Raw genomic sequence first — 72,089 nt, 5'->3', positions numbered from 1 at the left:
CAACACAAAGAGAGGTATACTCTCTCATTTTCATTTCAGCTCAATTCCCAACATCAATAAACTGGAAAGAGCCTTAAAGCTCATCAGTAGAAGAATAGATTAAACAACTCTGGTACCTACCCATAATGCAATACTATGTATTCCTAAAAGCAGTGATGAAACCATGAAGCACCTCATGACATCGTTCAACATGGAAACCATTATACGGAGTGAAGTTAGTCAATCGCAAAAGAACAAATACTGTCTGTATATGACCACTACTATTAGGATAAACACCAAGACAAAGTCAGACATCTGCTGCCAGATTTTGTAATCGAATCTGGTCCCCGAAGCAGCAAGGTAGTCAAAAGAGGCCTTTCTTCATTTGTGATCAGTTTCTCATATTCGAGAGAGAGGGAGAAGACTAATCAGTTCCTGCCATATAGCACTGTTCCAGTGGCCCCAAATCAGTAGTCAGCCCAAATGTTCTCAGTGAAACTTAATGCAAATTTAAGTCCAGAGGTTGCGGTATGGGGTGAGGAGAGTTCTGTCTCAGAGAAGGTGATTTCACTTCTGTTGGTTGTTAAACCAGTAGGGTCAGCCTGGCATTGTTTAAATAGAGCACCAAGGGGAGAGTATTCTCTGTATGCACTTCCCTAATCGCACCCTTGTGATGGAGTTTGTATCCAGCCCTTGGCGACCCAGACTGTGTGATATGAACAGCCCAAACTTTAGATTCTGTCCTTTTAAGATGCACAGCATCCATCATAAGCCGTGCAGAAGGATCTGATTTTGAACCCCCACTAAATGAACTGGAATTTACTTTAAGCACACCTGTAACCGATTAAAAGTATTGAACTACATACCCTTAGACTTAAGCCTGAAATATTGTAGTATGAAAAGAAGCAGATGACTACTACCACGACTTTGTGGATTTGGAAGTCATTGGGCTTTGGTTCAAATCTCTTGCTTTGAAAATACTCAGTGAAAGGCAACTTAAGACTACCATATATTTTATTATTTCTTACTCTTTGCTCTTTTATGACATGTCGTAATCCAGCAGGTATAGTTCGTCCTTTGTGAAAAAGCATTATTGAAAGTGTTTCCCTATCTCCAAATCTCATTGCTTGCTATAGAAACATGTTGTGACGAACATAGATGGTGACTAGCTATTAGGAGGAAAAGAGCATCTGGTGTCTTAAAATTTTGTCTTAAAAAAAACAGTCATCTAAGTGAGGTGTCAGCCTTAGTTCACACAGCGGTAGCACACCAGTCTGTATGATGGAAGAATTGTAAACAATACCAGAAAAGAGAATTTTACTAGAGCTTAAATATAAGAATATTTGTGAAGATGGTGCAGGGCTGTGTGGTGTTTCATTCTGTAATTCATAGGGCTGCTATGAGTCAGAAATGAATTGATAGAACCTAGCAACAAAAACAATACCCATTTCTGATTTAAGATAAAAGAGCTATCAACAAAATAGGAATTCAAGGAAAATTTCTAAACACAAGAAAGGCTTATATGAAAAACCAATGGCTAACATCTCACTCAACAAGGAAAAAAATGAAAGTATCCCTCCTGTAATAGGAAACAGAGAAGGATATTCTTTATCACTACTTTTATTCAACATTGTGCTTGCAATCTTAGCTAGAAAAATTAGACAACAAAAAGACATCAAAGGAACATAATTGTGCAAAGAAGTGAAACTCACTATTTGCAGATGATAACAGTAGAAACCCCAAAAATCTTCACAAAAAATTGTTACAAACAATGTAAAGGTTTGTCAATGTGACACAAAACTAAAAACAATCCACAAAAAACAAAAATAAATCAGACTTCTGTATACTAAGGAAGAAAATTCTAAATATGACATCAAAGAAAACAATACCATTTATAATTGGCCACACAAAATATAAAATATTTAGGAATAAACCTAACCACAAAACAAAGATTTATACAAAGAAAACTACAGAACATTAATTCAAGATATCAACACATAAATTGAAGAATAATCTATATTCATATATAAGAAGACTTGACACTGTTAAAATGTGAATACCCAAAGCAAGGCATAAAACAAGAGGATACCTTCCCAAACCAAAACAGAACCCTGAAACTTGAATGAAGGTCAAACGTGATAGAGGAACAAGAGAAAAGTAAAAGGAAATAGAGGAAAGAACTAGGAGGCAAAGAGCATTTATATAAGTCTAAATACAGTCATGTGCATATGTACATATATTCATATAAAAGGATAGGCAAATATATCTAGGTACATATATTATAAGTTTAGCATTAAGGTAGCAGATGGACATTGGGCCTCTTACTCAACGCAAGAACACTTTGTTCTAATAAGCTGGCATTCCGTGATGCTCACCTTACCAACTTGATTGCTGAAGACAAATGGGTGCATAAACAAGTGTGGTGAATAAAGCTGATGGTTCCTGGCTATCAAAAGATATAACACCTGGCGTCTTAAAAGCTTGAAGATAAACAAGCGGCCATCTAGCTGAGAAGCAACAAAGCCTACATGGAAGAAGCACATCATCCTGTGTGATCATGAGGTGTCCATGGGATCAGGTATCAGGCATCAAAGACCCAGGACAAAAAATCGTATCATTGTGAATGAGGGGGAGTGCAGAGTGGAGATCCAAAGCCCATCTGTAGACAATTGGACATTCCCTTACAGAAAGGTCACAAGGAAGAGAGCAACCAGTCAGGGTGCAGTATAGCACCGATGAAACTTACAACTTTCCTCTAGTTCTTTAATGCTTCCCCCCACCACTATCATGACCCAGATTCTACCTTACATGCTAGAACAGAGCATGTACACATGTACAGATAAGAGCTGGAAACACCGGGAATCTAAAACAGATAAACCCCTCAGGTCCAAGATTGAGAGTAGTGATATCAGGAGGGAAAGGGGAAGGTTGGGAGAGAAAGGGAGAATCCTTTTTTTGCTTTCAATACTCAAAGTATGTCATCTCTAAATAAAATGTCATTAATAAGACTTCATTCAACCCTGATACCACAATCTTCTTCATAGAGTTCAGAATCTCTGATGATTTGCTCAGCAGACAGATTGAATCAGTATGATGAGAGAATACAATTGCAACAGACACCTTTCCTGATTTTAAAGCATGCGGTATTGCCTTGTTTGCACAGCTGCAAACTCGATCCATGTATATGTTCCTCAGGCAAACTGAGTATTCCTGAATTCATATTCTTCTCAAGGCTCTGCATAGTTTTTTTGTGGTCCACTAAGTCTAATATCTTTTCATAGTCAATAAAATACTTGTAAACCTCTTTCTCATATTCTTGCTATCAAATAATATCCATCTTAAATAAACAATGAAGTTCCTTTTTCTATAACCTCATCTGAAATCAGCCTGCATTTTTGGCGGCTCCCTAGCAATGTACTGCTGCAACTATGATTTGGTGACCAGAAGCACAATTTGCTTATATATGATATTAATGATATGATATTATAATTTGCTCATTCTGTTGGGCCATCTTTCTTTGGATTGGGTAGAAATAATGGTCCTCTTCCAATAAATTGGCCAGGTAGCGTACTTCCCAATTTCTTGGCACAGATGTGTGAGTGCTTCAAATGCTTCATCAGCTTGTAGATACATTTCTATTGGTTAACAATTCCTGGAACCTTGCTTTTTTGCTTTTTTAATAAAATCAGTGCAGGCTATACTTCTTCCTTAGTTCAGTTGGTTCTTGGTCATATGCTACCTCTTGAAATGGTTGAATGACAACTGATTCTTTTTTGTACATCATTTCCATATTATTTTGATGCTTCCTGCATTGTTCAATATTTTACCTATAGAATCTTTCAATATTGCAACTCGAAATTGAAATTTTTCTTCCGTTCTTTCCGTTTAAGATATGCTGATCATGCTTTTCCTTTTCTAGCTCTAGCCCTTTGCATATTTCATTATAATGATTTACTTTGTCTTCTCTAGCTGCCATTACACACTTTCAGCCCAGCCCTTTCATTTCATTATATCTTCCACTTGCTTTAGCTACTCTACAAGAAGTTTCAGAGACTCTTCCAACATCCACTTTGAACTTTCTTTTCTTTCCTCACTTTCAAATGACTTTTTCTTTCTTCATGCATTATGTCCTTGATATCATCTTACAGCTCATTAGGTCGTCTGTCAATGTTTAATGTGACAAATATGCTCTGGAGAAGCTCTTGAAGGTCAGGTGGGATATACTCATGGTCATATATTTGTTCTCATAGACTTGTTTTAATTTTCTTCAATTTCAACCTGCACTTACATATAAGCAATTGGTGGTTTCCCAGGGCTGGTTTTAGCTGAGGATATTGAGCTTTTCTATCATCAGTTCCCACATTTGCAGTAAACATGATTTCTGTGTATTCCATGTGACAAGGCTTCATGTATAGTAGCTGTTTTGTTGAAAACTGGTGTTTGCGATGAAGTCATTATTGGTCTTTCAAAATTCTATCATGAGATTTCCAGGTTGGTTGCTTTTCAAGTACTGTTCCTTTCTTTATGTTTCCAACTTTTATATTAAATCCCCAATAATTATAAATGCTTATAAATATCATGCTTGGGGAATTTCATGCTGAAGACATATGTAGAATTATATGAATAGATACTATCTTATCACAGACAACATTATACTTCAAGATAGATCTTGAAATGTCCTTTTTGACAATGAATGCAGCACAATTCCTCTTGAATTTGTCATTTCCAGCATAGTAATCTAAATGATCCCTTGATTCAAAATTGCTAATAGAAGTTTTATTTCAGCTCACTAGTTCATAAGATATATTTGATTAATTCCAATTTTCCTATATTCATTGTTCATGTAATGTCTCATTATTAATAGATGTTTGTAGCTGTTTCTTCTTATTTTGAATAATGCCCCATCAACAAGTGAAGGTCCCAAAGGCTTGCTTCAAGTACATTATGGTTGATTGTAGGCAAATCTTCCTCAGTAATATTTTAAGTACCTTCAAATCTGAAGGACTCATCTTCTGACCCGATATCTGACAATTTTTCTGCTGCTATTCATGAGGATTTCAGTATATTACAGTATTTCACTGCTATTCATAAGGTTTTCAGTGGCTAATTCCTCAGAAATGGACAGCCTATTCCTTTTTTGTAGGCTGTTTTTTGGTCTGGAAGCTCCATTGAAAACTGTTTACATTATGTAACCCTGTTGATATACCAGTGACATAGCTTCCAGCATCACAACAACACATAAGCCACCACAGTACAACAAACTGACAGACACATGGTTTGAAATGGAGATGGAAAACCTAATTACTAACTTTATATGGGGAGAGAAGTGACTCGTGATAAGGAAAGAAATCCTTAAGGAGAACATAAAAATAGGACTCTCACTGCCTGACCTCAAAATATATTACACAGCCACAGTTGTCAAAACAGACTGTTGCAATGATAGGTTCATGGACAAATGGAGCAGTATACAAATTCAGAAATAGATTCATCCACCTGCAGATAACTGATCATAGACAAAGGGCCAAAAAATTAAATGGAAAAGAAAGTCTTTTCAACATAAGGCATTGTTGAAATTTTATCTCTACTTACAGAAGAAAGAAACAGGACTCATACCTCTCCCTGTGTACAAAAATGAACCCAAGAGGGATCAAAAACCTAAATGTGAATCCCAGAGCTAAAAAGATCATCAATGAAAAAATAGTGACAAACTTAAAGGTCATATTTTAAGGCATAGACATACTATCAAATATAATTAAAGAAGCACACACAGTAGGAGACAAAATAGATGACTTGGACATACTAAAAATAAGACACTGATTTGTATCAAAAGGCTTCATCAAAAGAGTAAACAGACACCTCATTGATTGGGGAAAATATTTAGCAACCACAAAACAGACAAGGGACTAACCTCTAAAATCTATAGAATACTGAAAGGCCTCAATAAGAAAAAAACAAATAGCATATAAAAAGTGGGAAAAATACATGAAGAGATACTTCACCACAAACGATATTCAAATGGCTAACAAGCACATGAGTAATGCTCATGATCATTAGTCACCAGGCAGATGCAAGTATAAACAATGGCGAGACAATGACAACCCAATTTTTAAAAAGGAAAAAAATAACGGGTGCTGGAGTGAGGGCTGAGAGAATGGAACACTTATTCACAGCTAATAGATCTGTAAATGTGTACATACAAGCACTGTGGAAAGTGATGTAGAGCTACCTAAAACAGCTGGGAATAGGAATCCCATATGAACGCACCATACTTTTACTGGGTATATATGCTAAGAAATAAGAAATGTAACAGTAACAGATATTTACACTTCCATGTTCATTACAGCACTGTGCACAATAGAAAGAAGTTGGAAACAGCACAAAAGCCCATCAGTAGAAGAATGGATAAAGAAACTTTGGTAATACCTATATTGGAGTATTATGCATTTCTGCAAAACAATAATGAAACCAAGAAGCACCTCACAACATGGATAGACTAGGAGAATATTATATTGAGTGAAGATAGTCAATCAAAACAGGCAATTTTTGTATGAGACCACTCCTATAAGGGTAACTATCAAGAAAAAGAATGGCTTACCAAAGGACTTTGGAAGTTACCAAGGGAAGGAGTCCAAAGGTAGGCAGATGAACCAGTGGACCAACAGGTTGAGACGTTATAGACTTGAGGGGAGGACGGAGGGAAAAGAGATCTCAGGAATGAGGGAGATGATATAGAATTGAGGGATGGGGTTAGATGAGTAGATTTTAACTGTGGAATGCAGTCAATAGTTTAAATGTAATCCCCTGAACTAATACATTATAACATAATTCTTACTATGGTTTCTGTTCATACATACATTGGTTTATTTCCCCCCCAAAAAGGGTTTACACCTCTGTGGGATCAATAGATGACTGACAAGATTTTGTTTTGTTTTGTTTTCAGTAACACAATTGTCTTGATATAGTTCAGCAGTTCTCAACCTTTCTAATTCTGCAACCCTTTGATACAGTTCTACTGTTGTGGTGACTCCCCGACCATAAAATGATTTTTGTTGCTGCTTCATTACTGTAATTTGCTACTTTTATGAATCGAGTGACTACTGTGAAAGGGTCGTTTGACACCCAAAGGGATCATGACCTGCATGTTGAGAACCACTGATCTAGTTAAAGAGCCATTGGGGGGCAGGGGAAAGATTCCATTCAAAACAATGGCTTCCGTGGGAATATAGTTGGTCAGTTAAATTCAAGGCCGAAAGGTCAGCTCATAAGGCTATGGCAACTATTGAGGAGGAGGATTCCCAAAGGGAAATAATTTTTTCTTAATTTTAACAGTTTTATTGACATAATTTACATACCATACAAATCAGTGGTTTAAATATATTAAAAGAGTTGTGTGACCATCACCACAATCAATTTTAGGACATTTTCGTCATTCTTTTTTAAAATTTTCTTCATCCTTAAAGCCCTTATAATTTTTATTCCACTTCTCTCAACCTACTCTACCATAATCTTAAGGAATTGTTAATCTAGTTACTACATATATTTGCCTATCCTGAGTTTCATACACACACACACAGAGCTCCAACAACCCAGGAAAACCTCATTTCAAAAGAAAGCAGAAAGTCATAAAAACTAAAACAAATGTAAATGGGTCAAAAGGTAGAACAAATGATAAGGTGTGAAATATTAACCTAGCCACATCCGAATTAATCCACTTTCCAATGTACTCTTCGATATTGAGGGTAGTCATGTTTCTCTTTAATGGTTACAGGGAATTCACTGGAGGCTTAATCCATGTGGGGACTCGGAAAAATGGATTTTGGGCTTCCACTGTCATTTATCACCTTCTGCAAAGTAGATGCTCAGAATTCAAACTCTAGTACAATTCTGTTTCCCAGTCTTGGATTTTATGATTTGCAACCTAAGGGATAATCTATTTTGTTTGTTTGTTCTTTTTGTGTCCCTATTTTTCATTACATGTGATTTAAAATTTTTCATTAGTTTTAGTAAATCATTTTATTGGAGGTTCTTACATATATTATAACAATCAATAAGTCCATTATATCAAGCAGACATGTTAAATTGTTGGCATCAACAATTTCTAAACATGATCTATCTTTCTTCTTGAGCCCTTTGATATCAGCTCCTCTTTTTTTCCCACCCTCTCCCACCCTGCCACCCTCACGAACACTTAATATATTATGCATTGTTATTTTTATTTATATATATCTTACACTGCACATTCTATCCCTTCACCAACTATCCTGGTATTTGTCTTTCTTGAGGGGGGTTATTCTGCAGTCATTGCAAATAATTCCCCCTTCCACCCTCCCCCCCTTCCCTTCCCCTACCCTCCTGGAATTGTTACTCCAATTACTGTTTCCGATGGGGTTTGTCTTTCCAGAAGTCCATGTATTGTAAGCTCTCATCTTTGCCACAGTATGTACATTGGTCTAGCAGGATTTCTAAAGTAGGACTGAGATCATAATAGTGGGGAGATGAATGATTAAAGAACCAGAGGAGTGTTGTGTGTTTCATAGGCGCTAAACTGTCCGCTGGAGGCAGTTACTCCCCAAGCAGCCCCTCTGTGCAGGAGGCGTCTCCACCTTGACCCTTCTGCATCACCTCAATGGAGTTGTTTAATTTTGAACTCTGATTCCTGTTCTCTTCAACACCTCATGATGACACAGGTTGGTGTGCTTCTTCCGTGTGGGTGTTGTTGCTTTCCTGCTAGGTGGCCGCTTGTTTGATTTCAAGCTTTTCATACCCTAATGACTATATCTTTTAGTAGCTGGGCACCATCTGCTTCCTTCTCCATATTTGTATATGCTCCCAGTTTGTCTTCAGTGATCATGTCGGCATGGTGGGCATCTTCCAGTGTCACCTTATTAGAATAAAGTGTTCTTGTGTTGAGGGAATACTTAAGTAGAGGCCCAGAGTCTGTTCACTGCGTCAAGATATTGCCATGTAAACATATGTACATAGGCCAGTACTCCCAAGGGTTAATCCTGATGATAGATTTTTCTTTCAGGACACAGGACTATCTCAGGGGCCATTAGGGAAAAGTTTCAAGGAAATTTAAAACTGCATTGGTGAGAAATAAAAGGTCAAGAAAATTGCACTAGGGCCTTTTTTTTCATATCACAACAATGCACCTATTCATTCGTCAAATGTGGCAAGACTTGTCCTGCAAGAAATTTGATAGGAAAATCTTACCTTATCCACCGTCTATCCATGACCTTGTCCCATTCAGACAGCTTTTTCTTCCCCAAGCTAAAAGAACATTTAAAAGGAACATAATTTGAGTCCCTTGAGAATGGCAAACTTGCTATTTTACTGTGGTGCACATGTAAGAACAGAGAATTCTTGGGAGGGAAGTTGGAGGGATAGAAACACAACTTCCAGAAAAGTATAGCCCTAGAGGGAGTATAAGTTGAGAAACAACGTTCTAATACATTTGCTTGATAAATATTTCATAATTTTCTAGCATTACTTTTTGACATATCCTCATATATTTATGGGTGAGACAAATGCATAAATGCATACCTTACAAGACATACAATGCCTATTTTTAAGCTTGAAATAGATTAGTTTCTCAGGCAATAATCCATTAGATATATACATTGTCCTTAGTTTTTTCACTAAAATTTTAGGTGAACATTCTCCATAGAGATTAGGTTTATTTTCTCTAGCACTTTGACTCCTGGAAATAAATATTAAACACACATTACTGAGCCAATAAGATTTTTTTCCTCCCACTTACTAACTCAGTCTAGCATGTTTGTAACCAGATTCATGAGTTTGCAAGGTTGGGTCCCAATCATAAGGCACTTCAGAGACATCCCCTCGTGTCCAGATTTGTGAAATGATAGAAGCCTTGTGAATAAGGGCTAATTTGAAATTGTTCATCTCATTTTTAGGAAAGAGGTAGTTCACACAGAAGAAAGTACATCACCCAGTCCTTCAAGGTTATTCTCTTTTTCTCTTATTGCAGTTTTCAACAACTGTTTATAAAAAGGAACTATTAAATATTTCATTTGGTTTACTGAATATGTGTGAAAATTTTCCCATTTACCTAGTGATATTATTTCAAAGAAAGCAAAGCTAACTAACTGTAATTGTCTCTCATAAAATTCTTGGTTTTTAAAAGTCATCCTTTAAATAATTGTGAATTGTAAGTTATGCAGTAGATTATATATATAAATGTAGGTAGTGCAGTAGATCATAAAACTTAATAAATTCAAGGTTAATTAATAATATCCAACCGTTTTGGATTATATAAAACTAGTTTTAATTTATTGTTGAATAGGAAAGTAATTATTCTTTGTTCCCTGATTATATTGAATATTTAAATTTTAAATAATTTAATGATATAGATTATATATTTAAATACATCTTTTCTGTTGTATCTTGTTAGCTAACATATAGTAGTCTTCAGGATGATACACAAATATTTTCTTAAAAGCAGAGTAATGTGATTTGAAGAAAAATAATCATGTAATTATGGGATCTTAGTATTTGAGGTCATTGAGTGCATGTGGTTGCTTTCTGAAGAGTTGGTATCATATTATAAAAATCTGAACAGGCTTTAAAACTTAAGACCTGTAGGGGAGAATTATCTTCACTAATACAATTTAGTGTTTAAAAGCCTTAAAAAGCAGGTACACAACAGATACCTGTTGTGATCAATTAGCTCTGATGGTGTTAACCAGTAAGTGCTTGCTTCATGAATAATCAAGATATCTAGCAACCCTTTGCTTTGAAGCTATTAAGCCATGCCAATTTTTAAGTCAGTATTTTAGAAGGTTATGTAATAGGCATTCTAAATTTGCAAAGATATTTTCATGGTTCTTAGACAAAATCTATAGAACATCTCACATCAATAGTGACCTTTAGTGTGATTACATGCAATCTGTGTAAGGAAAGAATTTTTACCTGACAAGTCATTGGAAAGAAAGTGTATGGTTATATTGATGCATTTTATTTTTAGGTAGCATATTCTATGTAACACAGATGCCTTTATAAAATGATGTATGATGCAGGTAAATTTTGTGTATTATTTTGAGTTCACATCTTGATTACAAAAATAATATCAACAGAATTTACAGTATCAGTCTTAATATCTGAATTTATCTACAATTTGGACTCATGTATACCATAAAATTATGTTATAGTAAAGTTTCAAGTTTCAGAATATTAATGGCTATCTCCTAATGCATATCTAAAATTGGCATTAGGATAATTATAACAATTTTAGAAAATGATGCTACTGGACTCAGACTGAAAATAATACCATCAACTCCGGGTTCCATCCTCAGTGTTTATTCAGTTACCTCTGTACAAATTTTTCCTGTGTTAGCCAGATTAATACAAGAAATAAATCTTTGCCTTTTAGCCCAATAAGATAAATTTGGTTAAGATTTTAGTATGTAGACATACATAAAATATTCTATAAAACAAGGGAAAGTAATTAAGTATCAATTTATTTACAAAAGCTCGGTGTGTAGATAATAAAGGAACACAAATGTTATTGCCGAATTATGAGCCAGTTATGTTAATGTTATACATAGAACCTAAATTATTTCATAAACTAAAAAGGAATTCAGGATAACAAAGCTAGGATACAGTATACTTTTCTACACTACCAATAATAAACATTCTGGTAAGCTAGCTTTGGTATTTAATAACAATGGAGACAAAACAAAATAATGTCAAATTACATATATGCTCTAGAGATTTTCCAGGAGTAAAGAAAGTGGGTTTGTTCAATTTCAGGTATGCTATTCTCTTGCATTGAGAAGAGTCCAATTGAGTTTACTTTATACTTTGATGTGGATTATGTTGACTGCTTTGCCAATTGCATTTTGATCTTTGCCGTATGAAAAAATAATTTACAGAGGAAGAAAAAATGCATGCTAAATTGTTTGTAAATTCACAGAATTCTTGCACTGGTTACCAATTCGCTGTACCAATAAACTTGCTCCCACAAAGGAGGCATTGTCTAGTGTTTGATGTCATTGAGAGAGTGATTATTCTTTCCATGGTCACTGGGCTTAAATGCATTCAATTTTATGCACTGAAGTGACAGGATTCTAGTATTTGTACTGTGTTTTGTGGAAATAATATATAGAAAAGAAGTATGGGGTAGTGGAGGTTTAACTGTAGTTGTCTGCTCTCTCCTTATTCACAATCCTTTTCTCTTTTTTGTATCATTTTAGGTTTAAAGGGCAATAAGTATATTTAATGGTGGAGAAGATATTTTGGGGTTTTAGAGAATGACATATGACACTTCTACGTTGCTGATAAAAATGCACTTTTTTGAGAGTAGTATTTCCCTGGAGCGGGGAGTGGGAATGGAGGGGGAAAAAAGAGGACCTGATGCAAAGGGCTTTAGTGGAGACCAAATGCTTTGAAAATGATGAGGACAAAGAATGTACAGATATGCTTTACACAATTGATGTCTGTATGGATTGTGAAAAGAGTTGTTTGAGCCCATAATGAAATGTTTTTTAGAAAGAGTATTGCAGGTAGCTTTACTCTGAAGAAGCATTCATAAGTATCCTTTTTTAATGTCACCCTCCTACATTGGACACGTTCCAAATTACCTAATTCACACCTCTTTTCAGCATAGAGTTTACGATAAAAATAAGATAAGACAATCATTCAAAGCCACACACCTATTACATTATTTATGTGGGCTGGATAAGTACACAGATAAAATAATCAGCTAATGGTGTTGCTCCAAATCCCTAAATTTCTGTATAGTTAAACAATGACCTCATAATTTTTTAGAAATAAAGTTCATATGGATTTGCAAACTAGCAATATGCTTTACAAGATGACCACAAATTAAAAACCCGAGTTGGTCTTTAACAAGGCCTATAGCAATATAAGCAACACGGGTAATCTGTACTGCAATGGCTCCATTTCTTGAAGCCATAAGAAAACACTGTTCTACGTAATGCTTAATCGGTAATCAGCGCCTGAGTAAATCCAGTTGCATTCAGTAAGGCTTTTGCTGCTACTATGAGCAGCTAAAACATTTTGGCAGATCTGTTCTTCATTTTTGGCCCTTACAGTCATCTCCAAGTCTGAGATTTAAGAAAAATATCAATATTCATGACTTCTAGTGGCTTTCCCTTTTCTTTTAACTGATGTCTTATTAGTTGACATAATGAAAAGAGCAAATTGCCTAATCAAGCTTTTTATAGTACTAAGAAAGGGTGAGAGATTTTTAAAATTATATATATACTGCATGTCTTCAAAATCAGTGACATTGTTAATGAGAATGAGCTCACAAAACAGTTGCTTGTAGAAGAGAGGAATTATTTTCCCCATGATCATCTTGCAGAATAGAGAAACAAAGATATGTAGTCTGTCAGCATCTGCAAAATGAAATTTCCCGAGTTATAATGGAATTAATGCTTTTAAAGCTATAAATATCAAAACGTGGCACTTCATCTGCTAACTCCTGCTTTCTGACAACAAGCTGTGGTGAAAGGCAGTCAGTTGGTATTGTAGTAAAGCACGATGGGCTGAGGGGTTGTGGTTTGTTGTTAGTTGCTGCTCACCTATGGAGGAGTCTTCATAGAAACAAATTACCCATAAAGTAGTATAAATATTTCAGAGCAGTAGAATAACCCTCAACAACATATGGTAATTATGCAGATTACGTAAAAGTTGATACAATTGATCATCCATGCTATCTTCTAATTATACATATATATCTCAGAATCAGATATGTGTATTTATTCAACTAATAATATAAGAGGTATGGTATGTGTCCTTCTTCAGCATGTAAATGTTTCCCCTCACCAAGACGAGTACTGAGCAGGATACTTCATTTTCTCCCCCATCGCTATGAACTGCCAAAGAAAGTCAGTGAGGTGAATAATCAAACTTGTTATAATTGCTTTTTGAGAACTATATAGTCAAAGGACATGTGTTTTTCTACTGCAATAGATTTATGTTTTCACGTTTTTTTCTGTTTGCTTTTGCAGTTATATGTTCTTCATGTCTTCAATTCAGTGTATAATTCTGGAAAATCTAATTGTAATGGCACTTTCTTTTGAAATATGCTTTCTAGTTCAAGTAACCAAGTGGATATCACCATACTGCAGGCAAATGGGAAACGTTAGAGAAAACCAAGTAAACATCAAAGCAATGGATCCTTTGCATATAGTAACAAATGTATACTGCACTGAGATCAAGTGTTTTAATAAACAATGTGATGTCCTTAATTTTCAGAGCTAGTAATGATTGGCTGTCTATAGGAATTGAGTGTCGAGTTGTTTATTAAAAAGTAGACTAGGGCTGTGCAAAACCATTTTGATTCCTTGTGCCTTCGGATCTGTGGCAAACCGCTGACAGACGCATCGGTTTGAGGGTACTTCCACTCCCTTCAAGAGGCACAGTCTCAAAAACTCACAGGGCAGTTCCACCCTGTCTGAGAAGGTCAATATGAGTTGGCATCTGCTTAGTGGGGGTGAGTTTGTGGTTTTCCATAATCAGGGCATTCAGTGGTATTAATTTGATTCATGATATGGATCCTCTTCATACTATGCAAAAACTACCACAGTAAATCAGTTCGAACTCAAAGTGGAAATAAAAGCTGTGGTGTCCAAATTACCCACAATATCTCATTATTGCTTAGAGCACAATTCTGAAACACCGGCTGTACTGAGTGAAAAAATGGATGGAGTAGACATTATCAGAGTGGCAAAAAGATCTGCTTGAAGTAAAATGCAAGGTCAAGCAACAGCTCCACTCTTACTTTTATAGTACTCAAGAAATTATTTGAAATGAAAATTATTACATTGTGTAAAAATGGATATGACTAAATTGTCTATAAATGCAAAGCATTGAGAGCGTTGGCTTTATATCTTATGACTTGAATAGCATTAAGTTAAATGTACCTCCAAGCTTTTAAAGTAGCAAAATGTCTATGGCCTATTACAATTGCTGCCATTCCCTTAAAATGACCACCCACATTTAGTAATAGCAAGGGTTCCACATTAAAAGGGTTTTTTCCTTTTAGTTAACTTTATCTTAAAATGATTTGGATGGCATTTTCAACAAATGAGTTACTACAACATGGGTTATATCACTATGTCATAGTCATATGCTATTTAAATTTGCAATGAACATACCTATATGTACTTAAATTTCGCTGAAAGATTATTTTTATGCTTACTTAGATCGCTTAGGTTTGATAACATGATGTTGGGAGCACAATCTCACAAGGATAATTTCCCATGAGATTTTCAGATTGGACAACCGTACTTTTCGTTGTGTATTCTGTAGAAACTGTCTGTGTTGTACAGCTATCTTGATCTACCAAGCACAACCATGTAATTTCTAGCTTGGTGTTTTAGAGACCATCTCCAATTTGCACATATTCTTTTGATAGTATTTAATGTTAATAGCTAACTAGTTTCTAGTTCATAAGTAATACATTATTCACACATTCATTGGTTTTTAAAAAAGAGGCAGTTTGTTTCTACAGGTTTATTTTAGAGGTTAGTTAAAATCTTGGATAGTAAGTAGTACACCGTAAAAATGTTTTGCCTAAAACACAATAAACTAATGTTATAATTCAGGATACCAGGAATCTAGTGAGATAATCTGTGTTGCTAGGTGTCATAGAGTGCGTTTTGACTCACTGTAAACTGGAAACAGAAGGAAACACTGCCCAGTCCTGCCCCATCCTCCTAATTTTTTTTTTATGCTGGAGCCCATTGTTGAAGCCATGATGTCAACCTATCTCCTTGATGGCCTTCCTCTCCTTTGCTGCACATCTGCTTTACCAAAGCTGATGTCCCTCTCCAGGGACTGGTCTCTCCTGACTACAGGTATGAAGTATGTAAGACGAAATCTTGCCATCCTTACCTCCAAGGAGCACTCTGGCTGTACTTCCTCCCAGAAAGATGGAGTTGTCCTTTTAGCACCCCATGGTACTTTCAATATCCTTCTCCAGTACCACCATTTAAACATGCTGATTCTTCTCCAGTCTTCTCTGTTCTTCCCAACTTTCACATGCATATATGACCATTGAAAATACCATGATTTGGGTCAGGCGCACCGTAGTCCTCGAAGTATCATCCTTGCTTTTAAATACTCTAAAGAGGTTTTGTGCAGCAGATCTTTCTAAAATCAATTCCTCCTTTGCTCTGTTGACTGATACTTCCATAAGCATTGAATGTGGATCCAAGAAAGATGAAATCTTTGACAACTTCAATCTTTTATGCATTTATCATGATGTTACCTATTGGTCCAGTTGTGAGGATTTTGGTCTTCTTTACATTGAGTTATAATCCATACTGAAGGCTACTTAATCTTCATCAGCAAGTGCTTCAAGTCCTCCTCACATTCAGCAAGTAAGGTTGTATCATCTGTATATTACAGGTTGCTAATATACTATCCTGATACTGAATTGTTCTTCATATATTCCAGATTATCTGATCATTTTCTCAGCGTACAGACAGAAATAAATGTGAAGGAACTATACTACTTTGTCACCCACTTTTCCTGATTTTAAACCAGAAAGTATTCTCTTGTTCTGTCCCAGCAAATGCCTCTTGATCCAAGTATAAGTTTCACATGAACATAATGAAGTGTTCAGAAATTCCCATTCTTTGCAAGGTTATCCAGAGTTTGTTAGGATACACATAAGCCAAATTCCTTGGAATAATAAAACACATGTAAACATCTTTCTGATATGCTCTGCTTTGAGCCAAGGTCCATCTGATATCAGCAATGATGTCCCTTGTTCCATATCCCCTTCTGAATTCAGCCTGAGCTGCTGGCAGCTCTCTGTCATTGTGCTTGTGAAACAATAGTTGGATGATCTTCCACAAAATTTTACTGGCATTTGATAGTCATGATATTGGTATATAATTTGAGAATTCTTTTGGTTCCCCTTGCTTTGAAATGTGTACAAATATGGATCTCTTCCAATCAGTTGACCAGGTAGCTGTCTTCCATATTTCCTGGCATACAAGAGTGCTTCCAGTGATTCGACTTGATGAAAAATTTCAATTGTTATGTCATCAATCAATTTTGGCTAATAATTTCAGTGACGCTTGAACTTTCTCCTTCAGTGGCATTTCTTTTGCTCATATGCTGCCTCTTCCAATGGTGGACTGTCCACTAGTCGTGTTTGATGGAGTGTTCTTTTCATCTGCTTTGCATGCTTCCTGCATCATCCAAATTTTGCCCATAGAGTCTTTCAATATTGCAACTCAAGATTTGAGTATTTCCTCAGTTCTTTCAGTTTAAGATATTTTGAGCAAGTTCTTCCTTTTTGGTTTTCTAATTTTAAGTATTTGAATATATTATTATTTTTGACTTCTCAATCTGCCTTTTGAAAATTCTTATTCAGCTCTTTGACTTCATCATTGCTTCCATTTGCTTTAACCCCTATTATGAAGAGCAAGTTTCAGAGTCTCTTCTGACATGATTTTGATCTTTTCTTTTTATCATGTCTTTTTAATGACATTGTTCTTTCTTCATGAATGATGGTTTTGATGTCCTTCAAAGGTCATCATGTCTTCTGTAATTACTGTTCAATGGCCTAGAAATTCAAGTAGTTGATGCTGATGGTCATAATTTGGCTCTTGTGAATTTCTTTTAATTTTCTTCAGCTTTGACCTGAGCTTACAGATGAGCAATTTATGACATGTTTCAAAGTCAATTCTTGGCTCGGGTTTAGCTACTGATATTGATTGAGCGTCTCCATCTTTTTATCCCACATATGTAAACATAATCAATTTGATTTCATTTTATTCCATCTGGAGAAGTCCATGCATGTAGTCACCATTTGTGTTGTAGCAACAAAAAGTATTTGTTATGATCAAGTAATTGGTCTTTCAAAATACTGTCCTGCGCTCTCCCACTTGTTTTTATATTCAAGACCATATTTTCCAACTCTGTTCCTTCCTCTTTGTTTCCAACTTTTGAATTCCAACCCCCAATAATTAGCAATGGAATTTGATCGAATGTTTTCTCAATTTCCTACTGAAGACATTAGTAGAATTCTTCTTTTTTTCATCCCTTGATTGTGTAGTTGGAGCATAAAGTTGCGTATAGATTATGTTGATTGGCTTTCCAGTCAATCTGCCGGTGGATGCCACAGATAGCTTTGAACTTGGAGGTTGACTTTGAACTGCCTTTTTGACAGTGGATGCTAGGCCATTCCACTTGGTTCTGTCATTCTTGGAATAAACAAGTGACCCCTTCCAGTGTTGCATCTGATTGTTGAGACACCTCACATAGTATTTTGTCTGTTTTAGATCCATGTTTTATTTGGCATTGGCTTGATTGCCCTGAGTTTGGTTTTGGTTTATTGTGACCACTAAGCAATGTATAAATCTAATTGCATATCTCCCTGGTATGCAGTTTCACCAAACATCCTCTCTTTTTGTTAACTAAAGCAATATTCTGGCAACGGATTATATTGTGTTCAACCAAAAGGCATACACTAGATTTTATGCTGGGGCAAACTGCTGGATAGGCAGGGGCTCTACTATAGAGTTTCATAATTATAGAACTCCATCATTTGATGGCCTTCTCTTTCATTTCTGACACCATGAGGTCAAAATTTCAGCTGCACTATGCCATTGCATCAAAAGGTCATGTTTCCACTGACAGAGTGAAAAGTTAAGGACTGAAAAATTCAATTATGAAAATAATCCAGCTGTTGTTTATATTTCCCCTAAAATTACCCCAGGAATTACTCCATTGTGTTTGAACCTAGGAATATAATTGAAGACACGATAGTAAAAATTAAATATATCTTCATAATGTAAATGGATATGATGCCATGCTCGCATAAAACTAGGTTTAAAATGAAATGAATTTCTGAGATTGAGAAAATCTGATTTAAGTACAAGCTGTTAAAATTCAGTGATATTTTATTTAGTGACTTGCTTGTATTTGGTAGGACATTGTGTTGGGGGAACGGCATCTTACTTTTTAATTAATATCTGTCATATTTCTACCAAAGAGAAGATACATTAAATTGATCTTATCTTTATTCCTTAACTGTTTACTGTAGGTGAGGGAGATGTTCACCAATCTCTTCTATATTTGTCTCAGAATCTTCTTTTTCCTGTTTTATTTAAGCCATAAGAAACTATTATTGAATGCTTCTGAGACTTAAAGTACAGCCGATAGCCAGGTTTACCACACATACCCTCCTTTTTGCTAATTTGTTTCAGAAAGTTAGACACCTGTCTTGTTTCCAATCGGGAACCACTAAGGTCAGTTAAAACATTTCCCAGAGCTATTTAAGATGTGCTTGTGGCTGTCTGGCCAGGTGAATAGGTAAACATGTCAGTCATGGCTCATGAGAATAAATCACTTTGCTTAGCTAGGGCTTGGTGAGAAAAATGAATCAAATACCACAGAGCTTTAGCTATCGCTCTCTTCCTGCTTGTTAGAATGCGTCCATCTTTTGTGATGCAAATATTAATTTAGTTCTTCCCAACAGCAGGGCAGGCACAAGGATTTAGTTTCCTTCCAAAGTGGAGAAGCTGATTTAACCTGCCATTCTGCTTTTCTACAAGATTCTTATTCACAACAGTTTCTTAATGAGTTATGTCAGAGTAGCTGCTGGTGTGATCCTCTTGATATCAGGGCCTGTGAAGCAGAATAGTTAATGATGCACGCCTTGCTAATTCCAGTGGAGAACATTACAGATTGACTCTAGCACCATCAACTAGAGGCCAAACTCATAACAAATGGAACAGTGCCACCTTTTGGTCAGAAAGTAGCAAAATAATTGGGCTAGAATTCTGCAAGTCAGAGAGGTTGTTTCAAACTATTTGTGACTGATTTGGTGATAATGCAGTCTGCAAATAATAGAAGTGTATTCTCTCTCTCTGTCTCTCTCTCTCTCTCTCTCTCTCTCTTCCCACCCCTTTCTCCATTTCAACCAGCATTTATGATTTGACTGTATGCATTTCATATTATAACAATGCTTCAGGAGAGATTGAATTATGCTGCTTTCTAATTATGTTTTGCAGGGAAATGAATTATGTATGCATTATGCAGATAACATGAAGGATACCCTGGTTACCATTGTACACATGGCAACTTATTTCATACAGTGACAATCTTAAAAAATATTTGGGAAGAATTCTGAAGGAAAGAAACAATTCAGTGTTGCAATATTTATTTAAGATTATGAGCTGAACCCTGATCCTTAATTTAGAGATGATTCTTTTGGATCTCCCTTATTGTTTCCCCGTTCAGCCTTCTAGAAAATGCAATAAAATATAAATTAACTGGAATGTAATTAACTAAAAACTTTCAAGCATGGTAATTCATTTTCTTTGTTCATTGTTTTTAGAAGAAGTGAAGTAAACAAGATGACAGCAGAGATTTAACAAAAAATAAAATTTCATGGAATGTGCTGATATTTGTAAATAGCCCATTCTCCTATATTTTCCATAGGTCATTGCAATGGAGTATGAGGTTCAGAGAACTTGATTCTGAAAGAAACATAAAAATATGCTTACTGGTTGCCGACAATGGCAGGGATATAGTTCAAATTAAATCAATATTCTTTTCCAACGTTTTCCAAATATTCTTTTCCAACGTTTGAGAGGACCACCACACACAAAAACAGTTGGTATTTATATTGAAACACTTTCAAGGTCTTTTAGCTTTTATTAAACAAAGAGACTAAGCTACATTTTAAACAAATTGCTTTTAAACAGATATTTCTCTCAACCTGTAGAAATGAATGATTAACTATATACGCATATTAGAGGATTTGGTATAGTAATTTTTTGTTTCCTTTTGTTTTATTAAAAATTAGTTATGATCCAGGGCCATATCTGCAACATATTACTTTTCTGTTTCTATTATGTTTCATAATGGTTTAGATTTTGGTATTGTACTATTATTGACTTGTTAAGTAAGGCTTCTCCAACAGGGCAGGTTGAAGCTTAGTCAATTAGGAATACAGTTACTTCATTTTGAAGTGAGAGGTGAAGAACATTTTGTCTAAGAGTGGCCAAAAATTGGCCTTAATGAGTGTTGTAATAGATATATTATTTCTTATCAACTTGCAATATAAAAGTGTAGGGGTGCAGTCTAGCCTGCCAATCAGGTCACGGTCTGATGATACCTCCTTGTGGGTGTGGTGGGTGTGGCTTTCCCATAAGGAGGACCCTAGGAATCTCCCTCTCTCTCGACCTTCACCATCCTGCCGCCTGCCAGTCACTCTGATACCTGTCTGGGACTGTGCACGCCCCAGACTGTGATATTACTGCAGTGTACACCATTACATGTGGCTTCGTTATTCTGAACAAAATAATTATGGGCTTGCATCCCACTTATGGACTTGATTTGGACTGGGATGGGATGATTTCCTGATGCACAATTACTTCTTGATATAAAGATCTTTCTTACACACATATGAGTTTCATTGGCTTTGTTTCGCTAGCTAACCCAGCCTCACACAGGTGTTATTAAAATACCCACTCTAGGTCTCCTATGGCATCTATGACAGCCATTTAATTCCCTTGAACTGGTTCCTGAAGTTTTTCCACACAAACTATAGATGCTTTTCTTCCAGAAAAAGTTTGAAAATAAGGCAGAATGTTTGTCTTTTTCAAACAATACTATGCAAGCCAGCATGTTTCTTGTTCTGTCCTAGTATCTCTATCTGACTTTCAGCCTCAATTATCATGAATCACATTATACATCAATGATAGTTTATACAAATAACTAAAGAATTAAATAATTTTATTTATTAAAGTTAGATATTAAGGTTGAATCATTAAGCTACTCATTAAATATTACAAAAATAAGGCATTTTATTAGATACTATAAAGGATAGAAATATATATAAGCTTCTTTTTAAGTAATTTTTTTAACAATTTATTAGGGGCTCATCCAACTCTTATCACAGTCCATACATATACATACATCAATTGTATAAAGCACATCCATACATTCCCTGCCCCAATCATTCTCAAAGCATTTGCTCTCCACTTAAGCCCTCTGCATCAGGTTCTCTTTTTTTTTCCCCTCCTTCCCCGCTCCCCACTCCCTCATGTGCCCTTGGTAATTTATACATCGTTATTTTGTCATATCTTGCCCTATCCTGAGTCTCCCTTCACCCCCTTCTCTGCCGTCCATCTCCCAGGGAGGAGGTCACATGTGGATCCTTGTAATCAGTTCCCCCTTTCCAACCCACTCACCCTCCACTCTCCCAGCATCGCCCCTCACACCCTTGGTCCTGAAGGTGTCATCCACCCTGGATTCCCTGTGCCTCCAGCCCTCATATGTATCAGTGTACAACCTCTGCCCTATCCAGCCCTGCAAGGTAGAATTCAGATCATGGTAGTTGGGGGGAGGAAGCATCCAGGATCTGGGGGAAAGCTATGTTCTTCATCGGTACTACCTCGTACCCATTTTATTGACATAATTCACATATCATACACTTCAATAATTTAGTCTTAGTAAAATGAGTTGTATAACCATAACTTCCCATCAATTCCAGAACATTTTATTTTTTTCTTGTATTCAGTGTTATTAGCTCCCCATTTCCCTTCAACCTCTCCTCCCTACCCTTACTGTCTATAGATTTCTCTATTCCGGATTTCATATACTGGAAAACAAACCAAAAAGGACCCTAGCAAAACAAACAACCCCAAAACAATTTTAAAAACCTCAAAGAAAACCTCAACCCCCCAAAAAGCAAGAATATTAAAAACTATAAAAAATTTAAAATGCTTCCTAAAGAGGTGATTCTAAGGCACCTAACAACAATGACTATTAATGTACTGGATTGGTTTTTCAGATTTACTATATTAACCTTAAAAGGAAAGTCTGATAAAATGTGGCTAAAAAGAAAGAAGCAAAGGTAAATCTTCCATGCTATGTGTGATGACAGCAATATGGGAACCTTTTAAGAAGTCAAGTTGAGTGTGTGCTTCAGCCCAAGGTGAGGTTGTGCAGAATGGGAAGAAGAGAGAGAGGATTTTGGAAAAGAATAACTAAACCCTCTTGATAATTTTTCCTAGAATTTTATCCGTAAATAATTACTGAAAGATTTACTTTTAGAAAAATTAAAGCAGAGAGAGAATAGCAGGGAACAAATAAAATAGGAGGCCTGTGCTCAGTGTGAGGAGTCTTGGTGGACTGCTAACTGCAAGGTTGGTGGTTGAAACCTATCAGTCTTTACAAGGGAGGAAGATGAGGCTATCTGCTCCTATTTCTAGGCTTAGAAATTTTATGCAGCACTTATCCTATAGGGTTTCTAGGAATCAAAATCAATGCAAAGACAGTGATTTTCATACAGTTTCAAGTTACATGAAAGTTTTTTATGTGACTCAAAAAGTATTGTTTCAAAATAATAGAAACTTTTATCAAACATATATATATAATGTGCAAAGCTCTTGTTTATCAATATATATTCCATCTAGGCCCATGAATCCATCACTTGTCTATTAGTGTGCCATTCTATGGTGGCTTGCATGTTTCTATGATGCTGGAAACAATGTCACAGGTGTTTCAAATACCAAGAAGTTTCACCAAGGTGAGCATGTTTCAGTGAGCTTCAAAACTAAGAACACACTATGAAGATGGAATAGGCTGTCAATTTCTGAGGAATTAGCCATAAGAAATGAAGCTGGAGATCACATGATAGAATCTTACAAATCCAACCATGTGTTCATAGAAAATACCTTTTCTCGACAACACAAAAGGTTACTATACAAATTAATGTCTCCAGATGGAATACACAGGTATCAAACTGACTATCACTTTAAGAAGACACAATGGCGAAGCTCAATATCAGCAGCTGAAACCACACCAGAGACTGATTGTGAAACAAACCATCAATTGCTCATATGTAAGATAAGATTAAAGCTGAAGGACATTAAAACAAGACTACAAGAGCTCAAATGTTACCTTTAGTATATCCCACCTGAAATTAGAGACCCTATCAAGAATTGATTTGATTTATTGAACACTAATGACAGAAGACCTGATAAAATGTGGGCAGGCATAAATAACATCATTCCTAAAATAACAAACCATTTAAAAGACAGGGAAGAAAAAAAAGATCAACGTGGATGTCAGAAGAGACTCTGAAAATGACTCTTAGTCCTAGATGGCAACAAATGAAAGAAATGATGAAGTCAAAGAGCTGAATAAAAAATTTCAAAGGGTAGTTTGAGAAGAAAAGCCCAAATATTAGAATAAAATGTGCAAAGACATAGAATTAGGAAACCAAAAGGGGGGAGTTTGTTTAGCATATATTAAACTACAAAAAACAAAAACACCTCCTGACCTCCAAGTTGGAAGAAAAGGACTAAAAATATGTGTAAGGACCCTTAGTGGAGAGCACCTCTGGCAATATGCACCAAATAAGCCACATTGACCCGATCTACTGGACACTCCCTGGGGACCCAGGCCAAGTGACATAGAACACTGGGGGCATTGAATCCTGGATCTGTGGAGGCACACAACATATTCCAAAGGCCGTGGGAGAGAGATCTGATGCTGAAATTAAGTGAATGGAATTCTACCTCAAACATACCTGTAACCTAATGACTTACAACTGAAAATTTATGGTGTTTAAAGAAGTAGAAGAGAGTTCACGAGTGTTGCACTGTCAATAGGTAGATAATCATTGACTTATTACATCAATACCCCATATGCTGTGTTAAGATATATATTACTCTGGCAAACCAATGACTGGCATTCTCAGTGATTACTGTTGTAAGTGTTCCCTGACAAACAACTCCCATTGTTTGTGTAAAAAGCCTCCAGCTACAAAAGGATTTATTTTGCTCAATGTGAATAATTCAGGGTTTGTGATATGTAGTTAACTTGCTTTGGCCCAATATCCCTCTTTCAACAGTGTTTTTAAAATTAGTACTAGAGGTTAATCAATGAAAATATTAACAGAAGACCTTTATGCTCCAGGGAGATGATTGATAAGCTCTCTACTATAAATTAACAAGGAGGCTTCAAAGGGGAAGCAAAGAGAGATGAAACAATTTAAAAGGTATAGATCCAGGGATAGATGCACTGAATCCTAGCTCCAATTTAAGAATAATTTGTTCTTATATCTGAGAACACAGAAGATATGGGTGCTATAGCCAAGTTTGGTGTAGAAATTAAAAGGTGCACCAATATCAGATAAAATAGCATCTAGGGTCTTAAAGGCTTGTTTCCAAACAAACCGCCATCCAAATGAGACATCAACTAAATATACATGAAAGAAACACACCAATATCAGTGACCAAAGGATTGCAAGTCATATAATCCAAAGTCAAAGGAGAAAGTAGTATCGGAGTCCAAATTGTGAGATTCTAGGTTGCAGGAGGCTATGGAGACAGTGGGGGTGCAAGAAGCATTTGTGAGGTCCGTACAGGAAATAAGCCTCCGGGGATTTCCCTCTATACATAAAAAAGGGATTGGAATAAACTGGTTACCAAACAGAGTACATTGGAGAGAGGACTGTAGGAGATAAAAATATAAGCCTTGCTTGAATAGTTAAAACCTTGTCAGGTAATCTTCCTCATACTTGTTGGGCCTTGTGTTTTTCAACCTTTATTTAATTATTAGCATTTAGCTCTGATGTATTTTGTCGTCCTCTTGAGTTTTTGTTCTATGTTTTTCTGTTTTTCAGTATGTGAAACCCAGGATGGAAGAACCTATAGAGACAGCACGTAGAATAAGGGTTCCTAGGACTTGCAGTGGGAGAGGGTTGCAATTAAAGGGAGCTGATGTCAAGGAGTTTAAGAATAAAGAGAGTGTTTGGAAACTGATTGTGGTAGCAATTGTACAGTACTGCTTGATATGATTGAATTATGGAATGATATATCTGTACTATCTTCCAATAAGATGGATTTGAAAAAAATACTCAGAAAAAATTGAAAGCCTCAAGTTGAGATCTTGAACTATTATATGAGCAAATTATTGAATGATGTAGGAAGCATCAAAAGAAAATGGAAAGAATACACAGAGTCACTGTACCCAAAAAAGACCTAGCTGACAGTCCACCATCTCAGGAGGTAGCATGTGAGCAAGAACCAGTGGTGCTGAAGGAAGAAGTTCAAGTCAAACACATTGAAGGCATTGATCAAAATCAAGCCTCCATGAATTGATGGAATACCCTATTTGTGCCCACTCCAAAGAACTGACCAAATAAAATGTTCAAACTAAAGAACAATATCATTAACTCACATGCCAGTAAAATTTTGTTGAAGATAATCCAACAGTGGTGGCAGCAGTACGCTAACAAGGAGTTTTCAGAGGTGCAGGCTGGTTCAGAAGAGGATGTGGAACAAGGGAAATAACTGCTGATGTCAAATGGATCTTCACTCAAAGTAGAGAATACCAGAAACATGGCTACTTATGATTGATTAGCTATGTAAAGGAATTTGTTTCTATGGATCATAACAAATTATAGATAACCTAGAGAAGAATGTGAATCCCAAAATCCTTAGTTGTGTTCATGTGGAATTTATACTTGGATCGAGAGGCAGTTGTGGGAACAGAACAAAGGACTACTGCATGGTTTAAAATAAGGAAAAGTGTGCATCAGGGTTATTGCCTCACCATATTAATTCAATCTGTACTCTGAGCAAATAATCTGAGAAGCTAGAATATATGAAGAAGAATGTTGCTTCAGGATTGGAGGAAGGCTTCGACAACCTGCAAAACACAGATGGCACAACCTGGCTTGCTGAAAGTGAGAAGGACAAGAAGCACTTGCTGATGAAGATCAAGGATTGCAGACTTCCATATAGATTATGACTCAGTGTAAAGAAAATCAGAATCCTCACAACTGAACCTATAGATAACATCATGATAAATGGAGAAAAAATTTGAAGTTGTCAAGGATTTTGTCTTGCTGTATCCACAATCAATGTTCATGGAAGCATCAGTCAAGAGATCAAAAGATGTGTTGCATTGGTAAGTCTGCTGCACAAGACCTCTTTAGATTATTGAAAATAAGGGTGTCACTTTGTGGACAAAGGGGTGCCTGATCCAAGAAATGTTATTTTTAATTGCCTTGTATTCATGTGAAAGCTGGACATGGAATAAAGAAGGCCGACGAATTGGGGCGTTTCAACTGGGATGCTGGAGAAGAATCTTGAAAGTGCCATATGGTTGCTATAGGTCAGAACCTGCTCAATGGCATCTAATAACAACAACATCAAGACTACTATGTTGTGTGTGTGGATAAGTTTCTTTATCCAGTCTTCAACTGATGCCTTTTTAAGCTGTTTCCAGCTTCTTGCTATTGTGCACTGTGCAATAGTAAACAAGTGAGAGCATAAATCTCTTGCTGTTCTCTCTCTTACCTCTGTAGGTTATATAGCCAGTATGGTATTAGTATTGCTGGATCATATGGGATTTCCATTCCAAGTTGTTTTAGGTATAGACCTAGTTAAAGAAATGAAGCTGGAAATTGCCTGATTGAATTTTGTAAAACCAAGGACCTGTTCATAGCAAATACTTTTTTTCAACAACACAAAAGGGATGCCTGACAACTTTTTCATGGTATTCTCCATTGCCTCACATGCATGTGAAAGTTGGACATTGAATAAGGAAGACCAAAGAAGAATGGATGCATTTAAATAGTGTGACTGGAGAAGAATCTTGAAGTGCCATGGACTGCCAAAAGGGCAAACAAATCCGTTTTGGGGGAAGTAAGACAAAAGTGTTGCTTAGAGACAAGGATGGCAGGACTTCATCTTACATAATTTGAACATCTTGTCAGGGGAGCCCGGTTCCTGGAGAAGGACATCAAGTTTGGAAGGGCAGTGAAAAAGAGGAAGGCCTTCAACAAGACGGACTGATAGATTGATGCAATGGTTGCATCAGTGAGCTCAGGCATAGGAACAGATGTGAGAATGGCATCGAACAATAACAACAACATATTGTTTCCCATAGTGGCCATAGATGTTTAGAGGCCCACTAGCAGTGTATAAAAGTTCTAATTGCTCCACATCCTCTCCAGCTTTTGATTGTTAAAATAAAATCCTATTATTGTGCATGGAAGGTGATATCTCATTGTAGTTTTGATTTGCATCTCCCATGTGGCTAGGGATCACAAGCATGTGTTTGTTATCTACTTGAGTGTCATACTTGGTGAACTGTCTGTCCATGTCTTTTGCCCACTTTTTAACTGACATATTTATTTTCTTATGAATGTGTTCTAGAGTTGCGTAGATTTTGGCGATTAGGCCCTTGTCCATGGTGTCATTGCTAAATTTTCTTTTTCTTAACCTGTGGATTCTCATTTTACACTTTCAATGAAGTCTTTTGATGTGCATAACTGTTTTATTGTAAGTAGGTCCTAGTCATCTATTTTGTCATCCACTGTGTATGCTACCTTTATTTTTACACTTAGTAGTCTGTGTATGCCCTGCAATTGGGTACTTAAGTTTGCCCCAATTTTCTCATTGTTGATCTTTATAGCACTGCCACTTACATTTAGGTCATTAACCAATCTGAATTTTGTTTTGTACATGGGGAAAGATATGGGTCCTTTTTCTGCATATGAAAATTCAAATTTTCCAGCACCATTTATTGAAGAGGGTGTCCCTCTTTCATTTGATACTTTTTGATTCTTTGTGGAAGATTAGTTACCTGTAGGCTAATGCACTTAATTCTGGGATTTCTATTTTTTTCTTTGATGTGCATGTCTATCATCGTATAAGTACCTGCCTGTTTTATTTTGTTTTTGTTTTTCACTGTGCAACCTGCTTCAGTGCCTTAAGACCACCGGGTAAAGCCAGGCAATGTTTCAGAGTAACAGTTTGCTTTGGCATGGGACATTGTGAGAGGCCCAGGGGATCGGACTTGCCACAAATCCAAACCCATGCAGCCTGTCTGTTTTGACTACTAGGGCAATCTAGTACATTTTGGGGTCAGGAAGTGGGAGGCCTCCTTCCTGGTTCTTCTTTTTAGGAAGTTATTTGGTTATGTTGGTTCTCATCCCTCTCCTTGTGAAGTTGGTAATTAAATTTTTGATTTATTTAAAGAATGAACATGGGATTTTAATGAGGATTGCGGTGTATCTATAGATTGTTTTAGGCAGTATTGACAATTTCACAATAGTAAATCTGCCTATATATGAATAATGAATGTCCTTACATTTTCATAGCTCTATTTTGGTTTCTTATTATAGTTTTCCTTATACAGGTCTCTTGTTTCTGTGGTTAGATTGATTCCTAAGTAATTCTTCTTGTATGTGGTTATTGTAAATGGCATTGTGTTCCTACTGTATCTCTTAGAGCTCTTTTGTGGGTATAAAGGAACCCAAATGATTCCTGATTGTTAGTATTGTGTCCTGCTATTTCCCAATCCCTTGATTGCTACCAACAATATTTTGATGGAGTCTTTTGGGTTCTCTCTATATAGAATCATATCATCCGTAATTAACAAGCGTTTTACTTGTTTGTCTATATGTATTTCCCTGACTTCTTTTTGTTGTATGGTGGTTCTAAGACTTCCATCCTTCAGGGAAAATGTTTCCAAGTTTTCTCTGTTGAACATGTTGGCTGTTGGGTTATCACATTTGGCCTTTATTATGGGGAGGAATTTCCCTTCTATTTCTGTTTTGTTGAGTCTTTAGTCAGACATGGATGTTAGATATTGTCAAATGCCTTTCTGTCTATTGATATGATAATGTGGTTCTTGTTCTTTACTTTGTTTATGTGGTGGGTTAAATGTGTTGTTTTATGACAATAGAACCATTTTTGCTTCCCTGGTATGAATCCCACTTGGCCATGGTGAATTATTTCTTGATATGAATTCTCTTGGCCAGAATTTGGTTGAAGATTTTTACTTCTATCTTCATGAAAGACATTTTGTCTGTAGTTTTCTGTTTTATGGAGTCTTTGCCTGTTTTGATAATCAGAGTTATGCTTGTTTCATAGAAAGAGTTTGGAAATGTGTTACCTTTTTTCTATATTCTGGAATAGTTCGTGTAGTACTAATGATAGATGTTGCAGTTGTTTTAGATATTATAGATAGTTGTTGATTTCAGATTCATCCTCTTTATTTAATGTGTACATTGATTGCTATAAATTGACTTCTGATAACTGTTTTTGCTATGTCCCTAAGGTTTGGATATATTGTGTTACCCTTTTCACTTGTTTCAGGGAATTTTTTAAATTTTAGACCTTATTTGGTTCAACTACCCAGTCATTTTTATGTAGAATGTTGTTCATTCTCCTTATGTTTGCGTTTGTGTTTCTGCCTCCTTCTATTGCTGATTTCGATGTTCCCAGCCCTGTAATCTGATAAAATAGATTGTAGGATCCCAATTTGTTGTTGTTCTTAACGTGTGATTTGTGGCCTAGCATATGGTCTATTGTTGAGAAAGTTCTGTGTGCTCTGGAGAAGGTATATACTGTGTTGTTGTATAGATTGCTCTATATATGTCTATGAGGTCTAGTTGATTGATTGTTTGAATATATTTTCACTTGACTATAAATTGAGTTTTCTAATCTCATTGGAATCTTAGAGGTGTAGTGGTTACGCATTGGGCTGCAATCTGCATGGTTGGCAGTTTGAAACCACCAGCCAGCAGCTCCATGAGAGAAAGTCTGGGCTTCATACTCCTATAAACAGTTACAGTCTTAGACACCACCAGGGGTCTCACTATAAGTCAGCATTGACTTGATGGCAATGAATTTTTTTAATTTTATGTTTTAATCACATTAGCAGTTTCATGGCATTCTATTTATGAATGAATCATAATTTATGTTATCCACCATTTATTTGTGTTATTTTCAATGTTTTATACTATAAACAAATGTGAAATGACTAGGTTTCCACATTAATCCTTGCATAAGAAAAATATGGACATTATTATGTATAAGAATTTCTATAATCCCTACAAAAAGAATTTATCATCTGAAGCATATTTTTGTTAAAATTTAACTTTTCTAAATCACCATTAGGTTCCAATATTGTGTTATAGATAATGCTGTGGTGTCATTCAGCACTGAAGATGACTACTGAAGATAACTGCAAAAAGCTTGTTCCTTTAAACGCAATTATTTTACATTGATTAAGTAAATATTTATTGAGCATACACTACATGCAGGCACTGATCTACTCCCTTGAAAGGCAGGAAAATCCCCTCTCAGTTACCCACTTGTATGGAGTTTACAATCTAGGACAGGGGTCAGCAACTGTGGCTCTTGAACCATACATGGATCTTTTGGCACATACATGTGTCTTTGAATTAAATTGGGAAAAAATTAAAGGATATTATTCAGATAATGGTGATTTCATTTGTTTGTAAAAATGTATTTATGGTTCTTGAATAATTTTTAAATTGTTGTGAGTGGCACGATTGGCTCTTCTATCTCAAAAGTTTGCGGACCCCTGGTCTCGGAAATGGTAAAGAGAGGTGTTTTCACATTTGTTCACATTTATCCTAAGAAGGCTGAGTAAAAGGTGGCTCTGACTACTTACATTAATCTACAATTGCATTTCCAGTGTTCCTGCTGTTATTATTGTCATAAGAATTAGCTGTGAGGGTGGAGAATATCAAGAAAGTCCCTAGGGACATCTTCAAAAAGGTCCTGCTTCTCCTAGCCAACTGTACACCCAAACCAGGATCTACAATAAGCAACAGTAAACTAGACCTTCCTGAGAGAAGTAATCATTCTTCATCTGAGATTTTATTTTTCTAATGTCTGACTTCCTTGGGTATTCTCTAACTTCCCAATCTGGCAAGGTTTGATATTTCTGTCAGTACCCCGGGCTCGTAGTCTATCTTTAACGCTAATGTGCTTCCCGCATTGGGTGTTCAGGGAGCACAGCGGCTTTCGGCCAGGAGTAATAAAGTAATCCCTATGCCCAAGTTTATGACCAAACAATTAGCAGCAGCCTGTATACTCAATAAATTGTTAGTTGGTGCTGGCGCTATTAAAAATTGAGCATGGTGATTATGGCAGTACCACATTTAAACTCACAACACAACGGGCAAGACGAGTAAGGCATTTGTTCAGAGCAGCTGGTTTGGGGATGGACGGAAACCCAGACGGAGCAGTTCCGAGTAACTGGGTGTTAGGAAGGTTATGTAGTGTTCTAGTACACGATCATCTCTGCTTTGGGAAGATTTCAATCAGTCATTATGGGTTCAAAACCTGAAACAACGAAACAGAAACACGAAGACTATACCTTGAGAGGAAGGACATGCTTTACAGAACAAATAAAGATTCTATTTATTTCTATGATTTAAGTTTATGTTGACACATTCTGGTTTTTAGAAATGATCATAAAAACTAATTGTAAATTATAGTCATAGTAATATTTGTGGAATTAGTATGCATTCTATTTTATTCTGACTATAAGCAAGAGCTATTCCAGCTTTTATAGTTAATGAGATATGGTGAAACCTGAACCGGAGGTTGTATTATATATATTCTTAGTTATGAAAGAGAGAAAATATTGACATCTCTAACTTTGGTTTGCTCTGGAAAAGCTTCTCTGGTACAACATATACTGTCCAGAATAATCAGAAAACTATTTTTATGCCAACAGTTTGGCATCTACATTTTTCTCATAAAATCAGATTTTTAGGGAGAATTTAGATTTTGACCAGAAATATATGTTCCTGTTTTGAGACACAAATGACTATCATGATTTTTGGATTCTGGATGTGAAATATCTTACAATTCTCTGCTTATATTGAGGTTTTAAAATAAATTTGTTTTCACATACGAGTTTATTTACATTTATTGATGACTTAAATAGTCATCAAGAAAGCACTACTAATATGGCTTAAGTAGCCAGAAGGAAGTATTTATGATTCAGTTCTCAACAAATAAATTGGAGAAATAACTTGCAGTTCATGACTTGATGTTGAACCATTACAATAATTGAAACAATGTGCTTGAAATTCATAAACATGAAATCTACATTCTACCCATGTGGTCTCCTTTAAAAAGGCAGGCATTTGCAGAAGGCTCAATGCAAAGAAATTCTTTAAAAAATAAATGCCTCATTTAGTAAGAAATTTACTAATTTTGTGGAAACAAAAAAAATGAAACAAATTAGATTAAGCTAAAACTATATATGCTAAAATATAATATCATAGGTTCAAATTAATTAGCAGTATGATTCCCTGTATTATATTAGCTAGCTAATTTTAGATGACCACATCTACTTAAGTATTTTTCTTTTTCTCAAGGACTTTGTCCCATCTATGTCTCCCACTTCTTCCCACCATTACAGACAGCTTCAGCAACAAGTTGCATCCTTTTCTCAGTCACATTGGATTTCTCGAGGTATGTATCACACTAGTAGGTAAAGCCTTGTTTGGTGTCTATGATTCTTTGGAGAGGAAGCTTCAAGGATTTCTGCTTGAATATTGTGGTTTGTTTCTCCTCATTTCCACACACAAAATAGTCAAAATAGTCTGCATAGCACCATCCCTATTTGGCCAGCTTTCTTGATAATTATTGTTATACTTCATACTATTTTTCTACTACATTTCTCTAGTGCTTTTGAATGGGAATTTAAAATAAAACGTGATACTATTATTCTTTGAACCAGAAAGTACATAAAATTTAGATAATTCTCTAAATTTCTTATTCTTCAGAGGACTACTAATTTTTATACTCATAAAACCTAACATGAGAATTTTTGCTATAGCATCTATAATTTCCCTGATTGTCAAGATACACTCAGATAAAGCAGCATACATCTATAACCCCCCTCTTAAAATCCTTGAGGGTAAAATGGGAAAGTATTGAGCAACTATGGAACATGACGTGTTCACTCTTGTTGCTTATAAACTACCTATTTCTAGGTTATTATGTCATTAGTAGATTTTTCAAAGGTACTTTAGGAACTCAAAAGTAGTAGTACTCTTTTTCCCCAAAAATCATTATGGGTTATATGTTTTCGCTTACATCCAGTAAGAATACTGAATATAATTTCAAAAAGCAAAGTAATTTCTAATTTACCCTCGATTTATTTAGAAGTTGTCACTGTTTACATAAAACATATATACTACAAACGTGGTACACCAGAATTAATGTGAGGGTTAGATGTCAGAACAAATAATTTGTAAAAATACAAAAATAATTTTTAAAACTACAAAATCGCAAAATCTGTAACTTTTAACTCCAAATATTTTATTTTCTTCACTACAAAAATATGCAATTTTTTTCTGATTGACTATAAATTTCATATGTGCAATTATCCATGAATTTTGCATGTATCCTAGGACTCAGGTACATTGATCCCTGGTGTTTTTCATATACCCAGGAGAAGAGGAACCTATGAAGGGATACCCCCCCAAAAAACAATGCTCTCTCTCTTTTTTTTTTTGGATGTGAGGAGGATAGTACATTTGGAGTTTGCTCCACCAGGTCAGACTACTAATCAAGCTTTCTATTTAAAGGTTCTGAAAAGATTGCATAACAGTGTGCAACAAAAAAGGCCTGATTTGTGGCAGACGGGGAACTGGTTTGCCAATAGGACAATTCACCTGCTCACGCAACCATCCCAGTGTGCCAGTTTTGGTAGAAAACGGCATGCTTTTCTTGCCCCACGCACCTGACTCACCTGACCTGGCTCCATGATACATATTTTTGTTCCCATGAATGAAGAGAGACATGAAAGGACAACCATTTGACAATGTAGAGGAAGCAAAGGAAAAAACCAGGGAGATGCTGTCTGCCATCCAAACAGATGAGTTTGAAAAATGCTTGCAAGAATTGAATTACAGATTTGACAAATGTGTTAAGTGTAATGGAGAGTACTTAGAAGGTGGTAAGGTTGTTTTGTTACAAAATTAAATATATAGCTTTGAAAAAAATCTTTTGGGGGGATACCCTCTTGTAAGACTCATTTATTATATACACACAGCAATTTTATTAAAAACATATTGTAGAGAACTCACCATTGATTCTACATGTATATCTGGATTCTAATATTTCCCCTGTGAATCAGAAATTCTATGTTTTTCTACCTCATGGGGTTAAACTTACTTCCATCAAGCCTTTTGCAACTTATGGTGACCCTATAGGGCGGGGCAGAACTGCCCCTGTGGGTTTTCCAAACTAATGCTTTGCAGGAGTAGAAAGCCTATCTTTCTCCCTCAGTGGGGCTGATTTTGAAAAGCCAAATCCGATTAGCCCCCCAACATGTAACCCCAACGTGTAACCACTGTGCTACCAGGGTTCCTCGCCATGGGACAATGCTTTCGTATTGCGCACTACCAACCATTATAATATTCTAGTCACTAAGTTCAATGCCTCAGTGGTCAGGCTGACTATTATTTCCTTATTAATTAAACAACAACTCGAGGTCTTTTAACTATATGGGAAAGGCAAAATAAATGGATCTCATATTTGGTTCCAAGATTGTAATATTTTTCTTCCGTTTACAGTCATTTGGCTGTTCTCCAGGTATGTATTTGATAGGCACTGCTCTGAAAAAAAAAGAGAAAGGATATCATTACAATACCTCATTATATGATGGGAAACCGCCCCAATAAATCTTGTTTTAGCTGCTAAGTTGGAGTTTGATCTTGTACTCTTGACTGTATTCATTAACAAATGAGAATTTCTAGTGATTAAAATGTTTTACCTATTAACTATATGTAAAAGTACATATACAAAATTAAATATGAGATATAATGATATGTATTGAACATTCTTTATTCATCAACTCAGTTTACAAAAAATCTAATATTTACCTTTAAAGTCATATCTGTGTGCCCTACCACTGTTTCTGCACTGAGGTAACCTCTAGTCTGAATTATCGCTTTTCTTTATATTTTTACTAATTATTTTTGTATACTTATAAAGTTATCTCTTTGATTTTGCACAGCTTAAGCTTTATATTAAAGGAGACCTGGTGGCATTGTATGGTAACCATTGGCCTCCTAACTGACAGGTCAGTGGTTCAAATTCACTAAGTGCTTTATGAGAGAAAGAGGAAGCTATCTGATCCCATAAAGAGTTACAGCTTCAGAAATCCTAAAAAGGGTTGCTACCGATCTGAATTGATTCAGTGGCATGGATTTCTTTTTACTTTTAACTAATCTAGTATGTAAAATAAATCATACTATAGGCATCCTTCTGTGAGTTGTTGAGCTTTTTCTTCTTTTATTAATAACAATTTTATTATAAATTAGATGGGGGAATTACATTACAAAATGTAAACTTTGTATTTCTTTCAATGACTTATAAAAACTCTCAAGAGTTTATGCTTAACCTCCTCCTTGATTTCTCTTCACCCAGTTATTAAGTTATCTCTTTCATTTCACCCAAGTTAGCACCCCTCAACAACCTAGCCCATCGCTTCAGCTTCCTTCCACTGCATTCCCACCTTGGCAGTCTTCAAATTCTGTTCCCTTTGGTATGAAAGGATTTTTGTTTTTTCATTTATTTTTTCCCTTATAATGGTTTTCATATACAATATTTATAATTTTTTGATTGGCTGTTTTCACACAGCATAATGTTCTCCACATTGCACTGGTAAATCTATGGCACAAGACCTCATTAAAGTATTGAAGAGCAAGCATGTTACTTTGAAAACAATGATGTGCTTGACCCAAACCATGATATTTTCAATAGCCTCATATGCATGTAAAAGTTGGACATCAAATACAGAAGACTGAAGAAGAATTGATTCATTTATATTATGGTGTTGGTGAAGCATATTGAAAGTACCATGCGATGCCAAATGACCAAACGCATCGGTTTTGGAACAAATACAGCCAGAATGCTCCTTGGAGGCAATGAAAGTGAGACTTTATCTCATGTACTTTGCACATGTTGTCAGGAGAAATCAGTCCCTGGAGACAGAGACCACGCTGGATAAAGAGGAGGGGGTGGGACACAGAGTAAGGCCTTTAACAAGATGGATTGACAGAGTGGCTGCATCAATGGGGTCAAACATAAGAACAACTGTGATGTAGTCACAGGACCTGGCTGGAGTGTGTTCTATTGCACCTACATAAGGTTCCTATGAGTGGGAACTGACTAGACAAAATCTAAAATTGTAATACTCACCTGATTCATCCATGTCTCAGGTGCTTTGTGGTTTCATCACTCCTTTTTAGCCACGCACAGTATTCAGTTGTGTCTGTGTACCAGAGTTTCCTTAACAATTTTTCTATTTCTTGGCATTTAGGTTATTTCTATCTTCTTGCTATTGTAAATAGTGCTGCTATGAACATGGGTGTGCATGTCTGTCCATGTTATGACTCTTGAATCTTTAAGATATATACCCAGCAGAGGGATTTTTGGATTATATGGAGCTTCTATTCCAAGTTGTTTGAGGTTGTACCATATAGAGATTGTACTTATTTACTGTCCCAACAGCAGCGTATAAGGATTCTAGTCTCTATGAAACATCTCTAACATTTGTTGTTTTCTGTTTTATTTTTCACTGTCATTGTGATATCTCATTGTTGCTTTTATTTGTATCTCCTGGAGGCTAGAAATCTTGAGCATTTTTCCATTTGTATTCAATGTCCTCATTAGTGAAATGTCTGTTCATGTTCGTTGTACACTTTCTTATTGAGGTATTGTAGTTATGTATAGAGTTTAGAAATTAGACCATAATCCATTATGTCATTGTCAAAAATTTTTCCAGCTCTGTGGTTTCATTTTTACCCTTTTGATGAATTCAATTTTTGCTCATAAATGTCTCATTTTTAGTAGGTCCCAGTTGGAATAGACTTGATCATCGTGAGTTTGGTTTTAGACTTAGCCATTTTGTCATATACTGTGGCTATTTTCTGTTTGTTTATTTATTTGTTATTTAGTGTGTTTATGTCCTGCTATGAGGCTCATAAGTTTGTCCCTGTTTTCTCATTGGTGATGTTTATAGTTCTGGCATTTTACATTTAGGCCTTTGATCTGTCTTGAGTACATTTTTGTACATGGGTTGTGGTATGGTTCCTGTTTTGTTAGTTTGCAGATGGAAATCCAATATTGCCAGCACCAATTATTGAAGAGACCATCTCTTTCCCATTTAATATATTGTTTTGTTTTGGTTTTGCCCCGTGTTGAAGATCAACTGTATGTAGGTAGATGGTTTAATTTTGGGGTTTTCTATTCTGTTCCATTAATCTATGTATCTATCATTGTACCAGTATGGGCCTATTTTAAGTACTGTGACTGTGGAGTAGGATTTGAAGTTTGGAAGTGAGAGGTCTTCTACTTAATTATTCTTCTAAAGAAGCTCTTTGCTTATTCTGGGCCTCATCTTTTCTTTATGAAGTTAGTCATTAGATTTTTCATTTCTCTAAAAACTGAAGTTGGAAATCTGGATCATAATTGTATTGTACATATAAATTTCATTTGGTAGTATTAACATTTTCACGATATGAATCTTTCCTATCCATTAAAATAGAATGCTATATTTATGGAGTTTTCTCTTGGTTTTTTAGCAGGATCCCTGGGGGCATAGTGGTTACGTGTTGGACTGCTGACTGCAAGATCTGTAGGTCAAAAGCAACGGCCACTCTGCAGAAGAAAGATGAGACTCTCTTACTCCTGTATACAGTTAGTTACAGTCCCAAGTTATAGTCTCTCAAGCCCCCAGAGATAGTTCTATCCCGCCCTATAGGGTCATTTTGAGTTGGAATCAACTCAATGGCAGTGACTTTAGATTGATTTTTGGTTCTCTTGGTTTCTTGAAATATTCTTCTACAGTTTTCTTTACACAACTCTTTTTGTTTCTCTAGTAAGGTTTATTTCTAAGTATTTCATTTTTACCATGTGGCTGTTGTAAATAGTATTGTTTTATTAATTTATTTTTCAGAGTATTCTTCATTAGTACACAGAAATCTGATTGAATTTTGTATATTTATCTTGTACACTGACACAATGACAAATTGCTTCCAACATCTTAAGATTACCAACACATAAAATCAAATTATGCGCAAACAATGGAAGTTTCACTTCCTCTTTACCAATCTGGATTGCTTGGATTTGCTTTTGTTGTCTAATAGTTCTGGCTAAGATCGCCAGCACAATGGTGAATAGAGTGGTGATAAAAGTCAGCCTTATTGGTTCTAGTTCGCAAGGGGAATGCTTTCAGTGTCTCTCACTTGAGAGAAATGTTGGGTGTATATGGCCTTTATTATGTTGGGAAATTTCCTTCTATTTTTATTTTGCTAAGTGCTTTTATCAGGAATGGTATTGGATATTGTCAAATGCCTCTTTTGCATCAACTGATGTGATCATGTGATTCTTATCTTTTTTGTTTTTTAAGTAATAAATGAATTATTGCCTTTTTCTAATGTTAACCCATCTTTGAATACCTGGTATGAATGCCATTTGATCATGGTGTAATATACACACACACACACACACACATATATATATATATTTAGCATATTACTGCATTCTATAAGCATCGAACAGTGAATGCTGCCACTGTTTCACCAGCTTGTTGAAGCATTTCAATTGGTATTCCATCAATACCTGGAGCCTTGATTTTGGCTAATGCCGTCAATGAAGTTTGGATTTATTCCGTCAGTACCACTGATTCTTGCAGTAGTAGAATTTGTTCTTGCTCATTCATATGCTACTTCTTAAAATGGTGGAAAGCCAATGAGTTCTTTTTGATACAGTGACTCTGAATCATCTTTGCATCTTCTTTTCATGCAGCCTGCATATTTTAATATTTTGCCCATAGAATTTTTTATGTTGCTATTCTTATTTTTTTTATTTTCTAACTCTATGTATTAGCACATTTCAGTATACTTCTTTGTTTAGTGTTTTTGGGCTGCCCTTTGTAATTTTCTGCTCAGCTCTTTTATATAATTTCCTCCATTTGCTTTAGCTACTCTGATTAAGAGCTATTTTCACAGTCTCTTATTATATTCACTTTAATCTCTTCCTTTGTATCTGCTACATGGTCCATTCAACACCTTGTATTCGCTTAGGCCATGTGCTTCTTCTCTGTGGGCTTTGTTGCTTCTGAGCTAGATGGCCACTTATTTGCCTTCAAGCCTTTAAGACCCCAGATGCTATATCTTTTGGATAGCCGGGCACCATCAGCTTTCTTCACCACATTTGCTTACACACACGGCTGTCTTCAGTGATCGTGTCGGGAAGATGGGTATCCTGCAATGGCTGTTTAGCAGGGCAAGGTGCTATTGTATTGGGGGATTATGCATGAGGAGGCCCAATGTCCATCTGCTACCCTACAACTGAATCTATAAATATATGCATATAAATCTATTGCCCACATAATCATAAATATATTTACATATGTACATGTCTGTATTTAGGCTTCTCTGTATGCACTTTGCCTCCTACTCCTTTCCTCTATTTCCTTTCGCTTTCCTCCCGACCCATTACCATGTTTGGCCTTCATTCTGGATTCAGTAGTTCCTCTCAGTTACCTTGCTCTTGGTCACTCCCTTCCAGTCCTCCCCTCCCCTCCCTCCTCTGGTTTTGAACCACTCGCTGTTCCCTTGTCCCTGTGTTGGGCGACACCTCCTCCCTTCCCCTACCTCCCACGCTCTCATGTCCCTCCAGGACCGTTGGTCCTGTTGTTTTCTTCTCTCATTGTTTGTCCAGCCTGTCTTGTCTAGGTGGACTAATCTTCTCTTCCTTTTGCGTCTTCTTTAAACAGTTTTATTGGCATATAAGTCACATATTCTATAATTCAATAGTTCAATAATATCAAGAAAAGTTGTATGATCACCACTACAATCACTTTTAGGACATTTCCTTTGTTCTTGTACTCATCAGTATTAGCTTTCCTGACTTTTTAATGACCTTTGTTTTATCACATATGATATTTTTGATGTCATCTTACAGCTCATCAAGTCTGTAATCATTAGAGTTCAACATGCCATGTTTCTTCTTGAGATGTTCTTGAAATTCGAATGGACTATACTCAAGGTCCTACTTGGCTATCGTGACTGAGCTTACCTTCAGCCTGAGAAATCGATGGTCTGTTCCACAGTCAGCCCCTGAAGTCATTTTAGTTGCTTTAGTTTAGTGCACTCATTGAGCTTCTCTATAGTCTCTTCACACAAATAGAGTCAACTTGATTTCTGTGTGGTCCATCTGGGAAAGTCCACATGTATAGTCACTGGTTGTGCTGTTGAAAAAAAGCATTTTCAATGGATAAGTCATTGTTTCTGTAAAATTCTTCCATGCAATCCCCAGCTTTGTTTCTATCACCAAGGCCAAGGCCATATTTTCCAGCTAACTTCTTTTTTGTTTCCAACTTCTACATTTTTTCTTTGTTTCCAACTTTTACATTCCAATCACCAATAATTATCAATGCATTTTGATTACATGTTAGACCAATTTTGTAATGAAGAAGTTCACAATTCTTCAATTTCTTCATCACTAGCTTTAGTGGTTGGGGTGTATATTTAAATAATAAATGTCCTGATGGGATTTCATTGTATGTGTATAGATGTTATCCTATCACAGAAAGCAGTGTTCGTCAAGAAAAATTATGAAATGTTCTTTTTGTTCATAAATGTAATGTCATTCCTCTTGAATTTTTCCTTCCTAGTATAGTAAACCCTATGATTCCAAATGGCCACCACAAGTCCATTTCAGCTCACTAATGCTTAAGATCTCAATCTTCATGCATTTCATTTCATATTTGACAACTTCCAAATTTCTTAGATTAATACTTTGTATAGGCCAGGTTCTAATTTTTAATAGATGCTTTCAGCTTTTCCTTCTCAATTTGAGTCATGCACCATCAGGAAATGAAAACTCCCTGGACAATCAATCCATGCCATTATATTCAACTACTCTGAGAAGGCAGCTCTTCCGCAGTCATCTATGTGTGGCTTCCAACCGAAAGAGCTCATATTCTGGCAAGATATCTGACACTATTCTGCTGCTATTCATAAGGTTTCAGGGGTGAATTCCTCAGAAGTGTGCAGCCTAATCCGTATTCGTAGTCTATGGCTAGTCTGGAAACTCGTCACTGAAACCTTTTCACTGACGGAATTGCTGCTGGTATTTGAAATCCAGTGACACTGCTTCTAGCATCACAGCAAAATGCCAGACACCACATTATGACACGCTGATGTATGTTTTTCCTTTGTATTTTAGTCGATTTTTCTTTATGTCTACTGTGCTTTCCTTGTAAGCAGCATATTTATGAGTCTTGTTTTAGTACATAGTCTGCTATTCTCTGTCTCTTAACCTCTGTGTTTAATCCACTGACATTCAGGGTTGCTACTGATATGTGTTAGTATGTTGCTATCATTTTGATATGTGCATTTTTATAGAATTATTGGTATCTTTGTATTTATACTATTTCTTTGCTATTTGAGTACTGTTTTAAGTGTGTTAATTTCTGTGTGGATCTTTGTTGTATGTTGATCTCAAATTTGTCTGATTGTGTTGATGATTATCTGCTCAAAGTACTCTTCTTAATATTTTTGGCAATACTGGTCAAGTTTTTAAATGTTTTTTAAATTTCTCCTTGTCTGGAAATAATCTTATTTCTCCCTCCTATTTGAGGGATAATTTTGGTGAGCATAATATTCTTGGTTGGCATATTTTTTTTCTTTCGTGGTTTTACATTATCTTCTTGCCTGCACAGTTTCTGTTCAAAATCCCAAGTTACTTGATTGCTTTTCCTTTGTTAGTGACCGTTCTTTTTGCCATAGTTGTTCTCAAAATTTTCTCCCTGTCCTTAATCTTGAAAAGCATTACTACAATATGCTGCAATTTTTTGTGTGTGGTGGGAGGGCGGAGTCTATCCTCTTTTGTGTTCTCTCCACTTCCTGCACAGTTATTTTCTCCTCTTTTATACTGTGACATTGTTGTTGTTGTTTGTTTCCTCCTGTTCTGGAAGTTCTTCCACATGATAGTGGCTCACAAAAATCTCAGACTTAAAGATTACAAATTCCTAGACATTCTGAAGACTTCTTTTTTCTTTATGTTTATTTTCATCTCATACATTGCTAACAGAGAGAAACACTTTCCCTAGATCTAGTGCCTATAAATTAAGACTTCTAGTCTCTTTAAAAGTGAAAATATGAATTTGTGTTTTTTTAAACTTTGGGTATTTCTATAAGAGTAACAATAGATAACTAAGGCACTGGGTCATAAGGGTATGTACAGCTTGAATCTTACTAGATAGCGCCTATTTGTTTTTCATAAATTTTATGTATTAGTTTTACATTTGCTCTGCAACTTTTTCATAGTTGGTAGTGTCAGACTTAAATCTTTGTCAATCTGGTGGGTATCAAATAGTACTAAATTGACTGAATTTTACATTTCTCTGTGAGCTACAACATGTCATATGTGCTATTGGTCATCAAAATTGTTTCCTATGTTTGACTTTTTTTGTCCCTTATATTTTCTCTGGAGAGATGAATTTCAAATCCATTGTCTGTTAGCCTTCACTGTTACTTTTGAAAAATTAATCTTCAGTTTAAATGAGCTATATGTATATGGTTTATCTTTTCTTACATATTTTAAGAGCTTCTTTCTTCTTTGTGATATTATTCACATTCACTATGATGTGTCTGCAGGTAAACTTATGGACACTATTTTAGATTTATTGTGCTTTTTGAACTTGTAGTGTTGTCTTTATAAGCTCCAGTTGGTGTGGACATTCAAAGTTATATTTCATGAAGGCTAAAAACTAGGCATTATCTTCATGCTTAATTATTGATAAATGTATTCCTGGTGAAGGAACATGGATGGCTATGGAAAGGAAGTTTCTTTTTGCTGTTGTTATGGACAACAGTTCTCAGACATAGATTAATTTAATTATGAGCTGGAAATATTCCAGGTAGTTGGAGGGATTGAATGTATCATTTCTAAAGAGAGATGTGTGCAGTATAATATAGCAAACATGTATTCTCATGCCAGACTTTTCATACATGCCTTTTCTAACTGCTACTTAGTGTAGCATAAAGCCATTATAAATTGGATCCCATTTGCATCAGAAATTGGATTCCATGGAAACTATTTGGCCATATGCAATATAGAACTATCAATAGTTTCTCTAATCTATTTCTGAGATCTTTGGTAAGGAGAATATAAAATCATAACCAAGACAAAGATTTAAAAGCTATAAAATCACATAAAGAAGATTAATAAAAGTTTTTAATTTATGCTCAGCCTAATTACATGGAAATTTCCCTTGTTATCACATTGCATGGTGTCAAAAGCTGCTATCCTGGTGAAATTTGATCGTGGATTTTTTTTCTAGAAAAGGAAGAATTTACATATCACATGAGAAAGCTATATTTTCTTTATGTTGGTGAGTATCAGAATATATTGGACTTTATGTACAGGTTACATATTTTATTGTTTTTTAGTTAAAATTTTACATTGAAAATTAAGTTCTCATTTAACAATTCTGCAGAAATGGTTTCATAACATTTGTTAGCATTCTTTCAATATATAAGCATTCTCATTTCCATTCTAGTTTCTCTGTTTTAATTTATCTAGCTTCCTTTCCCCTTGTAGCCTTGTCATCTTTGTTCTGGGCTATATGTACAGAATATTCTTAATATGTGATATTGCTTTTTTCATAAACCTTTTATTTGGCTGAAAATACCTCTGAGAATGACTTCATTTTGAAGTGAAAATGGAATCTTAGTTTAATAAGCACGAGGACTCCTCTTGGCTTTCTAAATCCAGTAGCCCTCCTCATTTTTAGGAATTTATGTTTTGTTCGACATTTTCTCCCAGTCTATCTAGGACCTATTATTGTGTCTCTGGTCAGAAAAGTGCATAGCGGTAGCAGGGCACCATCTAGTTCTTGCGTAAGGCTAAAAGAAGTCATGGTTTGGGCACACCTTTTGTCTTGGGGACTGGTTTCTTTCAGTCTTTTATTTCCTTTCGCTACAGACAGGAAGAGACCACTGCTTGCATCTTAGATGGTCACTCACATTTCTTAAGACCCCAGAGCCTACTCACCAAACTGGAATGTAGAACATACTCTTTCTCCCATGATTCTGTGATGTGAAGCCTTTCAACCCACTAAAATAATCACAGTTGTTCGGTTATATCAAATCCTTGCTGCCTTGAGGGGGAAATGTTCTGTTGTTTTTCTGTTGGTTGTCATTCATGTGTTTCAATATTTGTTAAGTATTTTTAGGTTATACTCTCTGCCAGTAAGCCTGTTCTTTTATATTATTTTGAGTTTTATTCTACATTTTCTTAGACACCATCGAGGACTTTCTAATGTGATCCCTCACATAACAATTGATAGTGATAATTGGGCACCATTTAGTTCTTCTACTTTCCGGTCATGAAGACTGATGATTACGTAGCACATATGACCCCTGGAATAATTGTTTCTAAGCATCTTTTCTTTTCTTAACTTTTTTCCTCCAGTCACAAAGAAATTAATAGTTGCACCTTACATGGCCACTCATGAAATTTTAAGATCAAAGCAGGATGTAAAACACTGGGGAACCCAGGAAAAAGTGTTTGGATATGTTTTAACAGTTTACAACTTTTCCCCCTGGATGTGTCACAATATTTATGGAAATATTATTAGCAATGGAAATATTTATTTACAAATATGTCATATCCTCTGCCAAATCTACATATACACAAACACACACACACTCATCCATATAGTCACACATCTCACACATTAAGCCTGGATTAAGATCTCTGCTTGTCTATCCATGTATTGATTCTTAATCATTATTGCAAGAATGTTTTCATAATAATATTTATTTTGTTGCCTTTGATTCTTGCACCACCTCCACTGTCCTTCTTTTCCTCCATCATTTTCTGCTGTCATCAAGGCTGTTTTAAATACCCTGGCTGTGTATAGCTTTTGAGGTTGAAGAGTGAGTGGTCTCCTACTTTGGTCTGCTTCTTAAGTAGTTCTTGCTTATCCTGGGCCTCTTCTCTCTCCATATGAAGTTGGTAATTAGTTTTCCCATTTCATTTTTTACATATATCTAACTCAATGTTCAGAGATAAAAAGTTTAACTATTCTTTCCGTGATCTGTGGGTAAGTCCTTTCTCATATTGAAATCGGATGATAATTGATTTCTGGCATTTTTCTAAGCTACCATGTGAACAAAATGATGAATGCCCCCATAATACAACATACTGCAACATAAAGACTATTCTGTTCACCAATTCTGACACACTTCCAAAGTATACCCAATGGTCCACTTTTATTTCTCTCCAGGACACTATGAGCCAAGGACGGAATATAAGCACAGGCACATATATAGCAGCAAGATTATAGTCAACAGACTATGAAAATTGAAAATGGCAGATATAGTGAGACCAGGGAAGCCTCAGTCTCATCACCCTTTACGGTTTTTCTACTTCTTAAATAACAAAATTGGGGTTTCGATCAGAATTGCATCGTATTTATAATCGGCTTTGTGTTGTACTGACATTTTCATGATATTTAGCCTTCTTGTCCATAAACATGAAAATTATAACACTTATGGAAGTCTGTCTTGGTTTCTTATACTACTAGCATAATATTTTCTATGTACAAATATTTTGTTTCTCTGGTTAGATTTGTTCCTCTATGTGCTATCTTTTCTGTGGCTATTGGAAATGGAATTGTTTTCTTAACATCTTTTTCAGAGCTCTCTTCATTAGTATACAGGAATCTGACTGATATTTACTTATTAATCTTATATCCTGTCATATTGAAGACTATTTTTTCAACAATCTTTTCCCCAAGTATTTGGGATTTTCAACCTATAAAATCCTATCATCTACAAATGATAACAGTCTTACAACGTCCTTGCCCAACTGTATTCCTTGGATTTCTAATGGTTCTGGTTAAGATGAGTAGGACAATGTTACCTAAGAGTGGTGATAGGGGCCATAATTGTCAGGTTCCTGTGAGTATGGAAAATGGTTTCAGCTTTTCCCCTGTTAAGCAAGCTGTTGGCCATCGGAGTTTTATATGGGACCTTTTTTATGTTGAGAAGGGTCTCCTCTATCCCTATTTTATTGAGTATTTTTATCATGAACGAGTGTTGGATAGTGCTAAAAGCCTTTTCTTTGTTCATTGATAAGATAATTTAGTTCTTATTTTTTGCCTTATGCGGTACATTACTTTGATTTTTCTAATATTGAACAATCCTTGTGTACCTGGTAAGAATCCTACTTGATCCTGGTATTTTTTTGGGGGGGGTCAGGGGAAGGTGGGGATATTTTTGTAATTTATTGGCCAAGATTTTGTTGAAATTTGTTCATGTTAATGTTATGAACATGTAGTTTTCTATCCTTGAGGCATCTTCACCTTATTTCATATCAGGGATATACTCATTTCATAAAATGAGTTCAGGAATATGTTGTTTCTTTCCCAATGATCTGTCTTTTCTTGAGAAAGTATACTGAGTTTTATTAATGTGTTCTATGGTCTTTCATTGGGAGCATATATGTTTAATATGGTTGTGCCTACTAGTTCTATTGTCTCTAATAATTTTGTAGTTTTATTTTTTGTCTTTCATGATTTTTTTGAGTATTGAGGTTTATTTTATCAGAGATTAATATTGCTACTCTAGCTTTTGTGACTGCCATTAGCTTGGTCAATTTTTCTTCATCCTTTATTTTTGAACTTTTTTTTCTCCTTTTGTTTAAGGTATGGCTTTTTTAGGCAACCTATTTATGGGTCTTGTTTTCTGATTTAATTTGCTTATTCTCTGTCTCTTGACTGGCTCACTTAATCAACTGAAATTCACTGTGATTATTATTACATGGGTGTATGCTGTTGTTGTTTTGCTGTGTGGTTTGTGTTTGTGTGTGGTTTTATTGGTTTACTAGTTTTTCCCTTTTTCTGTGTTGTTCTGAGTAGTGCTTTCATTGTATTATTTTCTAAATGTTGTTCACCAGTATTCTACTCTCAGGTTTGTCAGCTGCTTATGTTGATTCTGTGCACAAAATGTTTCCATTAATATTTTTTGTGATGCTCTACTTCTTTTTACAAAATCCTTTGTCTTTTTTAATCTGGAAATACCATAATCTCTCCCTCATGTTTGTGGAGTACCTTTGCTAGATATAAGATTCCTAGATATAAGCTTCTTGGTTGGCCATGTGGGGCAGAATTTTATGTATGTCATTCCATTGTCTTCTTACCTGCATGGTTTCTGCTGAAAATTCCAAAATTAGTTTTATTGGTTTTCCTTTGTGGGTGACTTTGATAGGATACAGCCCTGTTGCACTCCTTTCTTGGTATAAAATCAAGTAATATTCTCTTGTTCTGCTCACACAACTGCCTCTTAATCCAAGTACAAGTTCCACATGAGCATAATGAAGTGGTCTGGAATTGTCATTCTTCTTAATGTTATCCATAGTTTGTTATGATCCATAGAGTTGAATGCCTTGTCATTGTAAAAAAACACAAATAAACAATTTTTGATTCTCTACTTTCAGCCAAAATCCATATGACATCAGCAGTGATATACCTTTATTCTGAGACCACCTCTGAATCTTGCCTGAACCTCTGGCAGCTCCCTCTCAATATACTGGTGCAACAATTGTTGGATGATCTTCAGTAAAATTTATTTGCATGTAATATCAATGATATTTCTGTATAATTTGATCGTTCTGTAGGCTCATCTTTCTTTGGAATTGATACATTTATGGATCCCTTCTAATCAATTGGTCAAGTACATATCTTCCAAATTTTCTGACATTGGGGAATGTTTCCTGTATTTATGGGCTTGTTGAAACATTTCCATTGGTATTCCATCAATTCCTGAAGTCTTGTTTTTGGCTAATACTTTCAGTGCAGCTTAAATTTCTTCCTTTAGCACCACTGGTTCTTGCGACATACTGAAATGGTGGATTGTCAAGTACTTCTTTTTGATACATTGTCTTCATGTATTCTTTACATCATCTTTGGACACTTTCTGCATCATTCAATATTTTGCCTATAGAATATTTCAATATTGTAACTTGGGACTTGAATTATTTTCTTGGGTTCCTTCTGTTTAAGATATACTGAGTGTGTTTTACTTTGGGTTTTCTAACTCTAGGTCTTTCCACAAATCATTATAAAATTTTACTTTGTCATCTCGAGTTGCCCTTTGAAATATTCTAGTCAGCACTTTGACTTCATCATTTCTTCCTTTTGCTTTAGATACCCGATGATTAACAGAACGTTTCAGAATATCTTCTGACATCTACTTGATCTTTTCTCTCTTTCCTGTATTTTAATGACCTTTTGCTTTCTTCATGAATGATGTTCTTAATGTCCTCCCCCAGGTCTTTGTCATTAGTGAATAATGTATAAAATCTGTTCTTTAAATGGTCTCAAAATTCAGGCAGCATAGGTGCAAGGTTGCATTTTGGTTCTCCCGGACACATTTTTACATTTTTCAACTTTAATCCAAACTTAAATATGATCAGTTGATGGTTTATTCCACAGCCAGTTCCAGGCTGGTTTTAGCTGTTTATTTTGGGCCTCTCCATTTTTATTCCCCCAATGTAGTCAGTTTCGTTTCTGTACATTCCATCCTGAGAAATCCATGTTGCCTTTTGTGTTGTTGAAAACAAATTTTTGTTATGAACAAGTCATTGGTCTTGGAAAATTCTGTCATGTGGCCTTCAGCTTTGTTTCTATTACAAAGAATATATTTTACAAGTACTGTTCCTTCCTTTTTGTTTCCAACTTTTGCATTCCAATAATTAGTGATGCATCTTGATTGCATGTATGATCAATTTCCAATGGAAGACATTGGAAGAATGCTTTGATTTCTTCAGCACTAGTTTTTGTGGTTGGTGCATAAATTTGAATAATACTTGTATTGATTTTATTTCCTTGAAGGCAGATAGTATAATTCTATCAGACAGCCTTGTACTTCAAGATTGATTTTGAAATGTTCTTTTGGACAATGTATGCCAGGTTATTCCTCTTCATTGTGACCTTCCTGGCACAGTCAATAATATGTTTTTGGATTCAAATTGGCCAAGGCCAGTCCACTTCAGTTCACTATTTTTATGCTTTTATTTGTAACGACTGCTAATTTTCCTAAATTACACTCCACATCTTTCAAGTTCTAATCACTAGCAGACTTCCGCAGTTGTTTCGCCTTACTTTGAGTTATAACCCATCAGCAAATGAAGACACTGACGCCTTCACTCCCACATACTTTAGCCCACTCACGTCACCATGGCCAACTCCTCCTCGCTCACATTTCAACTGCCCTCCGATCATAGAAGCCCATCCTGCTGCACCCTCTCTGACAATGTTCTTCTTCCACTCATCAGGCCGTCAGTATCTGACAACGTTTGAAGCTGTGCATAATGATTTCAGTAACTACTTCTTCTTAACTGGGCAGTCTGTTTCTTCTTTATTGTCTATTCTTAATCTGAAAGTTCAGCAGAAACCCATTCACTTTGAGTGAGCCTGCTGGCCTTTGAAATGACGATGCTTACCTTTCGGCGTCACAGCACCACACAGGAACCACAGTACAACAAAGTGACAGAGAAGTGGTGGAACCCTACAGCACCCTGTATTCACAGGTTATTTCCCGTCCTGAGATTAAATGAGGCCAGTAGTGTTCAAGGTGCTTTGGCCATAGACAACACGTAATTAGCACATTTATTAGTTTTGCTTTTATCTTTTTCTATTGCAACACCAACATGAGGGCTTTCACCATTCTGCAGAAGTCACAGATATCTCACCAACGAGCATAATTCAGTTTCTGAAGCCTCTGGCAATGTTCCTTTTTCCAGGTTATATTAGCCTAGACCAGAATTTCCTAAAGGTGTTCACTTGAACATTAGTGTCTTAAGATGTTGCTATGTATAACATGAAAAAAATACCCATAATTTTGGGAAACACTTAAGCAAATGTAAACAGGTTGTGTTAATCCAGTGTTCATTCATTCAATGGGTACTTATTTTCCATGTACTTCTTTATTAGCATTCAACATGATACAAGAAGGTCTTGCCATCTTGACACCTAGATTCCTTTAGAGGACATATATATAAGCAGCAAATGTGTGATATTTATATGAGATTAAGAAAATTATTCTAAAGGAATTTAAAGCAGGAAGGGGGATGAACAGTAATGGAATGGAATTTTTATGTTAAACGGATGGAAAAGGAGGGTCATTGAGAGATGTTATTTGGGCAGAACATTGAATGAAATTTTGGAGCCAATTATATCAAGAATTGAAGATGGTTTTCAAAAGCAGAGGTAAAAGCAACTTTAAAGGGTCTCATGTGGGAACAAACTTGGTGTAGTAAATGATTGTCTAAGCAATCATTAACCCTAGACTGTAACCCTAACTCTAACAGACTCCTTCCTTCCTTCCTTCCTTCCTTCCTTCCTTCCTTCCTTCCAGATTTCCAGACTTCCTTCCTTCCTTTTTATCATTTTGTCTCCAGAGCCCAACACAGTACCTAGCTAATCATAAACACTTCATCTCTATTGAATAAATAGAGGAAATGAGAATTAAGAATGATATTTTATCCTGTTGTACAAAAAATACATAATAAAATTTATTCTATAGAGAAAAGAGACTGAAATTGATATTAAGGTGTTGGAGTTTCATGTGACACCAAAGAGAAGGAGGCTCAGGAGGATCAGGAAAGCAGCACCACTGGAAACTATGTCACAGATCTGTGATTTATACTTTTGATATAAATCTAATCAATAGTATTTCACCACTAGAGGAACAATAATAAGAAAAGAGAAAATGTGTGAAACACAATCTATCATTAGGAAAAGCAAGGCTAAGTAGAAGTCATGGAGAAACTTGTTTGGGGTTATTAATCTCGTGGGAATTTCAATCAGTATAATTCTTCATCCACTAAATAGATTTCTCCATAAGACAATGAATTCTCAGAAAGTACTTCAGTATTATCTGGTATGCCATCTTGTGAGCAATATTGTAGATCAGTTTCCTAAATTTGATGGAGAATATGACAAAATGAGCTTTCTTCTCCATCCAGTGTTTTGAAGCATAATGTTTTATCCTTGAGATATTGATTATCTAAGAGAGAAAATGAAACAAAAATATAAACAATCATGTGTTGAATGACTAAAAATAGGTAAGGTAAGTGTACCTTGACTTGTAAAGAACAAAGATCAGTTCTGAGTGAGGAGACCAAAATGTGTTTTGTTGGAGAAGGTACCGTTACAGCCAGGTTTTGAGGAATGGATAAAATATTCAATATGTAAAAGAGAACCATTCTTTTAAAACTGAACAGTCATGGCAAAGGTGGTGGGAAGAATTTCCAGAATAGTGGTTTATAATTGTTGAAGAGTAAAGTTTGAGGTTACTAAGAGATAAGCTTAGAAAATTAAGCTTATCTTAGTTTTAAAATAAGCTTAGAAAAGGTATACTGAAGGATCCATAGAAATCATCTCATCCCTAACCACTCATTTATGTAAATAAATATAAAAGCAAAACATTAACTAATGTGTCATATGGTATGTTAATATAAGATGGCTGAGAATGCTTTTGAACCCAGATTCTGGGTTGGGGCGGAAGCTGTTTTGTCCTTAGGCAAACAAGACAGGATCACCATATTTTATGGTTCAAGGTTGTGGAAGCATTCTGATGACTCATCCCGGGAGATGATTAAAGCCACTCTTGGCCTGTCTCTTTGCCTGAGAGGAAATGGACACTTTGCCTTCTGTCACCTGGCAAAGCTGCAGAAAGCAGCCACCTGGAAACATCAGTTTCTTTATGTTCCCAGACTTATCCTCCCCTCCCCTCTATGAATAACTTTTTTGAAGTGGTAATGCTCCTTTGTATATTCTTAAAGAATTGTAAAGTGTTCTTCTGTGTAAATGTGTCACATGTTGCAGGCTGCATGGAGCAAAGTAATTTAAGCCAGTCCCCAATAAAATTCTGGGTCCTGAAGTGTGGACCCCTCTGCCTCCACTTTTAGCTATCACTGTTGTATATAAGTTTTCTCCTTGCAGATCATGCCCTCTTAAACCTGTTCAATTTGTAAAATAAGAACCAACCTTTACATGATTTTGTATTATTTTATACTATATTCTATTTTCATTGCACCTGATGGTAGATTTTTGGATAGCTGTGAGTACCAAGTGAAGCCATTTCAATATGTCTTTTATCTAAATCAGACTGAGGAGTCATTGAAATATTTTGAATAAGGAGTGCATAATACAGTTAGAGCTGGGCTGCAAAAATATTAATCACTGTATGGTTGAATGAAAATTTAAAGGATACTAGTGGAGAAATTGAAATTGGAAGGGGAACTGTTTGAGAATGACTTGCTATCTAATATGCATCTTGTTAGAATTATACAATAGGCAATATAAAATGTGGGACTTGAGATGATGAGAGGTTATAAGCCTTGAGAAAGGGATCTGGAAGCCGTCAACATAAAGTGATCAAAATTCAAGCCATAAGAGTAAATAACCTCTTGTTAAAAAACATGATAAATGGAAAAGCCAAATCATAGAAACCTTAAAGAGTATTCACATTTCTGTTTGGGGATGATGGAAGGAACCCAGTGGTAAAGGGAAGGGAAAGTTTATAACTTGTCACACAAATACAACTTTTTAGAAATATGTACTTGTAGAATAGTGTTCTACTGTGCAAAGAGAGGAAGATGAATGTTAACTAAAGACTGTTGGTGAGACGTTCACAAAGTGCTTTAAGCAACGTTTTTTGGATTCAGTGAGTAAAACTCGAATCCAGTCAGATGGAGACAACTTTTCTTCCTTTCTGCTTCAATGGCACTTGATATTGTTAGATAATTGCTCAGCTGCCATCAGAGCCACCAGGGTCCTAAGTAACTCCAAAAGTTGTTTAGAGAACTGTCATAGGCGAAGCATAGCAGCAAACGCTACACGAGACCAGGAAAGGCGTATGTTTCATTTGATGGTATCAACGTGCCAGTGCCCATGCAGACAGGCAATTGAATGAACTCTTTCTCTGGCTTTCTGGATTGCATTGCACTGACAGCTCTCCTACTATTCACTCAATACTTTTAATTGTCAGGGTGTGTATAGAATTCAGAATCCTGAATGATCTATTTTGATATTTCCCTATTTTTCCCATCCTAACATTTCTTTTTGTTTTTTGGTGTAATTTTTAATAAATATATGAAAACATTACTTTCATTGTAACCTATAGCAAGATAAGGTAAGAGAAGGCTTAATGTGATCATCATTAATTATATTATTTTAGTAACATTAAACTTTCTTCTATATTCATTGATCCTTTTATATACTTATGTAAACTTAAATGTATTAAAGGTATATAATTCTTATAATGGAAATAAAGTACCTTCTTTTCATTTATAATGGACTACCCTTGATTGCTTTTATTGATGATCTCATCTGGGTGAATCAAAATGTAATTTTGTGTAACCCCTATCTTAATTTTTTTTCAAAAGGAACATATACATGCATGTACATGTATGTGTAAACTTCCACGAAATTGTTCATGCAATAGTATTTGTAGAATGACTATCTGGAATAAGCATATAACCAATAAACAGATCAAAACTTCCTGGATTAGAATTAATACTCTGTGTTTGGGGTTTTTTGGGGGGGCAGAATTAGAAGTATAGAATCAATTACCTATTTTGACAGAATTCAGCTCTTAAAAATACACTGTTTCAAAATCATATGAGGGCAATTAAATAAGATGCACAGAGAGCTATGTCATTTAATTTTAATACTAAGAAACCAGGTTCTGAGATAAGAAGCACAATTGGTTAAAAAATGATATTAATGAAGCAAAAAATTATTTCTATATTAGCTTTAGCTAGTAGTTTTAATTGAAGGTGAATTTGCCCTTGAAAGAAGAATTTGGCCATCTAAAGACCATTTTGAAGATTAGAATTGATGAGCAAGGTATTTAGTGCTGTTGGCAGCTAGTGAGTAAAAAGGGAGGAATGCTGTGTCACATACTCACTGCTCATATATGCAGGAGACAGTACAGCTTCCCCAACACAATGAGTTACCTGCCCAAGATGGCAGTCGTGCCAAGGCTTAATACTGTGACTAAATCCTTGCTCTGGGGACATAATCCTCATTCCTTCACTACAATTACTCTTTTCACAGATATAGACCATAAATTGCTCTAGAGTCAGAAGATTCCAGGGAAAACATCTCCATATAAATTCTTAGAAGTAAGGAAAGTAGTAAGGGTGGAAGAAGCAATGTTATAAAATTGGGCATTCATATTATACTCCACTGTGTACCACATACTCTATTTGGGTCTTTGTGCATATGGTTTAATTTAATCTTCACAAAGTCCTGTGAGGTGAGTCATGTTTAAAGATTTTCCAAATGAGCCTCAGAGAAGAAAGATAACTTTGCAAGTCCATATTGTTTATAGGCAGAGATGCAATCTACATCCCCACAGTGCATGTTATTTCCATAGCACCGGAACACCCGTGCAGAATGTGTAATATTGATAAGGAAGCAAGGGAACTATATTTTCATTACTACATGGTATATATCATAAAACACTGTAAAATACTTGCAAAAATTGATTCAAGAACTTATCAAATTATTTAATGTCTTTGACCAAAAAATAGGCTGAAAATCTTGCCTTTATAAGAGAAATTTATTGTTCAGTGAAAGTGAAGGTCGTTCAAAGCACAATTTGCCTCATCCCACTAGACTTGAACAAATCAGATGACCTGTATAGGTATTTATAGTCTTAAGGGCATCCTGTATTGCAAAGTTTCCTTATTGCCTACGTTTCCATTAGCTATATTCGAAATTGATATTTTATACATAACCAAATATTTAGCAATTTAAAAACTACAGAGGAAAAGGCACACAGAACCAACATACATGTGTCCAGGAGCATGCTTTTGGGACCCTTCAATGTGAAGGTAGGGCTGTGAGAGACACGGATTACTGAAAAGGAATGGACTCCCACAATGGTTAGGTTCATTGTATAACTAGTTCGATTAAAATGTCGACATCCACCATATTAGCCGTTGGCAAGCAAATGGTATCTCGTTAATACCTCTGCTTCAATACATCTACATCACCAGAATTGAACATGTATATAACCTCTTGAATATATCTAGATCACCAGAATTGAACACGTCTATAACCTAGAGATAATATTCAGATCTCCTAAGTACCACTTTTGACTTTTCACTAATGCTGTGGGGTCCTCTAGTTGGCTCCACTTCATAGTGAGGCTACGTAAACTAGAACCATCTTCACAGTTGTTATGCTTGCGCCCGTTGTTGCAGCCACCCTGTCAATCCACCGCGTGGAGGGGCTCTCTGTTTTTCAATGATATGTGCACACTTATGCACGCACAAGATGATATATAAGGGGAATTCAAAATGTACATGGAAAAATTCTGTTACCTTTTCATTCCATTTCTCTGTGAACTTTTGGAAGCCCCTTAATATGTGTCATATTGAATGGTGAAATGAATTTTTCAACTATTTCAAGATCTAGATAGTATTGAAAATAAAATTGCAAAAAGTGCAAATTTTCTTACGCGGAGGCCATAAAATGCACCCAGTACAATTACATAATTCTTGCTGTTGTTTTATGCTACTTCACAGATGTAGGTGAACTTTTGTGCATGTGTGTGTGTGTGTGTGTGTGTGTGTAGGTGTGGGTGTGTGTAAAACAAACTTCTGTCAGCTATATTCTAAATTGATATTTTGTATTTGGGGCTTGCCACTTTAATTTTTATTTATAACAATACAATATTATCCATGTTAATAATACCAGTCAACCATTTTAATATCAATTTTTTTAGCATTGCTCTACCTTGGAGACTCGGTTGAACCCCTGTGGAAAGCCAAAACTTTATTTACAACTAATCCTTTGCTGACAAAATAAAACCAAAATCTTAGCAAGTTTTGTATAAACTGTACCAAATCATATCCCTATGTTTACAACATATGGTTTAGTTTCAATATATATTAAACTCTGTTCTTATGACCAATATTTCAGTAAATTTCTTTGCCAGTCTTTGTGTAGGATTACGGCTTGTTCGCAAACCATCTGTGAGTTGACATATGGGATACTTCATAATGCTTGGGTACTTCAAGGACTCCACCTGTACCCCTCACACTAGTGCCTCCTGTCAGCAAATGGAGAGATTCCTCGATAGCCATGGGTTTGGCTTTAATTTTCTTAAACAAATTGTATACCTCACAGATTATAATTAAGAAATGCGTAAATTAGACACTACTTGGACGAAAAAGAATCATGATTGAGGGAAGAACTGTGTGACCAATAAAGCATTATTTCTGTCCTCTATGGTGACATTACGGGTTATGCCTTGGGCTACTAACAGCATGGTCAACAGTTCAAAGCCACCAGCCTCTCCTTGGGAGAAAGAGGTTTTGTTCTCCCAGAAAGACTTGCAATCTCTGAAACCCAAAGGGGCAGTTTTAGTCTCTCCTATAGAATTAATAGGAGTTGAAATAAACCAAATGACAGTGAGTGTAAGCAATTGCCCCAATGGACTAAAATAGTTCGATATTTGTGCCCATTTCAAAGAAGATATTCCAACAAAATGTGGAAATGATTAATTACTAACATGAATATCATATACAAGGAAAATGTTACTGAAGAGCATTTAAAAATAGACATAGCAATATGTCAACAGAAAACTCAGACATTCAAGCTAGTTTCTCAAGCAGACATGGAACAAGGGATAACACTGCTATTATCAGTTGGATCTTGAATGAAAGCAGAAAGTATTAGGAAAATGTTTACCTGTGTTTTGTTAATGTCGCAAAGACACTCAACTCTGTGGGGCATAACAAATTATAATTAGTATTACAAAGAAATGGAACTCCAGAACACCTTAATGTGTTCGTGCAGATCATGTATTTATACCAAGAAGAAATCATCTGAACAAAATAAAATGATACTGCATGATTTTAAATCAGAACATTTTGTTGTCAGGGTTATATCTTTCAGCATACTTATTCAATAGATATCTTTAACAAATACCCCAAGAAGGTGGACTACATGAAAGAGAGTAAAAAACCAGGATCGGACGAAGACGCATTAGCAACCTGTACTACGTAGATGACACAGCATTACTGGCCAAAATGAAGAGGACATAAAGCATTTGCTGGTGACGATTAAAGAATACCGCCATGGTTTACACCTAAACATTAAGGAACCCTTCACAACTAGGCCAGAAAGCAACAGTGGAGAACATATTGAGGTCATCAAGGATTTCACTTGATTTGCCTAAAAAATCAATGCTCATGGACGCGGCAAACAATAATCAAATGAGGTATTTAATTGGACAAATGTATTGCGAAATACTTACTTAAATTATTAAAAAGCACCGAAGTCACTTTGATGACTAGGGTGCACACGTTCCAAGCATATTTTCTTTTTCTTGGGGTATGAAAATCAAGGCTTGTGGAGGTTACAGAAATTTGCTGAAGGTGACACTGGTAGGGTTTTACTTATGTGCAATTCTAGAACTGTTTTCTCTTTCTAAAATTTGAGTTTTTGTTTTTTTTAGTCTTCATGCAAATTAGCATGTGTCTTCCCTTTAGCTAGTGGTTTGACCTCTCTTCCACTCCCAACCAACCCTGGTAATTGTCAAATAATGTTTCCAATAGTATGAAATCATTTTCTTATAATATGTGCCCATTTTTAATTGACGTATTTCACTCAGCATAATGACCTCCAGGTTTATCCTTGATATGAAATGGTTTACAAACTCATCTTTGTTCTTTAATCTAGACTAGTTATCCATTGTGCATATATAACATATTTTATAAAATGTTATAAATATATACAACAAATGGAACAAATTTCATTGTTGGACATTTAGGTTGTTTCCATCTTTTGATATTTTAAATATTGTTGTGATGACATGGGGTGTATATATGTGTTTGTGCCATGGCTCTTATTTCTCTGTGATATAGACCAAGTAGAGAGAATGTTGGGTCATATGGTATTTCTATCACCAAACTTGTGAGGTATTTCCATGCTGTTTTTCTTAGTGACTGTACTATTTTACCATCCTTCCAGTAGTGTATGATGATCCCAATCCCTCTACACCCTTCTCTGCAACTGTTGGTTTCTGTGTTCTTTTGACCTTTGCCTCAATATTGGGATGAGATGGTATCTCACTGTCATTTAGATTTGCATCTCTTGGAGGATAATTACTGGAAGTATTTCTTCATGGCTTTTGACCACCTGGATGTCTTCTTTGATGAAATGTCTATTCAAGTCTTCTGCCTATTTTAATTGGATTGTCTTTTTGTTGCTAGCGTGCTGAAGTTTTCTATACAGTTAGAAATTAGTCCCTTGTCTGATATGTTGTTGCCTAATATATTCCCAACATGTGGACTCTCATTTTACACCATGCCAGGATATCTTCAGCCCCTATCATATGCATTGATGATGCAGTGGGTTAAGGGTGGGCTGCTGACCACAATTTCAGCAGTTCACACCCTTCAGCCACTTCTCAGGAGAATGATAATGTGTCTGCTCTGATAAAGATTTACAGTCTCAGAAGCCTTATAGGAATGTTCTACACTGTCCTATAGAGTTTCTGTGAATGAACTCCAAGGTAATATGTGCTAGTTGAATAAATGTGCCTATGAAAGCTGGACAATGAATGAGGGAGACCAAATGTACACTTAGGGTTTGAATTATGCTGTTTATGAAGATAATTAAATATGCCATAGAGCAATATATCATGGAGTAATTTCTTTGGAAAGAAACCCCCTTGGATTGATCCTTAGAAGTGAAGATGAACGATGAGATGGATTCAAGTCCTTTAGATGTATCATTTAAATTCAAACTCACTGCCATTGAGTCCATCTCAACTCTGAGTGACCCAGTACTACAGAGTAGAACTGCCCCTGTGCACTACCAAGACGTAATTCTTGACAAAAGTAGAATGCCTCTTCTTTCTCCAGCTGAGTAGCTGGTGGTTTCAAACTGCTTCTCTTGTGGTTAGCAGCCCAACGCATTACCCACTACACCACAATGACTTCTATAGGAAATGTCATTAGAAGGACTCAATGCCTGCAAGAAGATGCTTGCTAAACTAGAGTGTTGGAGCAAAGAGGAAGATCCTCAAGGAGAGCTTGCAACAGTGGGCTTAACTATAGCAATAATTGTGCGGATAGTACAGAACTGGGCCCGGTTTTATTCTGTTATACAGGTAACTGTGAGTCAGAAGTTACTGGACAGCATCTGCAATCACCCACATGCTTTCAGAGTAATGACAGCAATGCTTGATGGTGGCTTTTTTTTTTTCCTTACAGAGCAACATTTACAAAGACAATTTTAGAAAAACTGGCACTGTATTCTGACTAGATAGTTTTAGACTGGAGATTCCCACATGAAAAATTCTAATCTCTAGACTGCTTTTTAACAAATATGCACTAGGAGACAAATCACACTTTGACATGAAATGATAGGAAGGCAAAACAAAACAACAACAACAAAAACAGTAAACCCCATATCATGATGTCATTCTGGTTTTTCAAATGACTTTTTCATTTAGCTCAAATTCATGCCACATTAAAAGAAAAATATAAACAGCATTGAAATTGGAATATAAGGGATTGTGTGAAAACTGTTGTCCATAGTTTAGAGCTAATCTAATTGAGAGCCAGGTAGAGGAAAGACAACTCCTCATCACTGAGATAATCTAAAGACAAACAAACACACACACACACACACACAAATCAAATATTTGGGTTTAATTTTAAACAAAGAGACAAAAAGACGCCGAATTTTAAAATGAGGTATTTTATTGTCCTGAAAAACACTGCACAGAATACTTTCTTTATAGCCATAAGGGTGGTCATTTATAAGGTAAAAATATTGAGCCAATTAGGTTTTTGTTTAAGTCCTTTATGGTCTCGCTCTGCATTGACATCCAGTTTTACAGTTTTAATCTCTCATATGCAATGGGGTTTCAAAAAGGTCATGGGAAATACCATTTTATTTCTATTCCATTTTTTCACAAACTGTTTGAAGCTCTATCATAGATTGGTGACTTCAATTTGAAACACAATCGACCTATTTAAAATGTATTGAAATAAGGGTTTATTAAAAGTAGACTTTAGAACTTCACTATGCTTCATGTTGACCTCTAAAACCTAGGCAAGGTTTAGCAAAGAAAGTATAGGCTGGAAATTGCTCACTCAAAATATTTAAAAGATGAAAGAAATACGATCACAAAGTATACTGATGCAGAATGAACTAATGTCTTTGCATTTTGTATTAATGTCATCTCCTCCTACTTTCCAGGGTGTCTCTATTGCTCTCAGGAGATCCAGCTTTACGTAAGATTACACTGTGTCTGCAGAGTAATCTATAGCGGGCTGACAGCCTATTGAGAAAATCATGCATAGTGAATAGTTATGAAAATTCTGATTATTTACAAATGTATTGACTTTCAACTTTTTTATAATCCAACAACTGCCGCCTGTGGCTATGCATTTGGGTGGTATGGACATAGACACATCTTTCTTCATTTAACTTAGAGACAGAACCAAAAAGTTCCATCTTCATTAACGATGTCACAGATGATTCCTGAACCTCATCAGCTGTGCTCATGTGCAATTGAAATTGTCAGCCAAATGACTAGAATTTTTACAAGCCATGGGTTTGACAAGTTAATTATAAAGATAGTGATATTAGTAACTCATGATTTTCCATTTAAAATATAAGTATTAAACAAATGTAGGCAGTACATAATATTTTTAAATGAGAGACAATAAATACTAATGATAACCAAAACAAGTGAACCCTACAAAAAATTAGATCTATAGAGTGGAGTTTTTATACTGGCTTTTAACACTAATACACTGTATTCAAGAACTAGTTCGAATAGGAGCAGGCAAAAACAGAAACCCAAATGTCTAAAAGAATAATACATGTGCAGACCACATGGGTAATAAAGAAAATTGTGAGTGAAAAGTACTTTAACATAAAGATTCAAATGGTCCTCTCAAAAGCAGCCTCTATCACATAAATATATATGACCACGACAATAACTTGAGTTGCTCATGTTACCATAATAATATTTGAATATATGCACTTTACAGTGTTCTTTTTTCTAAATGAGACTATTATCAAAAGTCTGAATTCCTACAGATCAAATTCCCATCACAAGAAATAAAGGTGTTTAAAGAAGCTAGTCTGCGATCCCTCTGGCTGCATAATCTTGTGACAGAGTACAGCAATTCCAGCAAGCATCCATGCAGCTGCAGAGAGCCCCAATCTGCCTAATGGTCTGTCAGCTCCCAATGCTGCAAAGCTCTCGCACTTTGGCACACAGGCTTAACAATGCCCATTCAGGCTGGCTTGCAAGGCCACTGGGCATGGAGTCTATATTATATGAGCAAAGGGAAATAAAATTAAAAAGGCAGCGAAGAATATGTACCCTATTTAAAAGAAGTATTTTAAACCAATTCTGTTGTTGAACATTTATCACATGATTACCTTTGAGGCAGAGAGTATTTCCGTATTCTTGTAAAGAGGCTGGATATTAAAGTATTCGGTGCTTTTTTCTTTATGGCAGTAAGTGCACTGAGGCATAATTCTCCATGGCTTGACACAGATGTGTATTTTGTAATGATAACGGTCAATCTTTGCTAAGATGGAGAGTGTTCTCTGAAATACTGATGAACCGCCTTAATTGATTCTCTGGCAGGTTGTCACATAGGTTGTGGACTATAAATGGAAGAAAAATAAGAGAAAATATAAATCTAGTACTGAAAATAGAATCTACATTAAAATATTTTATAGACTTGGCTAACAGTACAACATCAATATAACCTCTATATTCATAGAACTCTGTTAAAATAGATACAATTGACATATGTTTGATCAGTAGATTTTTTAAATTATTTTTTTAATCCACAGCATCCATGGAATGACCATGATTGTCAATTTTAGTAAAAATCTATGCCCTGAGTACTAGGCAATGTAAGACTTAAGTCAGCATTACCATGCCCAAACAATATAAGTGGCTTATTCTAATAATTTATAACACTGATCTGCTTTCTCCTCAATTACCTAGAGATTGACTAAATCTTTCTCTTTTTTCTTGGTAGGAAACAGGTTTTTCAAGGTGATGTTAATAAATTCATTTTATTGTAAGAGGCAATTGAAAAATATTTTAATAGTATAGTACCTGACACTGTTTGCAGCTGACATTTGGGTGGCATGGATATAAATCCACATTGAAGTCAGGAAAATTTCAAATGAACATAATATATCCTAAAGTAAATTAGGAGCACCTTTGAATTATACCTGTAATGATTCGCTCCTTTTCCCTTTTTATGGTTATGAGTTGGCTCACGGACTAGGTTCTTTCTCAGATACTTGTTCCTGTGCTCTATTTCACATTCCAGTTTAGAAGACAAGTGTCTTAGGACTGCAAATCATGCTTTACCACCTTTTGTGTATTCAAAAAATATATATCATATATAGATGGTGCTCAATAAATATTTGTAGAAAAGGGTATCAGCATGTATTAAATCCCATTTTGAAGAAAGTTAACCCAACAAAGTGTGCAAATTATAGAACAATAGCATTGATAACACATGCAAGTTCTATTTTGCTGAAGATCATCTAACAACAGTTGACAGGGAGCTTCCTGAGGTTCAATCTGGATTCAGAAGAGGATGTGGAACAAGAGATATCATTGCTGAAGTCAGATGGGTCCTGGGTGAAAGCAGAGAATATCAGAAAGAAGCTTACTTCTCTTTTAATGACTACACAAAGACAGTCAACTGTGTGCACCATAACAAACTACATATAGCCTTGAGAAGAACAGGAATTCCGAATACTTAATTGTGATCATGCAGAACCTGTACATGGATGAAGAGGAATTTGTATGAATGAAACAAGGGACTACCAGAAGGGTATGCATCAGGGTTATATCCTTTTACCACTTGCTTTTCATGGTATGCATAGCAAATAATCCGAGAAATTGGATCATATGAACAAGAATGGGACATCAGGGTTGGAGGAAGGCTTCTTAAAAATGTTCAATGAGCAGATGACACAACCTTGCTGGCTGAAAGTCAGGAGGACTTGAAGCACTGGCTGATGAAGATCAAGGTTTGCAGCTTGCTGAAAGTGTTTACTGATGAAGAACAAATAGTTCAGCCTGTACTATGGATTATATATACCTAAAAATAAAGGAGATAAAATTCTTCCCAATTGGAGCAATACAGTACATCATGATAAATAAAGCAAGTATTGAAGTTGTCAAGTATTTCATTTTACTTGGATAGACAATGATCATGGAAAAAGTAGTGAAGAATTCAAACAATGTATTGCATTACGTAAATTTGTGGCAGAAGCCTTCTTGAAAGAGTTGAAGACCAAAGATGTAACCTTGAGGATTAAAGTACACTTGACCCATGTCACGTTTTCAATTTCTTCAAATGTATGTGAGTGCTGGGAAATTGAGTAAGAAATATCAGAGGAGAATTTGTGCAGTTGAACTATGGAAGAAATACAGTGGGAATGATCCTCAGAAGTAAGGATGGTGAGGTTTACATTATTTGTGTTCGTGCGTGCGCACACGTATGTGTGTGTGTGTTTACACTCAATATTTCTCCTGTCTCACTCTTGGGACATATTATCAGGAGGGACCAATCTTGGAAAAGGATACTGTGCGTTGTAAACTAGAGAGTTATTGGGAAAACAGGAAGACTCTCAATGAGAGAGATGTAGTGAATGTACTTGAGTATAGGCCTACCTGAATATCAGCCGAGGAACCTAATCTTACCCCAAAAATGCATAAAATGTGCTGAAAAACGTGGCTTATACACGGATATATATGGTTCATAGCAGGCACAACAATGGACTTAAACATAGGAACATTTGTAAGAAAGGAGCAAGCCCAGTCAATGTGTCATTTGATTGTGCTAGGAAAATTATGAGTCAGAACACAGTCAAGAGCTCCGAATAGCACCAACAACATGAGTGCCATCACTATGATACACACACACAAACACACACATACATACAAACATATTACAGGATGGGTAATAGATACTAAATTAGTAACATTTGTGATAACTGAAATGAGGAAAGAAAATCAGGGACATTTTATCAAATAATGGCTGTGCCAGGAAATGGGAAGTGATTTTAGAATATTCTATAACTTAGGATGTTATGTGCATTTTGATCTTATCTTTAAAACAAAATTTTAAGGAAAAGGCATTTCTCTATCTATCACCTATCTATCTATCTATTTGTGTGTGTGTGTGTGTGTGTGTGTGTGTGTGTGTGTGTAAAACATTAAGCCTGGTCTATAATTTTGTTTTAGGTTGAAAAAGAGATAAATTAATCTGATTTTTCTGGTGTTTGCGGGAAGTGACAAAAAAAGAAAAGAAAAATGATCACATTACTAAATTAAACTAACATCAATGAACTGCATTTAAGCATGCTTGGTTCGCGGTTTGAATTAAGGTTCATGGCAGGTCTTATTTTACTTGAACAAGTTTACCACTTTAGTCACATTCCTACAAACCCAGTGCATCCCAATAAATATAGTTAATGATTTTTCTGAAGGTTGCATAGACAGACAGTGCTATATAGCTCTTTGTAGAACTGTGAAAAACTTTTCTGACTGAAACTCTTTGTAGCTGGCTTGAGTTTCTTACAGCAAGTTAATAAATGTTGTCTTAACCTGTATCATCCAATAAACTTGAAAATTCTGTTAACTTATATAATGACCATATCACTTACCTGATTAACGTTCACCAATAGATCCTCACTGGTATGAGAATTCAACAGTAAATCCTTACAATGGCTTATAGGATTCTAAAACTCTGACCCCTGCAGGGCATCCTCTTTGTCCACTCACTTTGTGATAGCCGCCTTGGTCTGTTCTCTGCTCCTTGGACAGGATGAACTCTTTCCTGCCTCAAGGTGTTTACACAGGGCACGCTCAATTTTCATTTGAATGTCGCCTAGTCACCCTTCTATAGGTTGTGTACTTCCAATATCTCTGTAGCTGACATGTTTTAATTTCTTGTTAGCCTTCGCCAGCAATGTGTTTATACTACAGACATGAAAGTGAGTAAAAACGTATTACTAGTAAGGTTCCACATAAGCACCTTCATGGTATAGTGGGTTATGTGTTGGTCGGCTGACTGCAAGGTCAGCAATTCAAAACCACGAGCCACTCCTCACGAGAAAGATGAGGCTTCCTACTTCTGAAAAAAATGAGGCACTGATCCCAAAGGCTCAAGTAGAAAGAAAATGCTTTGAGAATGACGAGGGCACCAAATGCACCAATGTGCTGGACCCAGCGGATGGATATGGGTCGTGCTAAGAGTTGTCAAAGCCTCCAATGAAATGATTTTAAAAGTTTCAGTCTCAGAAACCCATGGGACCAGTCCTACTCGCTCCTATAGGGTGGCTATGACTTGATGGCAGTGAGTTTTGGTGGTTCGAATAAGGTTCCAGCTTATACGTGCAGGCTTTATGCCAAAGCGCATTCAAACATGTCTTCATGGTCAGTGGATGACTGCCGACAAGTTCTATAATTCATACACTTGTCTTCATCTCATTTTTTGTTTAATAGATGCTATCGAATTGGTTCTGACTCACAGAGATCCTATGTACAACAGTACAAAACACTACCCGGTGCTGCTGCCTCTGCACAATTGTTCTCATGTGTGACCCTATTATTACAGCCACTGTGTCAATTCATCTCATTAGGGTCCCTTGTAGAAAAGCTCTACCCAAAATAGAGTCTTCTGAGGAGATCTCCTGCACCAGTTGATTGTAAGGCAAAGAGGTCTCTTTGGGTTATGGACAAGGTATGGGGGATTCAACGGGACATTCTTGATTGTTTTTTTTTCTCGCAGATTCAAGGCAATCTTGGCAGCTTATTATGAAGAAATTTTAGGAAAAAAACTGAAGATTGTATTGTTGAAACCAAAGAGGCCAGCTGTATTGTTCCAAGGAACTTTTTCCCCATCATGATAATGCAGCTGCTCGTTCTTTAAGAGTAGTCAGTTGTCTTAGGGAAGGTGGGCGGAGAGGGGAACTGATTACAAGAATCCACCTATAGCCTCCTCCCTGGGGGAGGGGCAGCAGAGAAGTGGGTGAGGGGAGACGTCAGACAGTGGGACATATGACAAAACAATAACAATTTATGAATGAAGGGTTCCTTAGTGAGGTGGGAGTTGGGAGGGAGGGGGGAAAATGAGGAGCCTATATTAAGGGCTCACGTAGAAGGCAAATGCTTTGAAAATGATGATGGCAACAAATGTACAAATGTGCTTGACACAATGGATGTATGTATGGATTGTGAAAGGATTGTACGAGCCCCCAATAAAATGGTTTTTTAAAAAAGAATTGCCTTGAGTAACCTTACTTTATCTGCTTTATAGCCTTGATCTTACCCCTTCTGACGTCTTTTTCTTTCCCAAACCCAAAGAACACTTAAAAAAAAAACCATTATTTGGGTTTCTGGATGATGCTAAAGTGCTGCGGTGACATGGTATATATTGAGGAACATATAATTCTTCAGGGAAATATGGTTAGAGGTAGAAACACTCCTTCAGATATGTATAGGCCTAGATGGAGGATATGTTGAGAAACAATAGCTTGACAACTTTATGGTGCTTTGCAATAAACATTTCTAGTCTTTTATAGTGATACTTTTAAAACATATACCTGATATGTGAATATAATCTTCCTGATTTTAAACCATGCATCAAACTTCATACAGCTCCCTCCTCTGGTCTTGGATTTTATTGTTTACAATTCTTGGGTTAAAACATGTTTTATGATAGATTTCTCATTGTTCTACAATCAGAGTTTCATGAATGTAGCTCTACCTATTTATTTGGTGTTCAACATTGTGTATGTTTCCTGTTTGAGTGCCTCATAGACATTAATTCAGCAGTCATTTATAGCTAAACACATTCGTCGATCTGTGGGTTCAAAGATGAATAAGAAATGGTCTTTAACTTTGAGGAAGGCAGTCTGATAATGAGTTAATTGAAAAATAACATTTTAGTATGATAATATGTTATCTGACAGTTTCCAAACTAAACTTCTCACCCCCAAAATCAATTAAAACTAGCATGCAAGTGAAACTGCCAGATGCTGAAAATTTGCCTTTGCCCTTTGCTAGTTGTGATCTCTAGCTGAACTTCCACATGTAATGTCATTATCTGTAAAGTTAAAGTAATAATAGTTCCTGTCTTACAAGACTTCTGTGAAGTGATTTAATAAAATAATCCATGCATGGTACATACCAACAAGTAATCAGGACTATTGCTGTCATTGCTGTTTTAGAATTTCTTCCACGCATGCACACTGATATTTTTTGAATAGGAAAAATAGTTTCAGGAGTCAGGTTAAAAGACTTCAATATGTTAGGTAAGCTTCCAATGGGAGGTAAGTAAAAGATATTGTTCCTAGGGTTCCCATTCACACATGTATGAGATTGTTACAAAGAAAATGTGTTCAAACATACCTCTGCAATCAATGGACATCTGCAAACGCGTTCTCTCTGAAACACACTTATTTCAATCTTTTAAAGACACCTGGAAAAAGGCCAATCGATACAGTAGTTTATATGGGCCAGTAAAGTTCAAGTAACAGAGGTTATCTCAGAAGGTTACAGCAGCTGTTTTCGGGGGAGGGAGCTCAATGGGGTCATGTTACTAAATTTTCTTGGAAGACTTAGAATAATCACAAAGATTTATTATAAAGATGTTTGAAGAACTAGGAGGAAGACCCTACATGAGATGGGTCGACACAGTGACTGTAATTATATGTTCAAATATAGCGATGGCTGTAAGGCTCATGCAGGATTTGACACTCTTTTTGTTTTGTTCTGTGTAAGTCTGAATCCCACCTAACGACAACAATAAAATCAAGATATATGATTCCAACTTAAAAATACATATAGTACAGTAAAATAATAGGAGCCTTTGTTAAGCAAATATCAAGATGACAAGCTATTATTTCTGACCATATAATCTATCTGGATTAGAAACCTTTATCAAACAAAAATATCAAAATGTCAAGATACATTTCTCACCATCTCTTCCAGCTAGGTTCCCAAAGAATTCTGAGCTCTTCAATTCATACTTCATTCAAATGGCCATTTTGAAATCCCTGAGAAGCTTCTATTTATTGATACAGTGTTTGAAATAACGAGATCAACACAAGCATGCGTGTGAGGACGGGGCAGCCCTGAGCAGTGCTTCATTCTGATGGACATCGGCGTGATTTGACTTGAAACTGACTTGACAGCATCGAACCAGAGCAACAATTTATCAAGCAATTATTTTGAATCCATTATCCTCATTTTACTGATAAGGAAAGTTAGACTTTTCCTAACTTAGGGCCATGAACCAAGTGGCACTTATATTCCTACTCATATTTGTCTGATTCTAAGCCTTCTGCTTAAAATCAGATGTCACACAGATTTCTACTTTCAGCACCTCTTGAATTATCTACCCCATGGAATTTGTCACATTCCCTTTATATTGAAACCGATGTTTGGATTTCACTTTTCAGATGCTGCTAGCACATCCCTTTAGCTACCTTCCATAAATTAGTCATGATTAAACGTTTAGATCGCATTTGATGCTTTAACTAAAGACAATTAAATCAATTATGCGTGCTGGACTGTGTACACATGCACAAGTTTCTCTTCTTTCCAGATGCTGCCTTCGTCCCTGCCACTCTGGGGTGCAGTTGGTTTGGTAGTGACCACCGTCTTTTACAAGCCTCTCTCTTCATGGCAAGTCGCTTTTGGAGCCCAACGCTTTCCAGGCAATCAGAAATTGCTCTCCCCTCCCCACCATCTTCACATGTGTACTGAATTGCTTTAAAAAAGTTCTTGCAGATTTTGTCTGATGGTTGTGACACTGCATGCTAAATGACCTTTCAGCTTTTTATTTATTGCAAATTCATGCCAATACATATTTACATGAATATCAGTGCAATAAAGTGGTAAGAATTCCAAGCATTGAATTTTTTTCATTTAGTCAAAAGCTCATTTAAATGTATCCCTTTTAAAATAGTTGAGGAAAACTCCTGATAACAGAAGAATAAACTCCAAAACTGGCTTTTCTTATCTTTATAGCTATACTGTCTTTGTTACACTATGTGAGATGTGGAATAATTGATTATAAATTAATACACGAAACCCTATATCACTAAAATATATTTTATAAGCAACCATTATATATTGCTTAGTGCTTGTGTAATGAATATATATGTGATTCAAATTCTGAGAGACTATCAGAAATTAATGTGATAGCAAATGTCAGCAGTATTGGTAAGTCAACACATACAGATTTTGAAGTTTGATGTATTACTAGACAAGATGACTTTATCATTAGAGCTATTTGTGATTTCGTTGTTAGTGAAACATATTATCCTAGAGACATAGAATTAAATCTGACTTCATATCAGCTATTAATGGAGTGTAACATTAAAATCACACTGCTTGGTGAAATTTTATCTATTGTGAATATTTGCAAATTACTGAGATTTTAAATATAAACCTGATACTTTACTGGTAAGGCTTTATTTTAACAGCTTTAGATCCAAAATTATACTTCTTTCTCTCTTAGATTTTATACTACCGCCTGTCTAATTGGTATATAGAGTATTGGATGCCACCAGGAATAACCAACGTACGCGCTTTCCAGTTATAGTGGCGCAGATAGTGGCATACTTAGCTCTACAGAACCTTAGCAATTGCCTATCACGATTAGTTGTAATAGTGGAGCCATCACTTGGCTACTTGACTATTTGAAGATAGCGTACCTTTGATAAATACCAAGACTTATAATTACATGTTCTACCAACACTTTACAGTATGGGTAGTGGTTTCATTTCATGGTGCTTAAAGAATCAAATGAGTGTTGTGTTGATGCCGTTAGGGATTAAAAAAGAATCATCATCAGTTTACAGTATTGTATTAAGCAGATCCAGAAATTTCTTAGTCTAGCAGATAGCAGGTAAAAATAGACAGAATTTATAACCAATTTATAAAGTGATAATCAGAGGAGTCTTTGGAACTGTGTTGTAACATTACCATATGTTGACAGTCACTTGTGATTCTTTCCTTCAATTTCCTCTTTTACTACTGAGATTAACAGAGAAATAAAGGATTTTAAATGGAGATGGGTGTTTTAAGTGAAATGTTTTTAAAAATAATTCAAATTCTGTAGGCTGACATTCAAAGTCCTCACAAACTAGCACTTACAACCATTTCCAAATTTATCTTAATCTATGCATATATATGAAGCTCCAGCACTTTTCTGTCAATTTGCATTACTGTGGTGGCTTGTGTGTTGCTGTGACACTAAAAATTATTTCACCTGTAGTTAAAGTACCTGTAAAGTCACTCAAAGTGAATAGATTTAGTAGAGCTTCCAGACTAAGAACAGACTATGAAGAAGGAATAAGGTGTCCACCTCTGAGTGATAAAATAATGCAAACCTTATTAATAGCAGTGGAACATTGTCAGATATAATGAAAATTTTATGATAAGGAAGATGGAAATACTTGATGCATTTGAAGTATGGTGCTGGCAGAACAATCAAATCTGTCTTAGAATGAGTACAGCCTGAATGCTCCTTGGAATTCGGGCTGGTGAAATTTTGTGTCATGTAATTTGAACATGTTCTCAAGAGAGAACAATCCCTGCAGGACACTATGCATGACAATGTGGACAGATGGTGAAAAAGAGGGACTTTCTTAATGAGAGGGGTTGACTCAGTGCCTGTCAATGGGCTCAAGCATAAGAACAACTGTGCAGATGATGCGGGACAGGGCAATGTTTTCTTCCATCGTGCATACGATCACTACCAAACGAATAGCTCCTAGCCAACAAATACGTGAAACTTTCACTTATAGAAAACTGTTTTACTCACTCCATTCCAGATATGGTTATAGAAGTTCATATTTATCCCTGTGTTCATAATAGTAACTACCATATATTAAGCACTTGGAATCCCTGGGTGGTGCAAACAGTCAACACGCTCAGCTGCTAACTGAAAGACTGAAGTTCAAGTTCACTCACAGGAGCCTTGGAAGAAAAGCCAAACAATGTACCTTGACAAAATTTTCCAGTTACATCTCAATGGATCACAGTTCTACTCTGACACACTTGGTATCACCAAGAGTCAGAATAGATGGTAATAGTTGATTACTGGTTATTAAGCACTTCTGCCTTTCTTGCCTTATTGTACTTAACCTTCTCG

General features: G+C 35.9%; 1 non-coding gene and 1 pseudogene across 1 annotated transcript; both read right to left on the bottom strand.

Moving 5' to 3' along the window:
• Nucleotides 1–28,704: 28,704 nt before the first annotated feature.
• Nucleotides 28,705–28,838, bottom strand: LOC142435405 (small nucleolar RNA SNORA42/SNORA80 family). Its single transcript, XR_012781467.1, has one exon. It is a non-coding gene; the product is annotated as a small nucleolar RNA SNORA42/SNORA80 family (small nucleolar RNA).
• Nucleotides 28,839–45,984: 17,146 nt separating this feature from the next.
• Nucleotides 45,985–57,988, bottom strand: LOC142433594 (protein kish-A pseudogene; annotated as a pseudogene).
• Nucleotides 57,989–72,089: the final 14,101 nt, after the last annotated feature.

The sequence above is a fragment of the Tenrec ecaudatus genome, chromosome X (genome assembly GCF_050624435.1).
Source record: "Tenrec ecaudatus isolate mTenEca1 chromosome X, mTenEca1.hap1, whole genome shotgun sequence".
NCBI classification, from domain to species: Eukaryota; Metazoa; Chordata; class Mammalia; order Afrosoricida; family Tenrecidae; genus Tenrec; species Tenrec ecaudatus.
This window is presented reverse-complemented; position numbering and strand designations above follow the sequence as displayed.